At 34.1% G+C, this 72,089-nt stretch overlaps 5 protein-coding genes across 8 annotated transcripts in view; 2 read left to right on the top strand and 3 right to left on the bottom strand.

Moving 5' to 3' along the window:
- Window positions 1-6,076: 6,076 nt before the first annotated feature.
- LOC110030619 (probable sarcosine oxidase) lies at window positions 6,077-7,746 on the top strand. Its single transcript, XM_020733416.1, has one exon. The coding sequence runs from the start codon at window positions 6,129-6,131 to the stop codon at window positions 7,362-7,364; it is 1,236 nt and encodes a 411-aa protein (XP_020589075.1). The 5' UTR covers window positions 6,077-6,128; the 3' UTR covers window positions 7,365-7,746.
- A 3,394-nt stretch (window positions 7,747-11,140) lies between these two features.
- On the bottom strand, window positions 11,141-35,663 carry LOC110030592 (transcription initiation factor IIA subunit 2). Its single transcript, XM_020733370.1, has 4 exons — window positions 35,296-35,663; window positions 34,946-35,077; window positions 34,822-34,872; window positions 11,141-11,311 (listed from the first exon to the last, which is right to left on the bottom strand). The coding sequence occupies exons 2-4, from the start codon at window positions 35,072-35,074 to the stop codon at window positions 11,168-11,170; spliced, it is 324 nt and encodes a 107-aa protein (XP_020589029.1). The 5' UTR covers window positions 35,075-35,077; window positions 35,296-35,663; the 3' UTR covers window positions 11,141-11,167.
- A 9,867-nt stretch (window positions 35,664-45,530) lies between these two features.
- LOC110030595 lies at window positions 45,531-48,979 on the bottom strand. Its single transcript, XM_020733375.1, has 4 exons — window positions 48,781-48,979; window positions 48,463-48,699; window positions 48,321-48,396; window positions 45,531-45,587 (listed from the first exon to the last, which is right to left on the bottom strand). Exons 1-4 carry the CDS (start codon window positions 48,859-48,861, stop codon window positions 45,553-45,555), a joined length of 429 nt encoding a protein of 142 aa, XP_020589034.1. The 5' UTR covers window positions 48,862-48,979; the 3' UTR covers window positions 45,531-45,552.
- Window positions 48,980-54,852: 5,873 nt separating this feature from the next.
- LOC110030569 (protein CHLOROPLAST IMPORT APPARATUS 2-like) lies at window positions 54,853-57,436 on the top strand. Of its 3 annotated transcripts, none has more exons than XM_020733332.1 (3): window positions 54,855-56,246; window positions 56,579-56,737; window positions 57,188-57,436. In XM_020733332.1, the coding sequence occupies exons 1-3, from the start codon at window positions 55,218-55,220 to the stop codon at window positions 57,242-57,244; spliced, it is 1,245 nt and encodes a 414-aa protein (XP_020588991.1). In that variant the 5' UTR covers window positions 54,855-55,217; the 3' UTR covers window positions 57,245-57,436. The 3 variants fall into 3 exon arrangements, with proteins under 3 accessions (XP_020588994.1, XP_020588991.1, XP_020588993.1); XM_020733334.1 differs by having other exon boundaries at window positions 56,585-56,737; XM_020733335.1 differs by lacking the exon at window positions 57,188-57,436 and having other exon boundaries at window positions 54,853-56,246; window positions 56,590-56,672.
- Window positions 57,437-65,253: 7,817 nt separating this feature from the next.
- LOC110030599 (pathogenesis-related homeodomain protein) overlaps window positions 65,254-72,089 on the bottom strand; it is a 74,747-nt gene continuing 67,911 nt past the window's right edge. For both annotated transcript variants that reach the window (XM_020733380.1, XM_020733381.1), the window contains one exon: window positions 65,254-65,724. In XM_020733380.1, the coding sequence (XP_020589039.1) occupies window positions 65,428-65,724 (297 nt within the window). In that variant the 3' untranslated portion in view covers window positions 65,254-65,427. The remainder of the gene's footprint in view (window positions 65,725-72,089) is intronic.

Here is a 72,089-nt window from a genome sequence, read left to right on the forward strand (position 1 = left end):
TCAGACATTCTGGCACTCAAACTTTACCATCAACTTTTCTTCTCAATAGTTGGGCCACCACCACGTTATCAGCATTTTCTATCACTTTGCTAGCGAAAGTCGCATCTCACTTGTGTAATATTGTTTCCGCTATTCAATGTCAGTAAAGTTTTGTGACCTATATTGGTACATTACAATCATTTCAATTGGACCAGACTCCATGATTTTGCGCCTTTGGCCGGTTTTCAAGATAAAAATTTTTGCTGTCTTTTCTATCAATTTATTTTTTACTTATGTGTGTGTTAGATCTTTATAATGAACACCGACTCAAATAAATAATTCTACATGATAAAAAATGAATTTTTACCTTATAATTGACGAAGAACATGGGGGGAATGATCTCATATGTGTGAGAATCGAGCGGGCTAGGGAGTGTAGAAGTCGTTAGCCGAAAGGGAGAGAAAGGAGCTTCTTGTGTAGTTTTTTAAGAGAGATGGAAGCCTAAATTGGATTGAGATAAAAGAATCAGAGAGAGAAAAAAACTTTAGATGAGAACTTCCTATATTCATACTTCAATGAAATGGTTTCTCTTGCTAAAGATGATAATCAACCCTCATTACTTGAATGTAAATAAGTATTTCCTCTTAACATATCACTTTCCGTGAAGAGTTTAGATTGTTGAATTTCTTCTCCCTATTATTGCTCTTCAATCGTCGCCTTTGTTGGTATCCTTTCATTGTATAGAAATCATTAACTTCTTGGTGTGACTTTTGTGCTCTCTCTCTCTTACATACAAATTTGTCTTGCATAAAATTATTTAAATTAGTGCTTGAGCTTGAAGCCTGATGGAACACACTGTGGGAACAATGTTATCGCCGGCCATTCCATCAAATTTCATTTACTTATATATATATATATATATATATATACATACACACAAACATATATCTATGTGCGCGCGCGCATGTCGTGCGTGCGCGCATGTCGCAAGCCTTGGCCTATTGGTGGCAGGGTCACTATAAGTTCCCTTAGCTCAAGGGTTCGATCCCACAGTGGCGTGGAGGCTCTAAAATTTTAGGCACATTACGCGGGCTCTCATCATGGGAACAAAATGCGCTTGGGAAATCAATATTTGGGCTTCTGGCAAATATCAATTTCCTTTTAATATAGTAGTGGGGGACGTATAGTGTTGATGAAGCCCGAAAAGTAATGATAAAGAGAAAAAAATGAAGCGCGGCATCGTTGTCTCGTAGCTTTTAACTTATCAAACACTTCAAAACCCACTACATCTACATTTCCAACAAATTGAATTGATGTATGGAGTCCAAATCAGCGTCCTTGCGGTATTTAACTGCGCCGGAAGCAACTGCACACCTACAAGTGATTAACAACAATTTTAAAGTTTGACTGATGTTCTTGTTGACCCCCTCATTATTATTAATATACAGCCGTTTGTTTGAAATAACGTCATCGGCTCATTATCCTACTAGCGTTTGGTCATTTGTTGCCATCATGGCAGAAGATTTCTTGCAGAGCTCCTCTATCTTTGATGCTGCCATCTGGAGAATATTTTTCCAAACTAAGCTTTCATTACTTTGAATTACATTGTTCATGTCTGTTGTCGTTTATGTTATAGCCGATAGTCTCAAGGTGGAATAAATCAATTATAATGTAGCATGGGGATGGGCTGATAGTATCTGAGTAATAATAGGAATGATATCTATATCTATATGTATATATATATATATGAATATAAGAAATCTGTGCTAAGTGTAAGCAGTAAGTGGGAAACATGAATGGTAGAAATGAGTTTGAGTTTATAAAGATTGTATTTAGTGAGCTAAATTATGTACTTGATGGTACAAAATTGGAAGGTAATATTTCTTAAAAGTAACATTAATGCATATCAATGCAGAAGGTTTATTAGAAAAGAATAGAGTCAAAATAAAAGGAAAAATATATGCAGTCCCATAAGTTTATCTAAAGTTTTTTGATGAAATTTAGTTGACTTAAAAGAGTTAGATGAAGTCAGATTTAGCCAAGACATGGGTAGAGTCATTCAAGTTGTTGACCATGACATCAAGTAATTAGATCTACTAATTAAGATGGGTGATGGTAAGAAAATAAAATTGATTTTATGGTAATATCATAGAAATATAAGTGATAGTACATCTGTCGAAAGTAATATGATAATTTCAATTTATATTTCAAATTATGCTCAAGCTACCAAAGATATCTTTGTAGAGAATTCTAGTGGCATGGTAGTTAGACATATGGTTAGATATAAGCGCAAGCATATTTAATTACTAGGTGACCAAGATGTTTGTTGCGCGAGATGAACTAGTTTTTTTTCACATTCTAAGCCTGATTGTCAGCTTAGTCTTCACTCTCTTGGTTGGTGGCACCATGGAAAAGTCTACCACTCCTAGCTCCAAAAACTTTCCACTACATTTTTTATTGCTAAAAGTCTTATTCTAGCTTCATGGAGTTTCTATTCTTGATTTAATCTATTACAACTTCTAATTTGCAGTGCTAACTTTTTAACTTCAGGGTTTCATTTTCTTAGAAAATGGTAAGATGAGAATAAATATTTGAAATTTCTATGTTAGATATATGTTATGTTGCATGTGGCATAGAAGTTTTTTTAGCCTATATGTTAGATTAGCTTTGTAGAAATTTTAGAAGAATATTGCCTTAGGCTCTACCAAAACATTCAAATGATTAGAAGTTCTTATATGTGTTTATCCATTTTAGCCATTATATGTTTCTAATTATTATTTCATTAAAATAAAATTTCTCATGCTCCTTAGAATATTGATATTGCTCACCTAAAATTTCCTAGCTACATATATTAATAGTTTTTCATACAAATTTTATTTATTATCATTTTGGTAAAAATAAATATTAAGATATCGTCAGTTTTAGTAATTTACAATTCAACTAATTTATTTTTGATTTGTTCCTTTAATAGATTAATAAAAAAAACTATTAAGTAATTTTAATAAGTTAATTTTATTAAAATAAAAAAAAATTCCATAAAGAAAATTAATACCTTTGATTACCCTAATTAACCACATATTCTTAGTGATTGGACCATGGGTTAACTCTAACATGTCCAAATTTCATTGCCTTTTGAGGTTCATTTGATTGGAAGGTTTGAAAGCATGAATTGGGCTACCTTAATTTTTCCTGATTTTTTGTAAACCTGATAAGAATTATGAAACAAATCAAAATTAAAAGCATTAAACTCTTAAGAAATTCTACCAAATAATAAAAGCTATTCAAACTTATTTTGAAGGTATAAGCTTTGGTCACCCATAATCAAAGATTAAATAAGTAATAAACATTCTAATATCATTAAAGCTGATAATGATTCCAAATTAAATTCAAATTTTTAATGTCTTTCTTGCTATTTAGTTTTAATTAACGGGCTTAATTTTATTAATTTTTGTGTCTAATTGATTGAAGAACCTTAAGAGCTCCACAAATCTTAAATAAAATATTTTAAATAAACTAAGTAAGAAAAAGATACCTTTCATAGGCTTTAAAATATATTGATATAATATTTCACTATTAGTGAAATGCATATCTTATTATATTTAGGATATAAGGAATAAAAATGGACTCTTTTCTTAAATAAAGTTCTACATTATCCAAATGTGATTATGATAATTCTATAATTTAGTTGATCATTAGCGCTAAAATAATAAAAAAGATCTTAAAATATAGAATAATTATAATTTAATCCACCTTAAAATAATATTTTTTGAATATTTTTCAAAATTGAAACAAAAGTAAACCTTAATAGGAAGACAACCATACGGCCTAGCACACACTAGATGATGGATATAATACAAGATCTTGCGCATCATGGTTCAATGTATTTCTTATTATGATGATGTAATTTTTGTTGTGATGTTGCCCTACTTTAATTCTAAGTGATGTGGGACCAATGAAAGTCAATGCTCGTGGATTAATTTGGTTGATTAGTTATACCTTATTTTAGTCACGTTTAAAGAGGCTAAAATCAACCATTACAATTAACTATATAAGCATATATGTGCTTGCTTAACAATGCTAAATTCTTTAAGCATGATTAATCAAGAAAACAACTTAGCCTCATTATATGCTTGGATACTTGTGCTAAATGTGCTTAAAATTGTTTTTCTTTATTAACCTTTAAGCTATGGCCTTCATGAACATGTGACAACCAAACAGAATAAGGAAGAACCTTTAAAGTGATGTCTTATGGCCTTTGTAACAAGAAGAATCTTGATGATCAAGCTTGCAGAACCACACACATTAAATATTGAAATATGTTTATCTGAATAGATTTAAGATGGGCTATATAAGGCAATTAATGCTCAACTACCATTCTACTTCTCTTTTACAAGATTGTGCTTGTGGACATAGCTTCTCAATTATTTATTTATGTTTCAATGATAGCTTTGCTTAATTTTGATTAACTTTAAATTTTACATTAGGCTAGAATGTTTTTTCTGATATTTTTAACTTGCTTGCTTGTGTATGGTGAGGACTAGGGCTGTCAAAACGGCTTGTTGTTCGCGAACAGCTCGTTAGCTAAGTTAATGAGCCGAGCACGAACAAATATTTATTCGTTCTTGTTCGGCTCGTTTTGGCTCGAAATACTACTAATCAATTATATATATATCTTTGATGAGTAGTATTTTTAAAAATTTAATTGACTACAAGGCTACAAAGATTTATAAACAATTAAAAGTATTAATGAAGAAAATAGAATAAAAAATATTAAATTAGAATCAAATGATGTTTTAAATCTTGCCACAATTCTTAACGTCTTATGGCTACGTGATTAGGGTTGTCAAAACGACTATTTGTTCATGAACGGCTCGTGTTCGGCTCTCTAAGCAAACGAGCCGAACACGAACACACTTTTTGAGCTCGAAATATAAACAAACCGAACACCAGTTAAGCCTAGGCTTGCTCGTGTTCGGCTCGTTTACACCCCTAGCGAGGACATTTACGTGAAAATATCCTAAGAATGAAATTTTCTACTTAATAAAAAAAAACTATAGAATATTAAACTAAAACCCCTTGGGATAATCTGCCTCCATTCCGAGTTATGAAATTGAAGTCATTTCTTAGGGATTATTATGATATTATATCAAATTTTAGTAATAAATTGTAATTTAAAATTATATCATATGCATTTTACATTAGAATTACTAAATGGATGTAACATTGTAATTAAGCTGGGTCAAGCCAAGTTTGTCATTGATTTACTGGGTGTGGTTAGTTTATAAGTTGTTCATATTAAGCTCGTGCAAGATTCAAGCTTTCAAATGTATATTCATACTCGGTTTGTTATATATATATTTTAATAATCATACATGAATATATTTGGATTGCTTATAATTATTTAATGAGTATTTCAATTATTTAACAATCAAGCTCAAAATTCATATAAAATTAATAACAAATAATTTGATAAATCTAAACAAAGAAGTAATTGAATAAATTTCAAATAAGCATCAAACTAATCTACACCAATAAAATAAATTAATATGTGAGTTTGCAAGCATATTTTCTTGCAATTAAATAACATAATTATGTACTAAAAAATTAGTGCCTTCAAATAAAAAAAATTAAATAAGAAAAAAAATACATTGACTTAGAATGAATATTAATCAATAATAATTAATGTGATTTATATGATGGATAAATATATATTATATATTTATATAATAACTAATTAATTAATATTAAAAAAAGATGAATTTAATATATTAGATAAAAGTTCATCAATTAATAAATTAAGTTAAATAATAAATATTAATTAATTAAATAAATCTATAATTAATAATTAATTGTAAAAATATTATTTGATATTAAATTATAATATACTAATCTAAACAAAATTTAGTTGATTAATTTTAAAAAATTGACTTTTTATATAATTTAAGCTATCATTCAGATATAATATAAAAAATTTAATAAATTATTTATTGAACAAAAAAAATAAAAATATTAATTTAAACAAATTTGAACTAATATTATTTAAATTAAATTTGATTTATCGCCCTTCGCCTATGTTAAACCCCAGCCGTGTGTCCTGTGAAAAATAAACGCAGTGAAGATTGTAGCTGTAGTTCGCCGAGTGGACATCAATGGATGAAGTCTCCAGAAACCCTAGCTTCGACGTCATCATCATCGGCGCCGGAATAATGGGCAGCTGCGCCGCCTACGAGGCCGCGAAGAGGGGGAAGAAAGTCCTACTCCTCGAGCAATTCGATCTTCTCCATCATCTCGGCTCCTCTCACGGCGAATCCCGCACCATCCGCGCTACCTACTCTGCTCCCCACTACCCTCCCATGGCCATCGAATCCGCACGCCTCTGGGAACAAGCTCAGGCCCATTCCGGCTACCGTGTTCTAACCAGAACCAGTCATCTCGACCTCGGCTCAGCCAGCAACCCCGCCCTCCAATCCATAATTCGTAACTGCTCCACAAATCCCCTCGCCCTCAAGGTGCTCGACACGGAGTCCCAACTCGCCGAACAGTTCTCCGGCGCCTTTCGGCTTCCGGTCGGCTGGCTTTCCGTCTCCACCGCCCTCGGTGGCGTTATCAAACCCACTAAAGCCGTCTCGATGTTCCAATCCCTAGCGTTCCGGCACGGAGCGACGATCAGAGACCGCACCGAGGTAACTGAGATCGAACGAGATGAAGTCGGTATCATCCGAGTCTCGACGGCCGATGGCCGACAATTCCGTGGAAACAAGTGCGTGGTGACCGTCGGAGCATGGAGTGGGAAATTGATCAAAAAAATTACAGGGTTGGAGCTTCCGATCGAGCCCTTTCATATCTTGACCTGGTATTGGAAGATCAAGGGGGAGTTCCAGGCGGACATGTCAGTGGAGGGGGGATTCCCGACCTTCGCCTACTACGGGGAGCCGCACTTGTACAGCACGCCATCGATGGAGTTCCCCGGACTGATCAAAATCTCATTAGTATCCGGCTGGGCTTGCGATCCGGATCGTCGGGACTGGACGATTGGCGGAGGAGATGTAAGTGAAGTGGTGAAGCAAGTGGCGGAATGGATTGAATTGGTGATGCCGGGGAGGATCGAGACGGCGAGGGGACCGGTGATGACGCAGCCTTGTATGGTATCAATGACGCCGGATTTGGATTATGTGATTGATTTTGTAGGCGGGGAGTTTGGAAAGGATGTGGTGGTGGCCGGAGGGTTTTCCGGCCATGGTTTCAAGATGGGGCCTTTGGTGGGACGGATTCTAGCTGAGATGGCCATTGCCGGCGAGACTGAATCGCTGGGGAAGATTGGTGTGGACGTCAATGTGTTTCGTATGGGAAGGTTTAAGGAGAACCCCAAGGGTAATGAATGGTAAGGAAGGACATCAAAGTTCTTGTTGTTGCTCTTCCAGTGCAGTGAGGAGGTTTCGTTTCCATTTTCTTACTCTGTTCTGTACAATATTTCTTGTTCTTATGGAAGAAGATGGAACCATTTTTGGTAAAGTCATATTGATTTATGGTTTTGGAGTCAAAAAAAGGATTTTGAACATATAAAAGCAAGCCTTTAATAAAGTGGTAGAGTTCCTAATTAGAAATAACTAAGTCAAATGTTAGTAAGATCAAAAGAACAAGAGCTTGGTTTGAATTGACTTTACCAAAAATGCTTTATTAACTTGAAGGCAAGCCTAGTCAATAGTGTGTGACATGATGACTGATAAGAGATAGATTTGGTCAAAAGGGCATGGTTAAATTAAGAAAAATCTAATAAAAGAGAATGATCAAATAAATACAAAAAATTAGAATCATAAGAGCATGACTCCGCGAAGAATGAACTCGATTAAAAGAACATGATTTTAGGGATAAAAAGCATAATCTAAAGAGCACAATTTTATAGAGGCTATATTTTGTCAATTTGATATGAATAGGTGTAAACAAAGGCGTAATTGAGAATGTATAACTATGCTAAGGATCATGTCATGATGATAACTAGATTAGTATATGCATATAGATGATGCAAATAAGATTGACTAATCCTTAGTAAATCCAAATCAAATTCTCATTACTTTGTGTTCAAATTAACTTAAATATGGCCTCTAGTGCATCCCATGAACCTAGATAACCCACATAAAGTTCATGACAAAACTTAGGAAATCAACGATGACGAAGTTCATTGAGGCCCCAACCAACTCTTAAGAACCTTATAAGGTCCTTGGATGTAATGGACTCAAACAAATCCAAATATCCTTATGCATATTATAATGCCTTTTTTTTTAGTTCAAGACACTTGGTCAACCCGGCTTAACATGTGAAACTTAGGTGACATTACGTGATTGCACCAACGCCAAGTATTTTTTTGGGATGAAAATGGCTTTTAGTTGAATTAATTTTTCGTAGGATCACTAAGGAACAATCTTGATCCAATAAAGGGTCTTTAAGAGCTGTAAATTTATGTGATTTAGAGAAGTTGAAGCACATGAAGGAGTGTGGGAGAAAGATGAGGGTACCTTCTTTGAAGGTTTCAAGTAGGAACATAAATAAGGAGGAGAAAGATTAGAAAGTTTCAGAAGTCTTTGTACGCCACAATACCATACTTGCCTTTGAAGCTAGATTTATTGCTTTAATTTACTTTTATTTTGAAGGATCTCATGTATTTGCTAACACCTAAATTTCAATTGTATCCGGCCTTATTTATTGGGACATTTTAAAAGCAAATGATGGAGAAATTCTTTAGAAGATTGTATTTTAAATCCAAATGATTGGCCGAGTTTAAAATTTTTTTTTTTTTTTTTTTTTTTTACTAATACTCCATATGTTTACATTTTTACTTAAGCTTATTTTAATTAATTCTATTAAATCCCATAAATGTTGGAAATTAAATGGCTGAAATTTGTTTCCAATAAATTTTCGTAGACATTGGATTAATGACTGCACTTTGTTACAATGCGAATGTAAATATTCCTTCAATAACCTCAAATGCTGGAACTTAATTGCTGCATACTTGGGGGTGATTTTAAAGAATTTATATTAGTATTTATTTTCTTATTTAATCTCTAATTTTTTACTGAGGTTTTAAAGAATGTTAGACAGTGAATCAAGCAAAGAAGATTACATTGCAAAACAAGAGAACGAAGTATCGCCTCAAGCAAATGATAGCTTGCTATATTTGAAAAAAGGCACAGGTGGGTAAGGAATCTGCGGAAAACGAACTCTGTGCTCAAAGACGAATCTATGCAAGTTCTTTAAGATTGCCGGACTTGCTAGACTTCCAACTGTTTTTCTTCTTTAGGCGGGTTTAGGGAGAAAAAGAGATATGTTGTTTGTTATCAGCCCGAACAAAACCCCTTGCTTCCATGATCTGTTTATCGAGAAAGAGAGGGGGTGCTCATACGATTCGTACTGGGGTATCATATTTATTTTTTATACGAACAATTGAAGTACATGATCTAGTCTTTTTTAGTACGAGAAAGTGATAGAATGTCTCTTTTTTTTAGAATGGGTTTTGCTTTTGGTCTCGTATTTATAGTGTCGTATTGAATGAATACAACTCTAGTTTCTAGTTTCTAGTTGGGCTGGCTCGATGACTCAATATGAATCAGTGGTTTTTGATCCTTCTTATTCTATTCTTGATCCAATGTAGAGAGACAAGGTATGTCCATCTGACTCTATTCTGCAATTGGGATTGGGAAACTCTAGCACTTCTATCTTTCAAGCAAAGTTGAGTGAAAATAGCATCTTTTTTGGCATACAAGGGGAGAATCTATCTATTTACCTTAGCGCTTGAAACTTTGCATGGAGTTCGATCCGCCTGTTCACTCATCTTAATACGCTTATTCTCTTACCACAAACACCGTACCATGCAATAACCTTCTAATTTTTTCTTTGATAAACTCCCTGCAAATTCAACTGTAAACTCACGGCCACCTTCAACTTGAGAAGACATCATATTTTCAGGGCCTAGAGCAATGTAAATGTTTCAATGTCCATCAAAGAACAGGTTTAAAAAGTTCTTTTAAGTAAGTGAAGAGTGCCAATCCATTTTATTTTTTTTAAATAGTTGAACTTGTTTTTCAAAATTCCAATTTACAATTCAGTTAAATAAATTTTCAATTTTTGAAATACCTTCTTGGTAAGATTTACATTAGGTAAAATTGTTTCTTGCTGAAGTTTCTAATTGATGAAATAACATATGGGAAAGTACATGATTTCATAGTGCTGATAAAATATGCGCTGAAGTCAAATTAGTAATTCCTCACATTTATTTCACAAGAATCTGCTTTCACGAGTTCATTTTGTTAACCTTGTTCTTATTAAGGGTCCGTTTGGGGCAACCTATGTGTTTCAGGATAAGTTGTTTATTCTGAAACGCGGCTCGCTGCGTTTAGTGTAAAAGCCCAACACAATTTCGGATAAACTAGCGAAATACGCGACCAAACGGTACGGCGGGGGTTTTCCTCACTTATAAGCTACCCCAAACGAACCCTAAATCCATTCAAAATTCGTTAGAATTTTTTTTTTTTTTTGAACGGCTTATCATTATTAAACCTCATTACATTTATTAAAAATTTTAAAACTTACTTCTCCAAATCATTTGACTCACAAAACTGTTAAATTGTTTCTTGATTGTAATCGCAAAATCTTAAGTTTTATTGATGCCAAGTTAACATTTCAAGCAAACTAAGAATACATTGTGTTGACGCTTAAATCACTTTGATACTATCATTATTTAACTCAATCATTGATACTATCATTATTTAACTCAATCATCAAGATAATTTATAATGTGAAATTTCACTGGTTATATTTTATATTTTTACAATTTACAGAAAAAACAAAATGCAAAATTGTAAAACAACCCTCTATCTTGAAAAATAAATTTTACATATTTACCAACTGCATTAGGAACAAGTTAACCAAAGCACCCTGAAAAATTAATACTTTTAGCTTACCTTGACACCAAACCAAACAAGCATATCAGAATGAGCCACAGGGAGAGGACCAGGAGCACACTGAAAGTATCCATGTGGAAAGTAAAACATTACATGTCAGCCACCAAGTGGCAAATTCAAAACCAAACCGCGCTTATATGTTATGCAGCATTCATGTTTTTAACAAGAAGCGCCTAGAAAGCATATGATGTAAATACATTTATAAATATATATATATATATATATATATATATTTAGGACTGAGCAAGCAACTTGGAGTCACAGGCAACAATCTTTACCCGGCCAACATTCTCCTGGCACTCCTCATTCTTAAATATCGCATCCCGTAAGATGAAGGTCCACACGTTGTCGCAGAATCTGTAAGTGTGCAGATGTCCCTGTCCACAAAGTAAGAATATAAATCCTTCCTCAATCACAATGACAATGTTACTGTTTTTTTATTTTCTGTAATTAAAAAAAAAATAGCATGTTGCATAAATACATGAATATAAATGAACAATATTAAGGGTGACATTGAGGCTTAAGATCATATGCATTAAGTGTAATGAATTGCTTATGACCACAACATGAGAACCTGAATAATCAGTCTGAACTATATATTGCATTCAGACATTCATTAAACGTAGTACTTGTCATCAGATTCAAAGGATTCATGTCATAATTTTTCGACAAAAAATATGACATTCAATAGGACACAATGAAGAAAAAGCATTCATGTAGCTTACCACACTTGGTACAATAAAGACTTGTTGTTTTTGTTGTTGTTGTTGTTGCTGCAGTACGTGTGATCATATATCAAAGTTCAATGTAGACTAAATAACTTTTGGAGTAATCCAAGTTAAAAGGCACATGGTTAACAGCAAATGAAAATATTATCACAAGCCAAAACGCATCAAAAACAAGACTCTAGAGCAAAACAAGGTAGAAATCATAAAATCCACAAATAAAATAATTAATAAAATGAAATCGTGCTTTAATCACATTGCCACAATATAAAACAAAGCAAGCTTAAAGATGGACAGGCAATACTGAAAAAAATACATAGCAATAAGCATCCTTTGGAATTAGATTCCGTTGGGCTTCTCTGAAATCAGGTTTCCATAATTATTATATTTTGTATGCTTGGGAATGATGATCAATATTAATTCTAACAAGAAAAATCTTACTATAAGTTTAATCTTACTATAAGCTTTGAAAATCAAATTGAACATTAAACTAGAAAGAGAGTTCAATGTTCAATCATTCAATCAGAGGCTACAATAAGGAGTTTTGATCGAATGATGTAATAAGAATTAAATTTATTTTAATATGATTTAAAGGATATAATAAGGATACTTTTCTCCATTTTATATGGATTATTCTGATCTCACAAGAAAAATAAGAATAGGAATTATCTCATTAAAGATATCTACAAAATCTCATTGAATGACATTTCGAACCACTAATCCATCAAAATAAGGGGCAATTCACATTTTCATATGCATTCCTTTTTTTATATTTTATTAGGACTTAAATATCTCTAAAGCTAAATGAAAAAAATGCCTTAGAAACACTAAACAGAAAGACTAAATCGTAGAGATTATTTATCTATCCATCCTTAGAAGCACTAAATAGAAAAATATATCCTAAAGACTATTCTATCTATTCAGGCAGCCAGCTAGCTAGCAAAAAACTAGAATTGCTTTGCAAAAATTGTAAGTATAAAAAAAGGATATAAAAAAATTAGGTTACCCCAATTAAGGTGGTGGAATTTGAGAAAACAAGAAAGCTGCTATGATGGAAATATAAAACTCTTTAGTTGAGCAAAATATAATATAGGTTGAGATAACTAGCTTCATTAAAAAAATTGCTTTAGAAATTTTAATGGATTTTATAAATATTTGTGCATCAATTATGCCGCTTAATATTGAAGTGATGAGGTACAAAATATTACTTGAGGAAAAGAAATGATGCTCTTAAAGAAAAAAAAATGAAAACTATTGAGACTTGCATAAAAGAATGCAAGGACCCGTAAGTCCTGAAAGTATGAAGCAAAGAAATAATCATTTTACACTTTTTCTATTTGTTCCATTTAGTTGCTTTTCTGATTGTTTTTATTTTAACATCAATTGTTTGTTCATATTTTAACATCAAATAAAAGCAAGTTTGTTATTCTAGTCCAATTATGATATTTAAAAAAAAAAAAGAAAAGCATACTGACACAGGAACGTCAGACTTGCAAGATGTCGCGATCTTGATTACGAAAAGTCCACGACATAGCGGAATTCAGGGATCCCACGATTCTGTTACAATTCAAACAGGGAACTCGATCAAGGTAACTCAGAAATATGTGGTGAACCTCCTCGCTGCCCGTGCCATGTTGTTTAATGGCTCTTCTCGCTGTTTTCAGCAGAAAGCTGCCGATCGACGCTTATTTCTGTCCAAGCACCGTCAAACTCCCAGATTTCATTATCTCACAATTCTAAACCAGTTCCCAGCTAAATCACTTTCCTAAATACCTTCCATTCTCCCTAGAATAAAATCATTTGATATCAAAGGCCAACAAGCTCTAGATTTTTAGGAGTCTTTCTTATCTCAAGCCAAAGTTTCAAAACAAAAAAAACCCCCCACCATATCCAAATCAATACTACCATAACTCCTAGTCCTAACACTAAAGTTCAAAATCTAATTTTTCTACCTCCACAAAATTTTACCCTCACACCTAACACCAAAACTTAATTCTACGACCAACTTTGAATTGCAATCTTATATGCGCCTAAAACTTGATCAGGAGCAAATGACACAATGCCGCTTAGGAGAAATCCGCAAAGAGGTCACCAAGAGTTTAATATAAAAGAGAGATAAAGAGAAATTCATCAACTGCAACAAAGGCTTACCTCCTATGAGAGAATAAAATATGATAAAATTATCCATAGCCACAACAGTAACTCTCCAGATTGAGAGGATGAAGTGAATCTATTCTACTAAGCAATTTTTAGTAATGAAGAACCAAAACATCAATGATTTGAAATAACATATCAGAAGAGAAGCCATGCCCTTTAGAGTAAAATTAGATTTACTGGATTTCAATAGTCACATGGATCCAGATGAATTTATCAAGTGGCTTCAAATAGTAGAACGAGTTTTTTAATACAAGGATGTTCCTCAGAATAAGAGATTTAAATTTACAGGCATCAAGCTCCGGATAAATGCTTCATTACTGTGGGAAAAACTGAAATATCTTTAGCAGCGGGAATGAAAAAATAAATTATTACATGGTCCAAGATGAAAAGAGAAATATAGAGCAAACACCTTCTTTTGCGTTACCGATAGGATATATTTACCAGACTTCATCACCTGCTCCAGAGAGATTCTTCTGTAGAGAACACAACTGAGTTCGAGTAAATTCTATTGAAGTTTGGGGTAGTGGAGTCCAAAGAAAGCACCATAGGTCGATTTATCTAAGAAGATTAAGACTTTCCATTAGTAATGTGGTACAATAGAAATTCCATTACATTAAAGGATGTCCATACCTTAGCTCTAAAATTGGAGAGACAACACAACAATATCAAGGTCCACACCACCCTCCAAACAGAGTTCAGCCATTAGATCAGACAACAAGAGTAGCCCAATAGAGACCAAAGTTGACCCAAACAGAGGATAAACTCGAACAAAGAGGAAAAAAAGTGAAGCCTCATAGTACTCCCAAATCTATTCCAGCCAATAAATGCTTCAAGTGTCATAATTTTGGCCACGTGACGCCTAATTGCCCAAACAGAGGACGATCTCTTTCATTATGAAGGGAGCAGTTGAAAAAAATGACAGTGACACAGAGTAGAATGAAGACTTTAGAGAGGACTCTCAATTTCCAACCTCCGAGGAGAAGACACTAGTGATTCAAGCTAAGCCCATGAGAGAGATTGCAACATAATTAACATTGGTTATTCTAGAAGGCGGTGATTACGAGAAGCTGAGAGTAGAAAAGAGGTAGCCACGATTGAGGGAGTCGCTGGATATCCCGACCGACATTTTATCGCTTCGGTGATTGCCATTAAGATATAAGGAGGGTGAAAAATATATGTATAAACTAGCCAAACAAAGAGAGAAGAAAAGTAAAGATTTAACTCAAGTAAAGTGTATTAAAGATGAAAATCAAAAAACACTTTTCTTAGAAAAAGATATTCAACATAGGTGGGTGAGTTATTTTGATAAACTTTTTAATGAATGTTCTGAAAATATGATCGACCTTAGTGATCTTAATATCGTGAATAATAATAAAACATTTCATTTCTACTGTCGCATTAGTAAAAAAGAAGTTGAGGAGGCTTTAAAGAAAACCAAGGGTGGAAAGTCTGTAGGACCTGATGATATCCCAATTAAAGTGTGGAAATATTTTGGAGATTTGGGTGTTTCTTGGCTTACTAAACTCTTTAATATTATTTTAAAAACTAAAAAGATGTCTGAGGAGTGGAGAAAGAGTATTTTGATCCCCATGTTTAAGAATAAAGTGAATGCACAAGAGTGTGCAAATTATAGAGGAATTAAGTTGATGTGTCATACTTTAAAATTATGAGAGAGGGTAATTGAACATAGGTTAAGACGCATTACAAAGATTTCTCATAATCAATTTGGGTTTATGTCAGGCAGATCTACTATGGAAACTATACATTTATTGAGAGATTTGATGGAGAAGTTCGGAGATAATAAGGAGAATCTACATTTTATTTTTATTGATTTAGAAAAAGCATACGATAAGGTTCCAAGAGATATCCTTTGGAGAGCTCTTGAGAAGAAAAGTGTTGATATGACTTACATTCAAGTCATTAAAGATATGTATACTAGAGTTGTTACTTGTGTTCAAACTGAAGGATTGACCAAATATTTCCTATTTTTGTTGGATTACATCAGGGATCGACTCTAAGCCCTTATCTTTTTGCTTTAGTTATGGATGATCATACTGGACATCTACAGGAGGATGTACCTTGGTGTAAGCTTTTTGTTGATGATATCCTTCTCGTGGACAAAACGAGAGAAAAAGCCCAGAAAAAACTTGAATTATGGAGGTCTACATTAGAGTCTAAAGGCCTTCATTTAAGTAGAACTAAAACTGAATACATGGAATATAATTTTAGTAGTAGAAACTCTAGTGACAGAAGTGTGACTTTGGGTGATCAAACTATTAAAAGGTGTGAACGTTTTAGATATCTTGAGTCAGTTGTTCAGAGCGATGGTGATATAATTGGGGATGTTAATAGTAAAATTCAAGTTGGTTAGTTGAAGTGGGGGAATGCTTCCGACCTTTTGTGTTATAGAAAAGTACCGCTTAGACATAAAAGAAAATTTTATAAAACGGTGGTGAGACCTACATTGCTATATGGCGCTCAATGTTGGCCTTTAAAAGAGAAACCTAATAATAAGTTATCATAAGTTAAGTGTTGTCGAGATGAGAATAATTAGGTGGATGAGTGGCTTTACACTTAGAGACAAAATGTGATGAATATACCCGTGATAGGGTTGGTGTAGCTCCTGTGACGGATAAAATTAGAGAAATGGTTTGGTCACATTAAAAGTCGACCATCTGATGATCCGATTAGGAGAGTAGATGTTTTAGATTCGACTTGTGTTAAGAAAGGCAGAGGTAGATCTAGGAAGACTTGGGCTTATTGTATTAAAAATGATCTTAATTTACTAGAACTAAATGAAAATATGACACTAAATATAGGACGCAATGGAGAAAAATGATTCATGTAGCCGACCCCACGTAGTGGGATTAAGGTTTTGTTATTGTTGTTGTTGTGGTGGTGGTGTTGAATGCCACTAAGAGTGTTTCTGCATGTCACAGATTTCATTCCATAGTTAATTCCCCTGACATATTATTGAATGTGCCCAATCAAGTACGAGTGAGAGAATCATATTACAAATCTAACAGTTCGAGGCTCGGTTCATAAGAATACTCATCTATATACAGTTTCAGCTTTGGTTGTGCAATAAAAGGATAAATATTTATTCTGTCAGAACAGACTTTGGAAGAAAATGTGTTTTAGAGTTGTCTGAAATAGATGATCATAAAATTTGCAATGGGAATGCATCAAGCATAGTGATACAATGACTTTATTCTAATAGGAGCCCTATAGCATAATCACATACCGCCACTCACAACTCATAATTACAACACTGCCCCTAGCCGTTTTGGGCACTATTATGGCCATGGTCACAACAATTAATCACCAACAGTAGAAGAGTTCCATTTCAGGCATTTAGAGTTCCTCCTCGAGGGGGGCAATTGCGAAGATCAAACCCAAACAGAAATTGTTAGCGCTTGACCGCCTTCTCCAAATCTGTCTCCTCTTCCTTCACATCATTCTTCTCCCCATCATTCTCTACATGACATTATAATCACATGTTCCTTGAAGGCAACATCGATCTGATTCATCGATGAATAGATCTAGTTTGTTAATGGATTGATAAGGCTTGCATCCATAGATATTTATCTTCCCCTTTGAATCGCCCATCTTCACATTTTCCTCATCGACTACAAAAATGAGAGTGATGAGGATTTAGGGAGGCTCCCATCAAATTTTCAAAGGAACAAATTTTCTCAAACAACAACAAAGAAGAGCTTCATTGATCATATCTACTCATTAAGGAAGAACTTATCAATGGCGTTCATTGACTCAAGATAGCCCAATGAAAAGAAATCATATTGGATGGTTGTAGGGGAGGTGGAAATAGAGATGAGGCGCAATGGATGATAAATTTGGAGTTGGGCCATTTATTTTTAATTCGCAACACCTAAAACTAAATTATAATATTTTTTCAAAATAAATTAATTTATATTTAAAATAAAAATAAATAAACAAATTTTATGTTTTGACAACTTTAAAATATATATATATATATATCCTAAACAATGTCTTAACTTTTAATGATTTATTTAATAGACTTGCTTCCAAAGGAAGAAAAAAATTGACATATAAAATAACTATGGCAAAAGAAAAAATCCTAAAAATTTTCATCAATCTATATGCATTAGAGCAGATACTAATTGGATCTCAATTAGAGATAAAGACAACAGGATAATTTGGAAATATTACATTAAGAAATATTTAATGAAATTTTTAACCAAAAAAGGCCTAATTTGGAAGGTTGTGATGAATAAAACAATGAGATATAAATATGGCATTAAAGAAAAGTTCGATGACAAAGGTTCATTAATTTAATAATGACAGTGCCATTGAGAATGAGTCAGATTGAGAAATGATGTAGAAAACAAAACAAAGGCAGAAAGGATGAGAAGTTGGGAGTCAAGATGAAAAACATTATTTTTAAATAATTCAAAACCCATCAAACCATTTTTCAACATTTTATTTTTAAAACAAATTAAACTGTATTCTAAAATTAAAATAAGCTGATCTGTTTTGTTATTTTATTTACAATTAAAAAAATAAAAATAATCCCAAAAAATATCATAGTTTTGATGATTTTTATAAGAGACATGAATCCAAGAGAAGAGAAAAACAGACACAACAACAATAAGCCTTTATCCCACTAAGTGGGGTCGGCTAAATGAATCTTTTTTTCCACTGTGTCCTACTGAGTATCATACTTTCGATGGTAAATAAAATAACTATTACGCATTAGAAGAAAAATTGATTGGACCTTAGTTAGAGATGAAAATGAAAAGACAATTTGGAAATATCAATTTGAGATATACTAAATGAAAATCTCAAAAAAAAAAAACAAAGACAAAAATTATAGGCTGACCCAAAAAATAAAGATGAAATAGAATTTAGCTTTATAAAACTTGAACTCCAAATGATGCTTACTGATATATGAAAAATAATAAGAGGTGTTATGCTGGTTTGGTTAACAAAGGCTTTAATAGAATTTTAAAAGCTAAAACTATGTCAAATGGCTGATGAATCAAATTTTTTATAATCATATTTAAGAATAAAATAGATGTTTAAAATTATGATAATTATAAAGAAATTAAACTTATAAATCCTTTAAGGAAGTTACGAGGGCATAAACCAATTAAGCCTTACAGAAAAATAATAAAATATAGTGGTTTTGACATTCAATTAGATTTCATGCTACGGAGATCTACTATAGAAGTTATTTTGTGTTAAGAAAATACATGGAATATATATATAATTAAATATAGAATCTTCACATGACTTCTATTGATTTTAAGAAAACATATTATGGAGAACCATAAAAAGTTATTTGATGTGTATGAAGGAAAAAGAGTGTCAGAAGCATTCAAAGTTAAAAAGGATATGAATGATAAAGTACTGGTCAAAATTAATAGTACCAGAGTAAGCAACTAAATTTCAATTAGAATAGGATTACAATAATGATAAACATTAAGTTTTTTTTTTTTTTTTTTGCATAGGTAATTTAGACTCACTGGAAGAATTGATGATGTTGCCTCTTGGCCCTATATGTTTAGTAGATTTGGTCCACCACATCAACCAAAGATATATATTTTATAATAATATTTAAGAATAAAATAGATGGTTAAAATTATGGCAACTAGAAAAAAATTAAACTTATGAATCCTATAATGAAGTTATGAGAAAATAATGCAATATAGCCTTACAAAAAAATAATAAACTATGATGATTTTGGAGAATCAATTAGATTTCATGCTAAGGAGATCTATTATTGAAGTTATTTTCTGTTAAGAAAATAAATTGACAAGTATATATAATTAAATAAAAGATCTTCATGTTACTTTTATTGATCCTAAGAAAGCATATTATGGAGTCCTATAATGAAGTTATGAGAAAATAATGCAATATAGCTTTACAAAAAAATAATTAAATATGATGATTTTGGAGAATCAATTAGATTTCATGCTAAGGAGATCTACTATTGACGTTATTTTCTGTTAAGAAAATAAATTGACAAGTATATATAATTAAATAAAAGATCTTCATGTTACTTTTATTGATCCTAAGAAAGCATATTATGGAGAACTGCGAAGATTTATTTGTTGTGTAAGATGGAAAAGAGTGTCAAAAGCATTTCAAAGTTAAAAAGAATAGGCATGATGAAGCATCGGTCAATATTAATTGCCTCAGAGCAAGCAAATATTTTTAAATTAGAATAGGATTACATTAATTATAAACATTTAGTCATTGTTTTTTGCATAGGTTATGTAGACTCCCTAGATGACGTAGCCTCTTGGTCCTATATTTTTCAGTAGATTTGGTCCACCACATCGACCAAAGATGACAGTTGGAAACTCGATCAAATTGATCAAACATCCCTAGTCCCCATACATATAAACCTAACTTCCAACGAAAAATATACAGCTCAATCATATCCTTGTAAGTGTATTGTTTGCACTAATGGGAAAGTGCAAATCCACTAGATTTAAAATAAACCTCAACTTGTCTCATCACAAGCCAAGGAAAATCTTTAGAATCCCACCTTAATCTGTCTTTAAAATTTCATATTGCTCAATATTTTTTGCTAGAAACACCAGAAAGTAAAAAGAAAACACGTTGCAACATTAGCCCATAAGTAACTTTAGAGTCCATTGTGAGCTACTTTAAAAATAGTTTAAATCATAAAAATCAAGAGTGCATGAATAATAATACAATATTAAAAGAGAAAAAATATCATACAAGAAAAAATAATCAATGTCACATATATATAAAATCAAGTTACTTGAGCACCTGTAAAGGTGAATAAAATATAATGAAGTATAAGGATAAACTACCATGGCAAAATAAAAAACTTAACTTGCAAATAAACTATTGATATGTTAGCCACATGAACTTAAGATTGTAATTATAAATTTGATGATCACAAATATCAACTAGTATGCACTAAAATTCTACATGCACGAGTATTCTTACTTTTGGTCAAGCATAAAATTATAAATCAAGTTTAATGAATACAATGAATTGCATTTATGACTCAAAGCTAGGGCTTGATTAGCCCAAGTAAAGCAAATCACCATCATAAAATAAAAAATTACGCAAAAATTGTTTAATTTTTATTGAGTCATGAAGTTATTATTTTCAAGAACTTGATAAAGTTCTGACGACTAACACACATAATTAAATTAACAATTAGCAATATCAAGTAAAAAAAAATCATTGGAAAATCTAGAACCAGTCATATTGTGTGTTGTTGGATTGAAAAGTATGATCATGTTAGATTTTGATTCAAGCAAACTGCACACCTCAATTAGTTAATCAATATTATGATAATGTCAATTGATCTACAGATCATAATGTATAATATTCTACAATACACCATGCATAATTAAATTAGGCTGATCAATTAGGCATTAAACAAAGTAATTTGAAAATGAACTAATCATATTATATGATAGTGATCAAACACTATGAATATGTCCTAAATTAAATTAATTATCATGTGTGTAAATTATCCTAAGATTAAATTCAATAGATAAAATCTAAGCATCATATTGAGCAATACAGTTTATAAAGAAAAATATTCGATCAATATATTAATCAAACTAACTGAACTATACAAGCAAGATTGTCTGGAATGATTAGCCAGTAACTTCAAATCCAAGTTCAAATTAGCATTAATTAAGAATTATATTTGATTGAGAGCTAATGACTACTAACAGGTGCGTGGTATGAATGTGCTAACAGGTAGGATAAAATTATTCCCTTGCGAATCTTAAGAGATAAATTATAGAGAATTTTAAATATTCCTATTTCCTATAACAACTATATCATTATAACTCAGTTTGCCCAAATTATATTTTTGCACAATCTACATTTCGTAACTCCTTAAATCTTATAATCATTATTACTACTCTTTCACTGCTATACTTTGAGAGATACATTACTCACGTTTGTCAATTAAAAAAAAAAAACCATGACAAAAAACAAAACATTCTTTATACTATGATAATTTATTAGAAGATATCATAAGATTTATTAGAAGACATTAGAAGATTTGTCTATTTATATGTTGTCCTTCCTATTATTTGTTTTTATATGTATTTCCTAGTTTATGTCTTTCCTTTTTATTTTTATGTGTTATTAGGAAAGATTTAGGCATTATATCATTCCTTTCTATACCCTTGTGTCATGTATTTATAATGCTTTTGCACCTCAATAAGATCATTTTTTTGAGTAAATACATTAGTTTCTAAAATTCTTTGAAAGCGACTATAATTTAAATTAACTAGCTAGTGGCATCAGTTTCATTGCATTTGAAAATCTTATAGCCATATTGTTATTGTCATAGAATAAAAGAAAAAATTAGATATTTTAATTGACTGGTGTGCGTCATTCCCTTATTCATAAGAAATTAAATGTATTCTCTAACAGATTTATTATTTTAACTGAATATGAAAAGAAGCTTTTTATTTTAGAAGGATTTTTGAAAAACTCAACTGAACCACTCTTATTAGTGTCATAACATTCAAAATGTTGTAGGATGCATACTAATAGAACAAAACACTACTGCTGGAGCTTAGGCTGAAAAACTAAACTAACAAATTGTAATCTTCAAAATTTTAATTATTTCATAGCACCACTTACTCTTCAACTCAATGTAAATTTTTCTTCATCCAATAATAATTCATTCTCTTATTTAACTCGTCATCTGACTTTCATGTTAATAGGTCGTTTGAATTATTCTTGTCATTCAAAAAATAAACAATAAAATAAAAAACCAAAAAATATGCACTATGTGCGCTAAGCGTTATGGCCAATAACTCACAAATAATACCAAAAAAAATGATATTTTTCTTTTCTTACATTTTTATGGCAATTTGAATAAGGCGTGCAAAAGAGGTGCCTTTAAATATAAAAGAGGAACTATTTTTTTATGAACAAGGAATTAAAAAATGATAAAAAAAAAGTTATGTATGAAGTATAATGAGACAGTAATAAAATTTACTGAAGAATTAGATATTCAAATGTCCATGGATTATAGGAAAAAAATCACTCGAATCAAATTTTGAAATGGGAAGCATCGATACACCTAAGATGAAAAGCCTTATTAATCATTTTATCATAACTAGAAAATAAAGGCATCAAAAAGAAAACAAAAGACAAATAAGAATTAAGGAGACCATAAATAGTGAAATAATAGACAAAGCAACAAAAGAAATAGCTAGGTGGTTCTATCAAGTAGAAACCCTTTTCAGTGTAGTAAATTTAAGAGTTTAGATCACATGGTTGAGACAATTGCATAACATGAAATGGGCCTTAGACATCAATCTTATCATAAGTTGAGTCCCTTTGCTTGAAAGAGAAATTAAGGTGACTGAAAATATCAAGAATTACAAATTTTAAAAAAGAGAATAGTAGCACTCTTATGTCAAAGGGGGACTGATAATAGAAAGAAATCAGTAATAATTCTTTTTTTGATAATTTACCATCAAGCATAATACATCATATATGAGTGCAGCCCAAAATGTTGAACAAACCATGAGGTATTGGTAGATGACGATTTTCAGAATGTCCTCCATGATAGTGTTGCTAAATTCAGTTGGAATATGACATTCCGTCGCTATCACATCATATAATAAAGACAATAAACATTAAAGTTGTTTTTCTCCGTCGTTCAATGAAGATAATGAAGGGACGATTAAAGTTTATGTACCTCAGATACTTCTATAAGAGAGTTTGATATGCATTTGAAACAAGAACAGAACTTAGGACACCCATAAGCTCTATATAAGCTAAATGACGTGCTTGTCATACAGATATAAGAAAGACTAGTTTGATGCATGGTTTGTACTATAATTCTTTTGAGATCCAATTTAGGATTAAAATTGGATTTTTATGTTGCGCTCTTCTGTACTGTAGGAGGTCTCGCACAATGTTTTTACTAGTAAATATATTTGCAGATTTTGATCATGAATTTGGATAATCGTTGCATTCATTTTTCCATAGGAGTATATGTACATATGACGTCTTAGAAGCAGGTATTATTCACATACAAACATATGTATGCTATGCTCACGTAATGTACTGATAAATTTTTGCATTTCATGCTTTAAGAAAAAGTGGACATAGAAAGAAAGGGCTGTGAATATAATTCTTCTATCATTGATTCAATATAATGAACCTACATATAGACTTTTCTAGGAGATGGAAAAAGGAAACAAAAATAAACTGAAATCAAAAACAAAAAAATAACATAATATAATACAGTAGTCAAAATTATATAAAATTTTGACTAATATATGTTCAAATATCTTTCTAAAACATACAAGAAAATTGTAGAATTAATTAATTCCTTGGCCATCCAAAGTAGGTTTGACAGCAGATGCAGGCAAGGCTGGATTCCTTATGAGTACAATGTGCCTTCAAAGTTCAAATCTTACTTTCCCCAATATTGTTGTGACCTTCCAATATTGTCTTGATGCCTTCCTAAACTCACACTCACGCAAGAAAATAAATGTCTTCCATTTTCAGATTGATGCATTCCCTATAAGCAGAATGTGCCTTCAATGCCCAAATCTTACATTGTACAACCTTGTTGCAACCTTTTAATATTGCTTGACGCATTCCAAAACTCAACCTTGAGCAAGAGAATAAATGTCTTCCATCCCCAAGTTGAAAAAATACCATTAAAAACCGCACAACTGAGTTCCTTAAGAAAAAACAATTGTCCATTGTCATTTTAAGGGTATAAAGGGTATCCAGATAAATCCTTCTTCAAAATTTTCCTTGACGAAATGTTAGTCAATTTTAATGTGTTTTTTTTTTCTACCACGTTGATTAGATTACAAGCAATAGCTACAGTTTACTTGTCACAACTGAGTTCCCTAAGAAAAAACATTTGCCATTGTCATTTTAAGGGTATATAGGGTATGCAGATAAATCCTTCTTCAAACTTTTCCTTGATGAAATGTTAGTAAATTTTAATGTGTTTTTTTTTTCTACCATGTCGATTGGTTTACAAGAAATAGCTACTGTTTACTTGTCACAATCCAGTTTCATGGATTCTTCCTAATTATTCTTAACTCATCCAAGATAATCTTCAGCAATAATAATTTACCAATTCACTATGCCATGGTTCTCAATTTTGATCAAAACTACACCTTGTGACTAGATTTTATTTTTTACTTCTATCTGTTACAAAATTTCCTCCAATAAATCTACAATCGATCTACTATATATACAAAGCATGAATAATCAACATCCAAATAGGCCTCTAATGCAAATTTATTATTTCTACTAAATAAATCTCATCCTCTAATATCGCATTTCAATTAATGTAGCACTGAGTAAGCAGTTTACAAATGTGTTTCTTTTATTCATGAATTGAATAAACCCACTTACTGTGTATGCAATATTTGGAGAATAAGGGTAAGTTAGATAATACTTCCAACCAGCCTTGCATACATTTTCCCATCAATTGCATGTTATTTTGCCTCCCACTTTGTCTAATTTGGTTCGATAGGTCACTGATTAACACCCAAGCTTTTAAGTTTCCCTTAACAGATATGTGGCAGTACTTTTGTTGTGAAATAAAAATAACTTGTCTTGGGTATGAGATGTCTATACTTAATAAATATTTCATACGTCCAAGTCTCATGTCAAATTCATTGATCAAGTATTGTTTTAGATTCTAATATTCCACCTCATCATTTCATATAATTATGATACCATTAACATACACTAGAAAAATTATTACCGCAAAACAAGACTTTTTTGTCATAATTAAAGAGACACATCCTTTTTTTATTTGTTTTCAACTTGTACCTTTCACTACTTAAAAAACCCCCAAAACAAGACTTTAGGTGATTTTTTTAGTCATAATTGACTTCTTTATTTTGCACACCTTATCGCCTATTTTATTTTCTTTATATTTTGGAGGGAAAGTTCGTGTAGATTTTTTCTTCTAGATTTCCATGTAAAATGATATTTTTTTAACATCAGATTCAGGAGATAACACGATTCTCAAAATAGTCACTTTTGCCATAGTGGCAAAGGATTCTTGATAGTTAACTTTGTAAGTTTGGGTGTGCCCCTTTGCAACCAATTTTGTCTAATATATTTTAATAAATCCATCAATTTTGTATTCCAAGGTAAAGGCTCATTTGCAGATTACTATATTTTTTTTCTTTAGGTTTACTAACAAACTCCCAAGTGTTGCCTTTTTCAATGCATCTATTTCTTATCTCAAAGCATTTTTTCATTTAAATCTTAATAATGCCTCATATATAGTATTTGAAATAAAAACAATATTTAGACTCAAAATAAAGTTTCTATGAACAAGATAAAAGAACTCAATGGGATACATAGTGAGACAATGCATATAAAGATCGTTGGTAAAAGTTCTTGCGCCCTTTTCTAAAAGCAATGGGAAGATTAAGCTCCTTTTCAAGTGATGTTTCAACAGGAGGACTGAAACTTACCATTTCTACATCAGCAACATTCAATATGGTGTTCTGATCGTGTTCAGGCCTGGTATGGTCATTCTTCTTGAATAAATTCAAGGAAATTTAATGAAATCAGGGATATGAAAAATCATGGTTATACTTTTGAGAATAGGTTCAGAATGAAGCAGTGTGATAGGATAATTTTGAGAGAACACTGGGGACAGAGGATAGATAAAGTGGATTAAAGTTAGTTTGATCACAATTTTTATCTTCCATAAGAGAAATCTCCCATTGATGTTAAGTTTATGAGAAGTAAGGCTTTTTCAGCCAATGTGACATCAACAAATATATAAAGTTTCTTTGAAAAAGGAAAGTATCCGTACACTTTCTGTGTTGGGCAGCAATGAAGAAATACAAAGTTGCTCTATGATTTAAATTAATTCTATTCTTATAAATATATACAAAAGAACTGCAACCAAATATTTCAGGTAAAAGGTCAACATATTTTTTAACATGCAAATATAATCTTTGCTACTAACTATATAAGATTTTTATATTCCAAAACTTATGAATAATGCCCCGTCTAGTAGAAGCTACAAGGTTCATTGATTGATATAATATTTCACATATTACATCTAAAAACTTATAATTTATACTTCACATTGGATTTGAATCATGGAATAGAAGTTAATGATAATGTTGCTAGCACCATACTTTTGCTTAATCAAGAATATCTATGTAACTTTAGTAAAATCATCGATTCAAGAGATACCCCATTGAGCATCTATAATCTTTAAGAGGAAGCATGATCACTATGCATCACTATGGATTAATTTGAAGGGATATGTATTTTATAATTAATAATAAGAAAAAATAAAGGAGTGTGCTTTTGGTATCTTGTAGATTTCATAATGAAATTGCATGACAAGTACACCTTATTAAAAAAAATGAACCACTTTAAGAGAACTAAGAAATATAAATGACCTAGATAAATGGATGAACACAAATGGTATTCTTATTTGAGAAACAAGAAATAAAAAAGACAAGTAGATTATGAATAATTGAATAACTAGATGTCCCATGATGGTAAAGTTCATCGTTTGCCTTAACGAGTTTAATCTTTCTCCTCGAATCTTGGTCCATAAATACAAGCGATGAAAAATTACAAAGCATTTTATATATTTGGCGAGTTTTTTAATGAAAACAAGATTTATATATAACCTTAGTGCATGGGCATTTTTAAAAGGAAGGGTGTTACATTAATATCTCAATGTGCTATGACAACAACAACAACAACGGAATAATATGCTATAATGAGTAATGTATTAAAATATTGTGAATGGTGTGAAATGTGAATTGCAGCTCTTCAATCAATTGCACAAAAATTAGTCAAACTTTTTCCTGAGAGATTTAACTCAGGGAATTAAAGATGAATCTATTGGTCCCAATGAACCTCTAGATGAAGTCTCAAGCCTTGGTGAATGGTCTAGCTATGAATTCGATCAAGCTCGATTTCAAGTGTTGGTCTAGAGCTACGTAAGAGGCTATTTCAGAGGGAGCATTGAAAATGTCCTTTAAAGAAGCTCGATTTTAATAAAGTGCCAATGAGCATGTACAAGCAAGTTTCATCTCAAGAGATGCTATTAAAACTATGTGTTTTTCAAATATCTTCATTGTTTAATCATCTCTCCTGATTTTTACAATGGTTATCTTCTTTGAGCCAAATAGGCTTGAATTAAAATTGAAATTGTCCTTCATTATTCCTCCATTCTCGACACGGTAGTTGTCCAATAAGCTTATAACAATTATCCTTCGAATACCTTAATTCTTGTAGCAAGCACAACATATATTGTCCATGTTGTCTTTCAATTGTGAATCTTTTAAAAAAAAAATTGGATAAATTTTCACTCCCTCTTTCTTGTATTTGAGATTTAATCCTGGTCATAAGGATTGAATTTTTTTATGTATTGGGGCTCATGCAGTATTACCCTATTGGTTTCTTGAGCACTAATTGGGAAAATTATAAGAGTCTGAACCCTCACCTAGTCAAATGTATAGTATTTCAAAAAATTTATAAACACAATCTTTGAAATAAATTCTTTAAGAATGATAGGATTTTCTGGGCACACCAAATACTCAATAATGACTCAACTATTGCCACAAATTTTTGGATAGGCATATTCAATTATTTTATCCTTCTTATTTGGTTCCACTCATTTTTTTCTTGATTTCATATATTTTATGCAACATCATGAGCTTTTGCATAAGTATGACAAATAAAGTCCAACATCTCCTTACTATAAGACTGTTACTAATTGACGGCTCCATTGAATTAGACAGCCATGACATAATTAAAGAGTCAAATTTATCCTATGTATCAAACATCGGATATCTTTTTTTTTATTTGGTTCCAAAAGAACGGTCAAGTTTCTACTTATCTTTCAAATAACTTGTGACAATCTATTTCCATTTGAGATGTTTTTTTTTTTTTTTTCATTCAATCAATGGACATGATTTTCATTCTATGGATTTCTAATTTGTTCATCGTAAGAATGACTTTATCATATTTGATGGTAGTCCCTGATTTTGCCATTGTGATGGGTCAACATAAGGTGTTGCGGCTTCAACAGCTAGGAAAAACAGCTATTTGACCAAAAATAGAGAAGACTGCAGTAAGAGAGAAAAATTCATAGCTCAAAGAAATAAAGGTTATTTTCAGCCATCGGAGTAAGGGATAAACAACAATTTATGTGAATAGTATCAAAAAACAATGCAGTCTAGACTGCACCAACTAGAGGATTTGATCGAATAATAAAAAAAAAATCCTATGACAATGAAGGCCACCCCAAAAAAAGAAAATCCTAAAGGCTATAATACCACAAACGAAAAAGTGGACAGCAAATGCAGCTTTTATAGCAATTCTTCTTTCATTGATTCAAAGTTCTGGTCAATATATATGTGCTTTTAGAGATAAATAATAAATTGAGCAAGACTGAAACAGAAACAATTATATAAGATTACATTAACACATTCTTATGAAAAAATGTATAAAAGCCCATCTAATATACATGTAAATATCTTGCAAATATACACAAATAAATTTCAGAATGTGCTGTGATCGGTTGTCCTTCCAATATTGTCATGACCATCTTGGACCCTTCCCTTCCAGCACATTTAAATGTCCATATGTACTTTTAGTTACTTTTTGAATTTTTGTATTGCTATTCGCTTCGATTATTTACCGTATCTCCATCAATGATTTGTAGGAGAGAAACCATACTACTTACTTTTATCCAATTTGTTATATCTATGGTGCACCTATCCATTAAGAGTGATTCACACAGCTGACAGTTTGATTGGTACATGGGACACCACTAACTGAAGCATTATTTCAGTCATCTCTTTGCAATAATGCTTCAGTTAACATTACTTCACTTGTTATTGGGCCTTAGCAAATAAAAAATGATTTGTCTGAGCTTGTCAATCCACATATGAATACTTCTTCAAGCAGCTATCACATGTATATACTATAATGGTTTTCTTTAATCCAGTGTCATTTTTCCACCGTGCTGTTCCAAATTATTTTCATTATTCAGCGTTAATTTTTTATTTTGATTTGGTTCCCATTACATAGTGATTTTAGCAGCTGATCTCCTCTATTACATCTTTCGCGTTTATTATAAACTTCAAAATATCATACATTTTCTTACTTTCACTCTTAACTTATCTATAATGACCTTCAAGATGCTTGATAATTGCAACAAGCATCAGCTTTGCCCAGTAAAATATCACAAATTTCTTCGTTCATAAGTTTTATAAGTAGTTTCAGGGTATTAGCTTTTATGTGTGCAAGTCTTTCCATAAAAAAATGGTCATGTTACATTTGGCCTTCTATTTTTCTTGTCCAACCCTTCAACATTGATTCTATCCACACATTTTATCTGTACATCTTATACATTTATGGGACATGCAAGGCCATCTACTTTCTGATTACTTTTCATTAAGTGGTACTCTTTAAGATCTATCTCATATAATTATATCTATTTTTTACTGCATATACATCAAAGAATTCACATCTTTAATCAATGTTTCAAACACAAAGTGCAAAGCGATATACAAGAGTTCCTTTTTTAATTCATTGCGCAATATATACATAAACACATTGTAATATTTTTTAATAACTCTGATCAGACATTCAGTAATACGTGTAAAACATGAATTATTTAATAAATGACTTAAAACTTGATATAAATTTGAAAAAAATGTAATGTATAAACCTAATTTAATGGTAAGCTTTGAAAATGAATCTACAAATTAAAATTTTTAATAATTTCTATTATACATAGAAATTAACAAAAATTTAAAACAACTGAATGTGTTCACAAAATATAAAATACATTTAATTACTAGCTAGCTACAATAAAGCTATAGAGACTATTTGTACCCAATAAGGTGCAATCTTTTTACCAATCTTTTCAATCTGTACATCAAAGAGCATGATAAAATTTTATATATTCTTTGACCATTCAGTTGCATCCATTGACACCAAAGCTCTTTTGAAAAAATTTCTCACTTGATTAGTCTTCCCAATATCCCCCAACATCAGATTAATGCAATGGATTGCCCATTGTGTCCAATAAATGTAAATCCTCTTTACATAAACATTTGCGCTATAAAAAATTTAGAATGTCTTCACACTCCACGACGAGATAAAAAATTAAATTTATATGCATAAAATACTTTAAACTAGTAACTTGCAACATATCTAGAGTTATTAATCATAATCACTTGGAGCGCATTCTTTTTCCTAATCTTTTTAATTTGTTCATAAAGAACCCCAAAGAACTTTAATGCAATCTTTGAATATTCAGATACAACTATTGACTCCAACAAGTCCTTGTTACTGAATTAATAAAAAAATATATTACAAAAACTCTATATGATCCATAGAAGGCCAAATGTAACATGATCATTTTTTTATGGGAAAGACTTGCACACATAAAAGCTAATACCCTGAAACTACTTATAAAACTTATGAACGAAGAAATTTGTGATATTTTACTGGGCAAAGCTGATGCTTGTTGCAATTATCAAGCATCTTGAAGGTCATTATAGATAAGTTAAGAGTGAAAGTAAGAAAATGTATGACATTTTGAAGTCTAGAATAAACGCGAAAGATGTAATAGAGGAGATAAGCTGCAAAAATTATTATGTAATGAGAACCAAATCAAAATAATAAATTAACGCTGAATAATGAAAATAATTTGGAACAACACGGTGAAAAAATGACACTGGATTAAAGAAAACCATTATAGTATATGCATGTAATAGCTGCTTGAAGAAGTATTCATATGTGGATTGACAAGCTCAGACAAATCATTTTTCATTTGTTAAGGCCCAATAACAAGTGAAGTAATGTTGAATGAACAAATAAGAAAATGCATTATTGCAAAGAAATGACTGAAATAATGCTTCAGTTAGTGGTGTCCCATGTACCAATCAAACTGTCAGCTGTGTGAATCACTCTTAATGGATAGGTGCACCATAGATATAACAAATTGGATAAAAGTAAGTAGTATGGTTTCTCTCCTACAAATCATTGATGGAGATACGGTAAATAATCGAAGCGAATAGCAATACAAAAATTCAAAAAGTAACTAAAAGTACATATGGACATTTAAATGTGCTGGAAGGGAAGGGTCCAAGATGGTCATGACAATATTGGAAGGACAACCGATCACAGCACATTCTGAAATTTATTTGTGTATATTTGCAAGATATTTACATGTATATTAGATGGGCTTTTATACATTTTTTCATAAGAATGTGTTAATGTAATCTTATATAATTGTTTCTGTTTCAGTCTTGCTCAATTTATTATTTATCTCTAAAAGCACATATATATTGACCAGAACTTTGAATCAATGAAAGAAGAATTGCTATAAAAACTGCATTTGCTGGCCCTTTTTTCTTTCTCTACTTTTTCGTTTGTGGTATTATAGCCTTGAAAATTTTCTTTTTCTTGGGGTGATCTTCATTTTCATAGGCTTTTTTTTTTATTATTCGATCAAATCCTCTAGTTGGTGCAGTCTAGACTGCATTGCTTTTTGATACTATTCACATAAACTATTGTCTATCCCTTACTCCGATGGTTGGAAATAACTTTTATTTCTTTGAGTTATGAATTTTTCTCTCTTACTGCAGCCTTCTTTATTTTTGCTCAAACAGCTGTTTTTCCTAGCTGTTGAAGCCGCAACACCTTCTGTTGACCCATCACAATGGCAAAATCAGGGACTACCATCCAATATGATAAAGTCATTCTTACGATGAACAAATTAGAGATCCATAGAATGAAAACCCTGTCCATTGATTGAATGAAAAAAAAAATATCTCAAATGGTAATAGATTGTCACAAGTTATTTGAAAGATAAGTAGAAACTTGACCGTTCTTTTGGAACCAAATAAAAAAAAAGATATCCGATGTTTGATACATAGGATAAATTTAACTCTTTAATTATGTCATGGCTGTCCAATTCAATGGAGCCGTCAATTAGTAACAGTCTTATAGTAAAGAGATTTTGGACTTTATTTGTCATACTTATGCAAAAGCTCATGATGTTGCATAAAATATATGAAATCAAGAAAAAAATGAGTGGAACCAAATAAGAAGGATAAAATAATTGAATATGCCTATCCAAAAATTTGTGGCAATAGTTGAGTCATTATTGAGTATTTGGTGTGCCCAGAAAATCCTATCATTCTTAAAGAATTTATTTCAAAGATTGTGTTTATAAATTTTTTGAAATACTATACATTTGACTAGGTGAGGGTTCAGACTCTTATAATTTTCTCAATTAGTCCTCAAGAAACCAATAGGGTAATACTGCATGAGCCCCAATACATAAAAAAATTCAATCCTTATGACCAGGATTAAATCTCAAATACAAGAAAGAGGGAGTGAAAATTTATTTAATTTTTTTTTTTGAAAAGATTGACAATTGAAAGACAACATGGACAATATATGTTGTGTTTACTACAAGAATTAAGGTATTGAAGGAATATTGTTGTAAGCTTATTGGACAACTACTGTGTCGAGAATGGAGGAATAATAAAGGACAACATAAATTTTAATTCAAGCCTATTTGGCTCAAAGAAGATAATCATTGTAAAAATCAAGAGAGATGATTAAACAATGAAGATATTTGAAAAAAATATAGTTTTAATAGCATCTCTTGAGATGAAACTTGTTTGTACTTGCTCATTGGCACTCTCAGATTCATCTTTAATTCCCTGAGTTAAATGTCTCAAGAAAAAGTTTGACTAATTTTTGTGCAATTGATTGAAGAGCTAAAATTCACATTTCTCACCATTCACAATATTTTAATACATTAATCATTATAGCATATTATTCCGTTGTTCTTGTTGTTGTCATAGCACATTGAGATATCAATGTAACACCCTTCCTTTTAAAAATGCTCATGCACTAAGGTTATATATAAATCTTGTTTTCATTAAAAAACTCGCCAAATATATAAAATGCTTTGTAATTTTTCATCGCTTGTATTTATGGACCAAGATTCGAGGAGAAAGATTAAACTCGTTAAGGCAAACGATGAACTTTACCATCATGGGACATCTAGTTATTCAATTATTCATAATCTACTTGTCTTTTTTATTTCTTGTTTCTCAAATAAGAATACCATTTGTGTTCATCCATTTATCTAGGTCATTTATATTTCTTAGTTCTCTTAAAGTGGTTCATTTTTTTTAATAAGGTGTACTTGTCATGCAATTTCATTATGAAATCTACAAGATACTTCTTGGCTCGTACTTTATCTTCATATACTTCGAATTTGGATCCTTTCTACTCGTGTTTGGATTCAACCATACCTAAATTTCATTAAACATAAGAATAAGACCAATGATTTCATTTGTACACGACGTTGGATTCATCCATTCCCAAGAAAATCAAAAGTCCCTTGGACTTATGCAAACGAAAATAATTAAAGCTAATCAAATTATTAGAAACAAAATGTGCTTTTAACAAGTTCTTGCAATGTCAACATTAGTTCTTAAAGCTTAATTCTATAATCCAATAGGTTTCATTGCTTTTATCTTCCTTCATTTAATAACGAATTTTCTTGGTATCATTCAATAATAGCATGGAACTTACAAATAGTATAGAACATTGGTAAATTGACTTAAAAATAAATTAAATAAATGATAATGTTCATTATTCCTGATACAATCCCCAGTTAACATTTTAATATCCAACAGATTCCCACCAAAATAGATGATTATCAGCTGTGCTCCTCCGATTTTTTATTTCAAGCAATCAAATAGAGACCAAAAACATGCAAAAGCATTTAAAGAGCTGCAAACAGTGGATAATAGATTTCATTTTAATGGGAAAAACTGCAAAAAGTGCTTTTGCTACACAATCATTAAATAAAACAACTTATTTAACTTCCTAACGTCCATAAACCTCATCAAAGAGCAACCAAGACATAAGTGCTGAATTAAAATCTATGAGTAACAATGCAAGAAAATCAAGTAAAGCAAAAATACCTTAATAGAGACTTTGCTCTTCACTTGATTTTCCAAAGCCTCCGTCATAGACTGCAAGCAAAAAATATAAAACAGCTGATAAATCAAATTCAAGGCTCACACGAATAATTCTTTTCAACCCAACCTTATCAAACTGCACAAGCACTTGAATGGCAAGCTCTGGGTTGAGGGTGCCATTGGAGACCATCTCATCTAGGGTTTCCGTCAGGCACATGCCGATGGTTGACCTCCTATACAATTCAAATGTAGCCATCACCTGCAATCCAGTTCTCATACATAACTCATCCAAATAAATTGTAATCACGAACCAGACTAATAAAATTCTCAATTGGCAAAACATAAAAAACATAAAAAATAAATGCATAAATAATGAATGAATGACTTCAATCATGTTAGGTTTTCATCTTCTCACATTGCATATCAAAGCTCTCTAAATTTAGAGGCGGAAAAAAAGAAAAAAATTAAAAAAATCACCTCTAGCCGTCAAATAGAGTTTTGAGTAATGAATATCGGTGGCAGTCGGCCTTAAGGTTGTCAGCGCTAGGCGAGGCGATGCAGTTCAGCTGCTATGATTGAGCTGGAGAAAGGTGCGAGCTGTCAGCTTGCTGCTTCTGTTCGTGTGTACAAGGAGCTAGGTCTAGGGCTGAACTGGAGGGGCTACTTAGTAGCAGGATTTATATAGGGCTTAAGCAGGATTAACCTAAATCCTGCCAGGGACCGACAATGATCCCGTTTCTGAAGGATTTAACTTAAATCAATATTGCCCACAATATCCTCTTCTTTCGCTTCTTTCGCTTCTTTCGCTTCCGTGGCCGGGGGAAGGGTTCCAGGAAGAGCAGCAATGTCGGCCTGTCGGGGTTAGAATTTTAACCGTGGAGTGCATAAATGTAAATATTAAAATTTAGGTGTGAAATATGTCAATTATATAGTTTTGGGTGCTATGCTTGTAAATCTCTCATTTTATTTATTATTTAATTATTAAATAGTAAAAAATAAATATACTTTTTTTATTCATTCAATAAATTTATAAGTATTAATAAATATAATTAATAACTAATTAATTACATTTTATAAATGTTAGGCTTTTATTTAATAATTCACTTTGTAATAATTAATTAATTTAGTCAATATATAATTATTAATTATCAAATTTTGAAATAAACTATTAATTAAATTTAAGAAGTTAGTTTGAGATTTTTAAAATGTTTTAAGAAGTCAAATTTACATCATTTCCTAAATCTTATTATGATTTACTTTAACAACTATAATGGATTTTTAAATCATGATAGAAATTGTAAAATAATTTAAGAAGATTTAACAGTATTTATTAAATATATTGCCAAAAAGCTTTTCGGATTTAACCCTTTTAAGATTTATTGAATCTGGATTTTTACCAAATCCTACTAACTTAAATCTCCTTTATTGTCATATAGTCTCTTAGGGATTTTGGTTTTTGCAAAAGAGAAGATACTTATATTAGTTGTATTATGTGTGTTGTAAGGCCGAATATGCCCTTAAGTATATTTACAAATGTGCCACTGTGTATTATATTCATATATGCTTTTGTATCATATCAAAGTAAGAGAATTAAACAGAGCGTTTAGTTCTTATCTTACTTTAGGCTCCTCTTCCTCTTCTTTGTTCTAAGATCTTACAATTGGTCGAAGAAGATGTGGCGGGAATGAGCAGCCTAACAACGGCGTAAAACTTAAGGCTAGGGACAAAGGCAAAGAGAATGGGGTTTTTGGTGAATGGGAGAAAGAAAATGTGAAATTTTAAAAATAGAATTATTTAAAAATTTTATATTTAAATTAGATTGATTTTTTAAATTAACATATAAAGTAGACAAAATCACTGCGCAGTGGCAATTTTTTCTCCACATCAATCTACTAACGGTCATTTGTTTGCATCATAATCACCCCAGTAGGCCGTGTCAATGACGCTTTTATGCATACACTACAAGTCCACTTACCTGCCAAACTCAAGAAAGAATAGATAAAAAATTATTGTAACTTTATCAATTAAATTCATTGTATTATATGATTTGTTTTACTGCACGTTCATTAGTATTCGTGTAACTTACAGGTACAATGCCCAAGGCGAGGCTGAGCCATCATCATGGGCAACGGGTTTAGGATAACAATGATCCCTGTGGCATTGATGATGTTTTTAATTTTATTTTGGAAAACATTCTATCTATGATTTTATTTTTCGTAACTTATTGGAATTTAATGTGTTGTTTGTTAGCTTTATGCGACATTTATGCAAAATATGTTTTAATTTATGCTTAGGATTTATGCACGTAGTTAAATGTAAGTTTATGCTTACAGTTGTAACTAATAACTTAATTCAAATTGAATGCAGGAGCATCTTATAATGTAATTCAAGCTTTATCAAACTCGAACTGAATATTTTCACTTCTTGAATATAACCTAGTAATAAACTTCTATCCCTAACCATGACAAATTCTTTACTTTGATTGCGTAACTTATTATTTTTTCCTACTTCTGCATGTTTTTGAGATGCAGGCTTTGGCCATCATTAAGGACAAAATTTCTTCCCCGAAGAGATCTGCTGCTTCCTACTACATGCTCTGTTGTTGGGCCAAAAATGTCATCCGGCTTTCAGGGTCATTTATTGTCTCCATCTCGATTGCATCTAGAAGTTGGAAATCCAAAAAGCTGCCGACGATTTGAGTAGTGTTTCTTGAACCTGATGCTTGTTTGTAAGAACATGTGATGTTTATGTATGTATGAGCTACCTAAGAGTTGTTTGTATAAGATTTTTTGACTGTAGATGAACATTCAGCTTCGATGCGAAGCTTTAATTGAATGTATTATTTCTGTTATATTATGCTTGCTGTCTTTATTTATTTCAGGTTGTAATAGGGAAATACATAATTTTTTAAAAAAAAAATTAATTAAGAGAAAGTGCCGCATCATGCGGCAGGGAGATTTCTGCCGCATGGCGAAATTGCCGTACCACATAGTGATTTTAGCGACGTGGCACAAATCACCACGCCACATGGTGATTTTGTTAATTTTATAAAATAAAATTTAACAGTTTTAATTAGGAGAATAAAATTTAAAAAAAATGTCACTTTTAAAATTTCGTCCGGAGAAAATGGGATCTGTCGAGCGGCAACCTTCTTGCGAATGGGCAAAAGGCCCTTTTTGTGTGTGCGCGCGTGCGCGTGTGTATGGAGTTTTCTCATTTGCTTGATTGGGGTATAGTATGGCGGAGTATGGGAGAGACTCCAAGTAGATGGAGGGTGGATTGGGTGGTGCAGGTAAGTTTATAGGAAACGAAATGTGACGCTTGGAGGTTGACGCCGAAAAATCAAATAAAATATTTAATAATTCAATTTTAATAAAAATTGAGTATATATAGATAACTCTGTACTAAAAAAATAGTACCCGACATAATACACACTGAAATATGATGTATTGCCCTCTTGTAAAGTAAAAATAATATTGCAATTTATTTTTTTGGACTTTCTATCATCTACAAATAGGACCCATTCAAATAAAGGGGTTTTTGGCTCCCCTCACTAGTAAACTCTATTTTTATAGAATAAAATGGGTTAACAAGTCCGAAAACACCCTGATTTGCCCCCGATGGGGGCAAGTCTCTCTCTCTCTCTCTCTCTCTCTCTCTCTCTCCAGCTCTATTCCTTGGCTACGATCTACCAAACAGTTTTCGATTCAACACCTCATAAAAGGTGCGGTAAACATGGATTGTGCTGTTAACAAGAACATGAGCAACACCAAGGAGAAACTCTTTAGAGAAATGCTTTTAGTAAAGAGCACACACTAGGGGAACTCGCACAACAGGGGATTAATTCCATTTATTCCTCGTCGTCGACGATCTCCAAGAAACTACACCTCTTTCCTCATAGATCCATTAATGGTGCCATTCAAATGTTTCTTAAAATATCACACGGTTGGATATGGGGATGTGGAGATGCCATAAATCTTTATTAGGTAAAACTATATATTTTAATGTTTATGTAGAGGTTCAAAGCTCGAGGTTCAAAGCTCGAGCTACAATCTTTTCTTTCCTCACTGCTGGCTTCTCCATCGATCAAATGTACATGCTAGACAAACTGTCGGCCTCCCCGTCAGTCATCTGCTTCATCGGCCGGCCTCACTATATTGGTCCCTCTGCTCAAGGCCGACAACTCCAAATGGTCGGTTGCCTCACTCCCAGAGCGTCCTTGCTGTCAAACCATACTGCCTCACCGTGCTAGTCGGCCACCTTTGCCCCACTGGTGGATAACTTCAAAACAAGTAGACACCCTGCAAAGCTGAATAGCCATTGTTGTCGAGCGTTTCACTGCCGACCCTTTGTCATCATGGTTGGTCATCGAACCCCAAAGATCCCCTCGTTGCTGCATCGCAAAAGCCGCTAGTTGCCTTCCTTGCCCTAGCGATCGGGATCCAGGAAGCATCAGCCAGCGACCGCCACCGTTCCCAAGACGACAATAAAATCAGTTTTAAATGGACTCTTTGCATCCCCCTCAATGTGTTTTCATTCTTTTTTTTTAAGGAGTCGTGAGCTTATTTATTGTCATATAATTTCATTGTCCGAGTAAATTTCTCTTCTGAATCATAAGGGAATGACATATGAAAATAAAGGAAAATGAGAAAAAAACACGTGAAAAACTTTTGTAGAGTAAGCTTCGCATGATAGCCCAAAAGCGTATGTCCGAAATGAGCTCGGATCGAAAATGCTTTGGAGCATATCCACGACGAAGACCCTACAAAAACAACTAATAACCAAAGATTCGAAGTTTGAGTGCTTGTTCTGGGGTTGAGAACAACTCTCTAAAGAATGTATCCATTTAATTAATTGCATCTTAGAGGTTGATAAAAGGAATCATGCTAACACTTGTATAACAACTAGTACAGGGTGTCACAAAGAACGATTATCTCACAGGAGCGTCTGATGCTTTCAAAGCTAAAGCCAATTCATATAGGCAGAGAGTAAATATGTCACGATCCCGTACAAAGGACGGCTTATATACGCCATGGTCTATGAAATAATTGAGTCGTCCATAGGATCCACACTATGCTTCCAAGGTAAGACCGGACCATAAGGGTAGAGGTAATCATCATATCCAAAATGGGCGGCGGCCTATCCATAATCGGGGCCAATGAGACGTCATCGACGAAGTGTCAAAATGAGCGACAAGGCTCAAAGGGGGAAAATAAAGGAAGGGAAGAGTAATTTTAATCGGATAGAGATAGCGGGTCAAGATAACACAAATCTGTCATCCCAAGCTATATGGACCCTAAGTCTACATCATCACGAATGTAGTCGACCAAACACAACCCCCTCGTCTTACCAATCCGTGAATTGTGTCATCCAAGGAGATCTCGGTAGTCTTAAGGCCAAAATAAGATAACTTTAATCCTATAAATCTATGTAGGTAGAAGACCAAATGTGAGACTTATACCTGCCAAAATGACGAGGATGCCACTGGAGTGAAAAGAGCAATGAGGTCTAGCTACAAAACTAAAAATACTTCAAACAAAGGATTTACTCCCAATCTGGGTAGGGGATGCCACTAGTACCTTAAGTGCACTAGACAACCACCTGAGTAGAAAACTTTGTTTGGTCATTCGAGTTGGAGAAATATGAAGACTTCTCCTCATAACATGCAATATGATGCATCTATCTAATAAGTCCTTAGCGTGAAGGCCCTATTAGTTATGTTTTGGGTTATGTTCATGTTATGCAACCCATTTAAAATCAGTCCCGAATGCTATGTAGAAAAGTAAAGACATATTTTGAAAAATATTAAAAGTATTAATCCTAAATTTTAATCAGACCTGAAACTTTAATTAGGATTTTATAAAAAAATTAAATTAGATCCTAAGGAACCTAAGTGGTCTGCACGATTCCCGGACAAAATCACAAGAAAAAAAGAGCAAGACACCGCATAAGTACATACTTGGTCCCAATTTCATACATCAATGAGATTTAGAATTAAAGTACAAGACACGAGCAAGCGAAATCTTGCCCCCCTCATGTGATTCCATCCGTCTGGTATCTCGTAATATCTTGGAACCCGTGTCAGTATCCTATTTATAATACAAGACTCTCCTAAGGACTCTAAAAAATACATAAGAAAAGTAAAAAAAAAAAAGACTCAACCTGCATGAAAACAAATTTAGCATAAAAACTATCTACATGCAACTTATATGAGTCATGTTTAACCGAAGGAGCTTAGTAGCACCTGCAGAAAAAAAACATTAAGTCATTCAAATCATTACTTGCTCATCCCTGTTACATGTGTGTGTATGTGTTTAAGCATGACTCCCCTGCAAGAAAATCACCCATAACATATTAGTGTGCATGTCTCAAACTCGATAAACACACAAAAGCACACAAAAGGTGATTTTTGGCTAGGGCAATCAAACTAGCAGAGAACTATAGCTAGGACATCGAAAAAACTACTTAACACCCTAGTCCTTAGCCTATCATGCTATCTAACGTAGTGTCCTAACATAGCATCTAAGTGAGTGCAAAGTTATGCTAGAAGGCTGGCGTATGTTTTGACGGGTCGTTGTCTCCGGCCCCATCCTAAAGATCCAAGGATTCTAAGAGGTCTCATTAGATGTAGATCTTGTAAAACTTTAAGTTTTAAAATGACTGGTCTTACATATGATCTAAGGTAGGGATGTAAATAATTTCAAAGTAAAATTTGAAAAATATGATGCATATAAGTAATAAAAATATAATTTTTTTTTTTACTTTAAAATAGGTCATAAGAAGGAAAAGCCTAGTGAAACCCCTTAGACCCTTAGGAATCTTATCACAACATACGCGTGCTAATCATGGTGCTATAGCTAGTATTGCCTACGGAGACGTCCTCGCGGGCAATACTAGTTGTCGTATCATGACTAAGGGGGAGTCATCGGGGATGCACATGCGATGCAAAGTAATCCAGTGTAGTGTGATCATCCTATCAAAGTAAGAGTGATCGAAAGGTAGCAAATATTTGCCACAAGTATATGGGGGCATATAATAATGACGAATGTGTCGACAGTGCGAAGTGGTGCATGCAAATGCAACACAAGTGGAGGTGAGTGTGATGAGGAGACACTGATTCGAGAGTCAGTGTGTCGAAGAAGTAGTGACTCATAGAATGAGTGGTTCAAGGAGGCAGTGACTCGAGATTGAGTGTGTCAATGAGGCGGTGCCTCGGAGAATGAGTGTACTGAGGAGACATTGACTCGGGATTGAGTCTGTCAAGGAAAGGAGGCAGTGACTCGGAGAATGACATGTTGATGTTGGGGTCACTGTGGTCTTCTTCAGAGGAGAACCACACTACGGGTAGGCTTGATATGCAAGCCGTCCACAAGGACAGGAGAGTGTTGAAGGATGAGTGTGCAGGAGCAGTGACTCGATTGAAAACCACAAACATACCACATGCTATGAAATCAAGCATGTGAGGGTGCAAATGAGAGTGCTAACATACAAGGTGTTGATGCATCGTCACATAGGGATGTCAAGAGGTAGGCACGTAAAGTCATGTTAAAGAGGGGCCTGCCACAAGCATATGGGGGTCTATGCTCATGGATGCACAACAGGGCGAGTGGTGTGTGTTTTGGTTACTTTTTTTCTTTTATTTTTGGAGTCATTAGCATGTATATCATTGTAAATCTCTCTTCCGGATCATATGAATGATCTGGAGAAGAAATAAATCGGAAAAGATGAGACATACAACGATGAAGACAAATGAGAAAAAATACGTGGAGAACTTTCTTAAGTTAAACCTTGCGTGATAGCCCAAAAGCATATAAAAAAAATGAAATTGGGTAAAAAATGTCTTGAAAGCATATCCATAAAGAAGACTTACGAAAGCAACCCACAACCAGATATTCAAGTGGGTGTTCTTATTCCGGGGTCAAGAGCTACTCTCTAAGGGATGTATCCCTTTGGCTAATTACGTCTTAGGGGTTTCCAAGAATACTCTCGATGAAAGAAATCATGCTTACAATTATATAACGACTAGTAAAAGTGTCACAAAGGACGATTATCTTACGGATGCTGGAGTCACTTGAAGTAGCGTCGTTGGTCTTAATTTTGTCGTTTGCTTGATGTCGTTGGAGTCGTGGAGTTGCAAGCTTAAATTTCATTATATTGGTCCTTTCTCAATACTTCTCTTCTTCAAATCATGTTAATGACCTAGAGAAGTGAGAATTCAGGGGGGATGAAGGGGGACGATAATAATGGAATCAAACGAAAGAAAAATATAAGGGAAAGTACTTTCAAGAGTGAATCCTATAGAGAATGTTTCAAACAAATGACGACTAAAGGGGTGTCTTCGTCTACCCGATCCTTAGATTTCCCTTGTCCATCCAACTGAACCGTCGGAGCAAACCGTCGGAGCAAACAACAAGGTCTCACCAAACCTCAGCTTTCATAGAATTTTGGTGCTAAGCCTCAAGTAAACACTCAAACTCGTAACGGAGATGTCCTCGAATGGATTCCTATCCTATAGGTCTTCTCTAAGCACAACAAAACCTAGTTCTTAATCCTCTACACATCCAGACCTAGGGGCTATAGGAAAAAAGAAGTGAAAGTTTAAAAAGTTATACCGCCGCGATGATTGTCCAACGTCCAACAATGTCAAGGAAGATGATCTCCTATTGGTAGGAGACAATGTTGGCCTCGCCAAATCGCGTCTTCCCCAAAGATGTGAGAAAGCTTCTTCATTGCCTCGTCAGAATGTCACCGGAGACGATAAAGATGATTGAATTCCTTCTCCCAAGTGATGAAGAAGCTCTCCTCACCAAATAGAATGAGTAGGTTGCTGGAGTTGGCCTTCCCCAAACAGTGAGGAAGCTTTTCTCTTCATCTCGTCGGAATGCTGCCGAAGATGAAGAAGAAGACCAGAAAATGGAGGAAAAGAAGGAGAAAATGAAGGTAAATTGTTTCCCTGGACTTCTCTTGTAGAAAGACGAAACTCACCAAAAATCTCCTTGGAAGCTCCTTGAATCCTCCCCTTGCTCTCATCATTTCTCCTCACCAATGATTGTCGATCCCTCAAAATGAGGCATTTTCCTCTGGTTAAACCTCCTCAAAGGATCCACTCAAACGATCTAAGCCACCTTCCTCATGTAGCATTGTCCCAAAATGCTTTCTATACCATTTTAGGGTGGAGAATCAGAAAAAAAGGAGGGCCACTGGTGGAAAATCATGGTCCGACGGCCCAAATTCGTGAAATGGGTCATGGTGGCGTGGTCACGTTGGGCTTGGGCATGCTCACACCATTATTTGACGTGTTGCAAAACGGGGTCTGGCGTGACTACGCTTCAGGCTTAACATAATTATGCCCGACGTTTTGCCTGTCGGCATGACCATGCCACCCTCGAGGGTCACACTTTCCGAAGGACTTGTGCGCCTCTTCAAATTTGGGTGTGGTCACGCCCATATTGTGATGTAATTACGTCGTAGGATCTGGCGTGGTGACGTCGACTATGGCTCATTTGATGTCTTTTTGGACGCCTTGGCATGGCCACCCCCAGTTTAGGCTTGGTCACACCGAATCCCAAAAAACTTAAGCATCATGAAAAGCTTGTCAGAGGGGGACTGAGCCTCGTGGAACCTCCAGAGGATCGTATATGAGCAATTACGATCTTAAGACCTCCGTAGGGGTCCCAAACGCGTCTTAAAAGAGATCGAGAAGTTGAACCGTGCCTGTGTCACTGAGCACGACGGTTCAGATTGTAAAAATCATATTTCCGGACTTTAAGCTTAAGGAATGAACACGTATGGTGCAGCCTTGTCAACGATTTATGTCACAGGAACATTTGTAATAGCTAGCTACGACCCCGTGCCACAAGAACGAATGTCAACGCAGTAGCTACCAGAGGCGATGATAGTTTGACCACTATCAACTTGGAGCACATCTATAGTGGTGTAGAACCCAACTATAGTGTTGTGTTACTCAACGAGGATGCCTTGCATATGTTGTATCAAAAATGGATGCCAACAGGAAGCTTTTAGAAAGCATAAAAAAAGGATTTCCTAATCCAAAAGAGGGCCATAATGTGGGTTCATTGAAGAGCATCAGAGGAGAGGAGCTGAGAGAGCTATAATGTGGGCTCACTGGAGAGCATAATATGGTGGTGGTGGTGCGGGTAGTATAAAAACTAACCATTGTGACACTCATTGTTTAACACCTGTAAATGCTTTCCAAAATGTAACTAGTTAAAAATGCTAAATAAGCTTGGTTCGAAGCATAGTTCCTCAATTCCTTTCCATCCTATTATTGTTGTTGAGTTTGGCATGTCGAAGAAAAAACAAAATTATCATTAGCAGATCAAATAATAGAGAAACTATTAATAAGCAAATTTTTTCCTATAAGGAGAGTAGAATTACCACTGTTTAATCCTGCTAAAACATATAAAAAAACTTCACCTTTCCAAATATAACCAATATTAATTTTTAAATGCACTAAATAAATGGCCACAAAGTAGCAGCTTAAGCTGTAATTCATATTTAAGCCCTGAACTAATTTCTTTTAAATAACAAAAAACAGTCAAAACCTTGCTTAATAAGATTACGAAGCCCACAAAATGTACGATTTAGTTTACCAATACGTGATACTAGGCTTTATACCAATTTGGACGAGCTTTCGGCCACATGAGTGTTAAAACAGAAACTCATTATTCATGAACAACATCTCTTTCTTCTTTGAGTGGGATAATATTCCCATTAGCATCCCCAGCTCCCAACTTCCAAGCCATTGCCTACAAGAATTTGACAACTATTTAGTGGAAGAATGTAACCTAAGAAGAAAACAAAAAATTCCAAAGCAATTCACAATACAACAGGCCTTACACGAGCAAAATTACCAAAAATTTAAAACACAAAACTAAACTGGGAAATTTTACATTTCCAACTATAATCAGTTTAAACAAGAAAAATTAAAATGTCTTAGCACTCCAAATGTTATCTAAGTGTTCATTTAAAAGAAGTCACCCAATACAATTACTCCTAAATAAACTTCTCGAAAAAAAAAAAACATCACTGAATCTATACTTTCAGATTAGGAGTTCAAACTTCATCTTTGCTTTTAAGAAAAAAATTGTATAAAGATCAAAACATAAATGAAATTTTCAAGAAAACAATCTAGTAGAGATGATCATCATCCAATCAGAAGTCCCTCTACAGTCAAAGACTATTTTTTGCAGCGACGAGCATAGATCCATCAATCAACAATCTCAAGTCAATACTAACCTTGAACTACAAGACATGGTGTTTTATTTTTATTTTGTTATATCATATTCCAATTTTAGACCTCTACAAAAGAGGTCAGAGGCAATATAAATAAAATTTTACATGCCATCAAAATTATAGACGTTGCATTTAAAAAGAAAAATTGCAACCTAGAGTAAAAGAATTTTGCATCCTAACTCTGCTCAAAAGTCTTAAATGCAAATCGATGAAAAGTGAACACATGAAACAATAAAGAATTTTTATGAAAAAACTCATCAAAAAAAAAAAAATCATTGAAGCTAACCCAATTAAATTAATTTTATTATATAAGTGAAATTAAAAAAATAAGAAAGAAAGATTAAGAGTTTTTATTCGCAGCTAAAGCTACCCTCAAAGGAGGTGGAAAATTTTGAGAAGGTTGTAAGGGGCGATCAAATAGTTATGACTAGAAGATGATGGTTTGTCAATTATTGAGTAGTGAGGACCAGGAGGTGATAAGTTGAAAGTTAGCAAGTGAGCAATGAAGGTCTGATGGCAGAGAGCGGGCTGGAGCGATTGGACAATGATGGTCTTATGGCAGAGGTCGGGCAACAACGATTGGACAATGATGGAGGAGTTAGTCAGAGTCTTATAATGGCAATTCTATGATGGTTGCCTGACAAATGCAATTTGGCGGTGGTGGTACAATGATGGTGGTTATACGACGGCAATTTGATATTTGTGGTAGGTTTACAATGATGATCGGGTTGTGATGATATGATATGACAATGAAGGCCCAATGATGGTGGTCAGGCGAATGTGATCCAAAAATAATGGTTGGGTGGCAATGAGCAATGCCAATCTGATGATAGTGGCTAGGCGACGACAATTCGATGACAATGACTAGTAAACAAAAATCACGTGGCAATGGTCTAATGGGTTAGTATAATGGGTTAGTAAAGCTCAAGAATTTTCTAAGCTTCCAAGTTTTCTCTTTTTTTAGTTTTGTAGATGAGAGATAATTTATAGATTTTGTGAGTGACATTCACTAAGTAACCATCTAAAACCAAAAGACTCTATCAAAATGTTCAAAGTGATTTTCTTGATAATGAAGTATTTTTTGAGTGCTTGAGTGTCTTAATGGTTTCAAAATTAAACTAAATAGAGCATGTTAGGCCCATCCTGTTAAGGCACTGAGTTTGAATATAAATTGACAAGATTTAAAGATCAATTAGTTTTCCAAATAATGCTTCAAATTTCTATCTATGCTTTAAATGCTTGATCTATGTTTGTTTGCTCCCAAATTGGGTAATATTAGTGTTGTTCTATTTGTCTTATTAAGGCATTCAGTTTGACTATAAATTTAAAGAAGCCAAACTTCAAATGATCCTTAATATGATTCTTGACTTCCAAACCGCGACAAGACTTATGTCTGATCAGATGAATTTTTGGGTGATGTATCAATAAATATTTTTGATTCTAGTACCATTTTGAAAAATGAAATAACAAACCCATGCAATTAAGAATGCTTAAACCAAAAAAGTTACAAAGTTAATGCTTTGCTGAGTGCTCTGAATTTCGATGTTTGCATGAAAATTAATTTGATAAATGATGATATTTTGTTAGTATTGTAAATGGCCAAGTTTTTGGTGAAATTTATAAAATCATAATAGCAAGAATTTGTATATTCCACAGGTATTATGCATCCTAATAAATCTAACACCATTCTATCCAATTGTGTGTGTTATGACAAAATCATTAAGAATTTAATGAAACCAACAAACAAGGTTAGGGCTTCGTTGAAAACTTTAATATCTGGGTGGCAACTTGACGAGTTGAAATATGAGGTGTTAGTGCTGCAAATAGCAATATTTAAATGGTATATATATGAACTACACAGTTGAAAATATGATACATCTTGCAAACACAAATGCAAACACCAAATAAGAATTATAGATGATATGGATAACATGGCATTACAATTACGATCAGACAACATTGGATTGAATTAGTTTTCATGAAATTTCTCGAGGTTATAAGATCTCGCCCTCTTAAAAAAGAAACAGCACTAAGCTCTAGTTTCCCTCACTAATTGTTTCTATGGTTTCTAACAAGTCGCATTGCTGTGCATTATGATTACTTGCATGAAAAGGAAAAGGAGAAAGAATATTAGGCTCTGTTAGATTTGAAAGAACTGAAAGAGACGAAATGAAAATGATAAATGAAGTGCGATAAAACATTTGAGCAGCTGTATGATGCAAAAAGGTTCAACAGCAGAATCTCACCGTCGGGATCAAAGAAGAAGACCTGCCTGGTCTTCCCATCCGGCTGCGTCTTCTCAAAGGTCTCAATTCCTCTTTCCTAAAATAAAACCATCGCTTTAATTCAACAAAGTCGTTATGTTTGGTATGAATCTGAAAAACTTGCCTTCAAAGATTTAACAAATTGGTCGTAATTGGAGACGCCGAACGAAATATGGTGACCCCGAGGAAGTCCTCTCGGATCGGCGACGGCACCTTCCGGCGGCGCGCCATGGGGCCCCTCTGGGAGTCTTGACTGCGGGTCTCGCTCGATTAGATGGAGGGAAAAGTCCGGAGGAAGGCGGAGCCAGATAACGTCGAAGTTTCCGAAGTTGGGCGTTTCGATCCTCTCGAAACCTAGCACCTACGGAGTGGAGGGAAACGTAAGGAAAGATAAAGAGAAAACGGGACGTGAGAAGGTGGAGAGGCCGTGGGTGTGGGTTACCTCCTGATAGAAGGCAGCCAAGCGTTTGACGTCCGGCGATTCGCGGGCGATGTGGTTCAGCTTGATTCCGGCGGCGGCCATGAAAGTGCAGGGGCGGCGGAAAATGGTATGGATGAGTTCTTCAGATGAGTCGTCTGAAGTTCTAATCGGTAGTGACGGCTGAACACGCGTCGCTGTTAGAGTTGCTCCATTCTAAATGCTCACACGGATTCACCGTCTTATTTATATATGATTTTTTTTCTCTATTGTCTTCAAACTACCATATTTAATTCCTTAACAATTTTATAAAAATAAAAATTATGAGTTTAGATTTCATTGTGAATTTTAATATTGGTATATCTATAAATTAAGTACTCATGTGATTTTTTTGAACAATCTAATTGGTCTATTTACGCCACAATAAAAAAATATTAAAAATTTAATAAAAATAGAAAATATGAGTTGTGATCTATATAATTTATTTTTAATAAGAATTTAAATTTAAAACAAAAATTCATTTTAACAAAAAGTATGATTTTGTAATGTCATATGCATGATAATTATCTATAGATCACTTGAAACATTGATATATACAAAGAAATCAGCCAGGTGATTTTTTTTTGAACTATCAAACCAATTTGTTTATGTGTGTGGCGATCAAAGAGTAATTTGTTGGCAAATATAAAGTTTCTGGTTGTCTATATGTAATTGCTTCTGATCTTAATACGTGAAAACATATATTTTTTTGAGAAAAGTGCTAAAATGGCCACAGTTATTTAAAGAGGGTCATTTTAGTCCCTGACTTTAAAAAGTGTCAAATTAGCTCCAAACTACTGAAAACAAATTGTAATAGTTCTACCCTTAAAACAAAATTTGGAATTGGGGTTAAGGGTGTTTAAAATAGGGGCATTTTTTGAATTATATTTTTTCTGGGTGTTAAAAATAGTCTCACCGATTCGCCTCGGACGGGAGTCTTCGAAACCCTCATGTACAGGCTTCACTGTTCAACTGTCTTCAGTGCTCGACAATTTACGTGTATTGAAATGTCATGCTTATTGGGCATTGATGAATTTAAGTGAACTTCCTAACCAGCGCACCGTGTCTCGCCAACGCCCCTAAAATGCTCAACGGTCTTGCCTTAACTGTCGTTATGCTTGACGGTCTTGCCTTAACTGTCATTATGCTTGACGATCTTCACTGCTCAACACCCCTATAATGTTACGCTTATTATGCTCACCTCGTCTCGCGAGCCATGACATTCTCGATCACATGAAAGTCCTAAACGGTTGGTGGTATGTATGCAAATCTGTTAGTAAAATATTAAAACTTCGAAATACCCCTCCGACCCGCAACACCACCGTTAATTTTAACCTCAATTTCAGTTTTTTTTTTAATTAGGGGACTATTTCAACCCTTTTTCTCAATAGTCTGGGACTAATTTGACACTTTTTACAAGTCCCAGAACAAAATGACCACCCATCCATAGTCGGGGACCATTTTGGCACTTTTATCATGTTTTATTTAGTTTTCATTTTGAAAAAAGTTTATTTCAAGATTTTTTCAAAAAAAACTTTATTTCAATTTTATTTTGAAAGTATTTTATTTTAGTTTTACTTTGGAAAGATTGTATTTGCATTTTGTTATACTTTGAAAATGTTTTATTATAATCTTATTTTGAAAAGAATTTTGTTTTGAAAACGTTATGTTTAAGTTTAATTTTGAAATGATTTTATTTAATTTTTCTTCTGGGAGATATTTTTGTTTTGTTTTGACAAATTCTTTATTTAATATTCTTTTGAAATAATTTTTTAGGAGTTTTTTTTAAGGTTTTGTTTTAAAAAAAAAAGGGTTTGTTTTGATTTTTCTTTTAAAAAGGATTTTATTAAGTTCTCTTTAGAAAATATTATTTTTTATGTTTTATTTTATGAAAATCTTATATTTTGATTTTTTTTTTTAAATATTTCAGTTAAGTTTTCTTTTAAAAACATTTTATTATAGTTTAAAAATTAACTTTATTTATTAAGAGTTATTCTCCACCTTTAAAAATTTAAACTTTTAAAAAATAAGCTTATGATGATATTTGAAATTTGAGCATACATAAACTTACATCATTATTTCTCTCATTTAGAGCTCGCCTTAAATTTATATAAACTTTATAAAAATAGTTTATTTAGAGCACATTTGAATTTATATAATTTAAAAAAAAAAGTTATTTTCTTTTGTATAAATTACCCTACTCTAATTATGTGAACCTTGCAAATCATTTGCTAACAATCTAACCTTTAAGAACAACCAACCCTAGGCATGCAAACCCAATATAGATTCTCACATTGAAACATAAACATCATAACTTACATTTTTGGCATGAAAACATAAACATCACAACTTGCATTTTATATGAAAATACAAACATCTCTAAGTGCAGACTTCTAACAGCCTGGCTGGTTAATAGTTTAAAGATACAGACAAACCCGAGAGAGTGAAAAGTCATGTTCATATTGACTGGAGGCGTTAAGCCAAAAAATTAGGTTACTTCACATATTTAGTCTCATTATAGTGTCTAGGTTTATGTTATAATTTGAAGTACACTTTAATATAAAAATTCTTGTAGCTTATCATGTCTGTTAGTTTAGGGTTCAACTCCAATCAAACATCTTCAACCCAAATCAAACTTTCCTCAATTCAAATTTTTAATCATTTTTAAACATAAGAAATTCTAAACAATCAAAACTTAAAAAAATTTTCAAAAACAAAACTTTTAAAATATCAAAAGCCACTCTAAAACTTCAAAACCTTTAAAAATTTAAAACTTCAAAATCTTTCCAAAACTTGAATTCCTAAACAATCAGTACTTAACTATTTCTTAAAACTTCAAATCCTTTTCAAAACCTAAGAAATTAAAATTTCAAATCCATTTCAAAATTAAACAATTAAAATTCAAATCCTCTTCAAAATCCCAAGCAATTAAAACCTCAAAAAATTTCTAAAAAACTTTAAAGTCTTGAACATTTAAACAACTTCAAAAGCTTTTCAAACTAAAAAAAAAAATTCAAAACTTCAAGGCCTTTATTAAATTTAAAACCAAACTTCAAATTTTAAATAAATTCAAGTAATTTTTAAATAAATTTCAAAGAACCTCAAACAAACTTCAAATAAATCTCAAACAACCCTAAATAACTTCAAAAATTATTTAAACAAAATTCAAATAAATTCCAAAATGACTTCAGGTAAGCTTCTAACCTTTTTCAACCGTAAATAATTCAATTATATTAAAACCCTCAAATTAAATCGACAACCCAAATTAATAAACAAAATCAATCTTTTCCAACTAAAGTCAAACTCAAGTTACATCCTATCAATTGAAATCAGACCTTTTTAGCTCAAGTCAAACTCAAACTAAATCCTATCAATTCAAATCAAATATTTCATACCAAATCCAACCTTCCCACCAAATCTTATCTCTCTCAAGAAAATTACAATTCCAATATCTAGAATACACCTTTTTCTCAGAGTTGGCTAATCCTTTTCTGGGGTATTTTGATGATATATCACCATTTAATTGTAAGTTCCAACTCTTTGAATTCCAAGACAAATCTTTTCAATCCCCGAGTATGTTCATTTGAAGCATGAAAACATCAATCTTGAAGACACCAACCTTATAATCAATACGTTAATTAAGAGTAATCTCGGGAGCCACCACTTTTGAGATGTAATTAACTATAAGAGATTGCACTATTAAAAATACTAGATTTCAGAATAAAATAAATTTTATCTTACACAAGTAAGATAGATGAAACTCTTTGATTAAACAGAGCTATAACTCTTCAAGATTTTTCTCGTCCAAATGTTTTGATTCATTTTAAGGTAATATTTCTACCCTTCAAGATAATATATTATCCTTTGAATAAAACATTTGAACATTTAGATATAAATCTTCTGAGATCGATGGTGAAACCTAAACCCGAGATCAAGACCTTCTCCTTTTGTCTTTTTCCACCAACAGTCGCCTCAAAGGGGTAACTCAAATTAATCTTTGTCACTCACCTTTAAGCTCAAGAAGACATTATAACTCTCCACCACCTACTTGAGCTATCTATGGATGAAAAAGGTTAAGCCTCATAATGTCCAAACAAGTGCTTACAATTTTTAATTATCTAATCCAAATCATTCCTCTTAGATATAGAGATTGTCTCCATCCTCCCTCTTACTCAGTTGAATCCTCTAATTGCAAGAACTTCCAAGCTTGATTGAGCCGAGCCTAAAAAAGTTTCAATTTTTCTTCACCTCATCCTCCAACCTCAATAATTAAAGAAAAAACTTGCAAGCCTCAGGTAAACATAACAGTTTTCTCAAATATAAGGAAATTACACTACATTAAGGTAATCCCCAAATTCCTCTTAATTTGGTTCTACTTTCCTCAATTGTGAAATGAAGGTAAAACTAGGTTTATCTAATGTAAAATAGAATTATCTTAAAGTTTAGACTCTTTTTGAGTAAATTAGAGTTAAGGTTTCTACTCCTATTGGTTTTGTGCTAAGTCCATTATTGCAAATGACTTCAATTTGCTGCATGATGGTAGATGTAATCAAGTCCTCTTTTTTGGCCTTTTACGAAATGAATGATCATGACGAGGTCAGATTAGAAAATTTAAAGCTCTAATTTGTTGACCCTAGACTCGCATCAACAACTAAGCAAGGGAAAATGATTAAATAAGATTAAATAAAATAATATAAATCAATAAAAAATTTGGAACTTCCTAAAAGATTAATTAGAAATCGTGTAACATAAAAAAAACTTAAAAAAAAAAAAAAAAAAAAAAAAAATACTTAGACAATTCCGTATTTAAATAAAAAAACTTAAAAAAAGTTATAATGAATTAAATATAAAAACCCCTATTTAAATAACAAAACTTTAAAAAGTTATAATAAATTAAATATACAAAACAAACATCAAAATAATTGTGCCTTGAATCAAAATCAGCTACTCTTTAATTTTATTTTTGAAATATTCAACTTGCAATCACTTAGTCGGACATCCATATGTCAGTTGTAAGTCCCCTTTGGTCTGGGGTTCGATTCCCCAAGTGTAGGGTGCGGTACTCGAATTCTTAAGCATAAGAGGGATGATCGGGACTCATATAGCCTCCGACTATTTTTTTTATTATACATGTATATATTTCAAAAGAGAAAACATAAAATATTATTATAATTAATTGATATCTACACTTTTGTCCGAACGTATATACATATTTTAAGAAACGATTCTGTCCCATGCATATTCCAGCCCATCCTGACACTCACAATCGCCCCAGGGATAATCTTATAAGTGTGTGGATGTCAGCCGTTTTCTAATCACCAAAGATTGAACCCTAGAGACTCAACGTATGCCCTAAATCCACCGCAAATAATTACCAGGCTCCCTGACAATTTCTGCTCATATCGTTAGTCAGATCCAATCACAGCCGACTTCTCCCCACCCTTCTCCCTACCATTCACGTGACTCATACGCATTTGGCCACGTGGGCAGAAAATCTCAACCGGCTAATCGCAACGCTCCACGTCACCCTATAAGCAATCTCCTTTTGGTTTTGGATATCGCATGTTCGCCTTTTATAGCGTCAGATTCTCTTTTAAGAAAAATATAATAATAATAGTAATAAAACAAAGCCAATATCTTACTTTCAAAGAAAATAAAAGCTATGCAAAGGCCTTCTAATATTATATTTATGTGTATATTATTATTCTCAATCCAAACAAATATGATGTTGTGGTGATTCTATGATACTTGTAAGTTGCAATATAACAAAAAGTAACAACTTAACTTCCTCGTGTATGATCACTAACATATTTAAAGTAATAATTATTTGTGGTGGTAGACTAATAGATTATCGTGTTACAAGAAAATTCAGCACACACTCAGATAAAAAAAAATAATAAGTAGAAACACAAAAAATTTTTACTTGAGAAAACCGTAAAGAAAAAAGAACATTCTTTTTTAACTATATATATATATATATATATATATATATATATATATATATATATATGACTGATTTATGATGTACAAATCAACAGACAAAAGACAAGAAACACTTGCGTTGGAAAGAGAAAAATGGCAAGGGAGCAAAAGAAAGGTGGTCCATATATATCATAGCCCGTGCTCTTCATCTACTCTTGATGAAAGCGCACACATTTTCTCTACTCTGAAATCCATCCGAAATTCGTCACCTCTCTTCCCAATTGCCGCAGTTTTCTGATTCTTCATCAGATACTCCTCCTGAATTCATTTATTTCCTTCTATGTTCTGAGTTTTCGGGTTATGGAATCCACAAACTGTCAGCCTGTCTTCTCCGTCAAGCTGGGATTTTGATTCAGTTATGGTTGCAAACAGAATTTTTGAGATATAGCAGCCGAAATCAAGCTTCTCCTGCTTTTTAATTACTCTGCAGAAGTCCGGCTATGCCTTCTCCAACCTTCCCAATGTCCTCATGCCTGACTTGCTCCAGCGGCCGAACCTGCCGGTTCGACCTAGACATCCTCCCCAATTCTCCTTGCTCCTCCCACTCCTCAGCTTCCTCCACTCTATCAGAATCTAGCAATTCCACTCACTTTTTCATCTCCACCAAGAGAAACAGAGCTCCCCGGAAACGGCCAAACCAATGCTCCGCCGAGGCTGCCGCCCTCCTCTCCTCAATCTACCCCAAACTCTTCTCCACCACCAAAATCCAGAGATCAAGTTTCCATCTCAAACAACTCGCCGACGACCCTTTCCCGATCCTCATCCCTTCCTTCCCTATTTCTAGCGGCGATGCCGGCCTCCTGCTTCAAAACCTCCCCTCTCCAGCCATGTCCCCTGTCCAGCACAAACCCACCAAGTCCCAATACGCTATAATGAACAGCAACACAGATTTTCAGTACCAGGATCCGGGCTCCCCGGACTTTGATGCGGAATCAATCCTCGACGAAGAGGCCGAGGATGGAGGCATCGACAGCATCATGGGAAATCTATCCATGAGCAAAGAAAACAATTGGGATTGCCTCAATTCTTCCAATTCAAATTCAATCATCGATCCTCGCCTCGCAAGTCTGAAGAGTTTTGGCCTCAGCGGTGGTTTTAGGTTTTGCTTTGGCATTTCATCAAGCATCAGGGGAGCATTGAGGCAGTCCAATGAAGGAGAGTGGTGGAGGTCACCGACGGTGGCTGTGAGGGACATTGTTCCGACACTCAGCATGCTCCCGGAGAAGGCTGTGATTGCGGACAGCAAGCCAAAGAAGAAGAAGATCAAGAAGAAGAAGAAGAAGAAAGTTGAGGATTTGGAGGAAGCCATAGAGAGAAAGTTCAATAGCGCCGTCTCTCTGCCGGAAGATGACATTTTGAAGGCAAAGCTTGGGTTGAAGCTTAACTATGATGGCGTTATCAAGGAGTGGTCCGGCGGTTCTCCATTCTCCGGCGACACAAAGTTTCCCTACTCCGCCGCCCAAATTATTGTACGTACTTAATAATTGCTTGCTATCTTATTGGATTGGATTAATAAGGGTGTAAGTGAGACAGGCTGACTCGTGGTCCGCTCGAGCTCGGCTCGATATAAGTGGCTCATGAACTGAGCTCAAAGAACTAACAAGCCAAGCTTAAGCTAACCTCGACTTGATTTGTTGGCTCTTGAGCCGGCTATTTTATTGGCTTGAACCCGTAGATTTCAGTTGGAGCTTGAGCTCAAATTTAATAAAATTAATCAAATTCAAGCTCAAGTCGAGAGTGACTTGAGCTTGAATCGACTCGTTTACACTCCTAATTAAAATAATTGTCTAATTTTTCAAAGGGGCAGGTCAGCTTGGCTGATATGGAGGATACTAGAGATGCAGCTGCGAGAGAATCGAGCATGCAGAGGTACAAGGAGAAACGAAGGAATCGTCTTTTCTCCAAAAAAATCCGCTATGAGGTTCGCAAGAGTAATGCAAATCAACGCCCTCGGATTAAGGCAAGTCTAATCTCTCTCTCTCTCCACACACACACACACACACACACACACACACATACATGTTGATTTTAGCTTGAAGATAGTTAATTGTTCGAAAATTAGTTTTATTTCTAGATCAAATCGGGATTGAATATTTTTTGGAGCTGATTTCAGACCCTCAAAACACTTTTTATTTATAAAAATTTATATATATAATCAAATATAATCAGCTATTAGCTGGACGGATCCAAATAACTCAATTTGAACAAGCTTGTTTGGATTTCGAGCCGGATTGAGCTCGATTCAATTTCGAGCCGAGTTAGCTCGAAATCGAATATAACAAGTCACGAGCTGATTTCGACCTGTACTCAATCCATTCGAGCCAATTTAGAGCCAACCCTAACTCTGTCTCCGAATCGGATCATTAACAATCGCATTGACATTATGCATTTTATGCTGTGGATTTGGCAGGGTCGATTTGTTAGGGGAGCTCTACTGCAGGAAGCAATGGCAGAAAGAAGCACATAATATCATGAGCACAGTTTTTATGTTTAGTGGGCCCATAATTACCCATCTCTCTTTTTGTTTTGTTATTAAGAGGTGATCAGGAGAACACAGAATCAATTTGCAATGAACATTTTTGTTTTCTTTCTTTTCTTCATAGGATGTTTATAAGGAATTTGTGGATTTGTTGTGCCATGAGAAGGCATCAAATGTTTATTTTTTGCAAGAATTAATGTAATCTGAATAAATTGTAACATGTGTTTGCATTTTTTTTTTTTTTTACTGAAATGGTGAGAGAATGATTTGATCGTGTAAAAACTAAAGTGTTGAATCCTAAAGCGTTCGGGGAACCACTTCCAAGATATGGAGCATATAAAGAGAGAGAAGTAAGAAGGGAAGAGGAAATGAACAATAAAAATTAGAGCATCTAGAGTTTTTCATCATGAAATGATCTCATATTTATAGGTATAGGAGAAACCCTGATACATAATTACATCTAAGACCTCATTCTATACAAAGAAGCTTAGAGGTATTAAGGTCACTTGTACAATATATAAATATATTAATAATGATTTTAGTGGTCTATAATGATGACTTTCGGTCGTCAGTTCACGTTCATTCGTTCGGTAATGAGAATGATATGAAAACTTCTCGACTACGCTTATCTATGGCTTTGCTCCAGTTTTCGACTCACTTGCTCGCTTGTTTGGTGGTGAGTTTTCTTTCGTTCAGCCTAGGGTAAAGCTATCTTTTGTCGGTCTGCTAAGTCAAGCGGCCCTTCGTTTGGCCCTCTATGAGATTTGAAATATTTTTCTCTTGGCTAAGCATCAATTTTTACTCCAATAAAGTAGATCAATATTTTAACTAGATCTTTGTATACTTTGACCATGGGTCCCATTTATTAGTCATGTATTTTCATTTTTCTTCGAGATTCTTGTTGTCACGAATAAAACAAGTAAATGAAATGTCACATTAAATGTTACATTAAATTCATTTATTTCATAATCAATATTTAATAATCAAATTTCCTAGTTTTCTGTGCACTTTCATTTTATAAATAGGTTGTTATTGATGCGCTCACTCTTGCACTTTTCTTTTATCCAGAGCTTTGGTCATTTCTTGTTGAAGGTATTATGATGGCAAGTGGTAGGCAGGTTCACCTTGGTGAGCCAATGGATGATATTCTGAGGAAGATCTTTGAACTGTTGGCAGAGAAAATCCATCCTTCGAGTATTCCCGCAAAAAGTTGTCATCCCGATGGGGCGTGATCGATGATCGGGGAAAGCATCCTGAGGGTAGCAAACATGCCAAGAAGAGACGAGTGAAGCAACTAACCTTTAAGAGGAGGCCATTGGACAATGATGCCGATGATAACAAATTATTTGATGATGTTCCCTTGCTAAGTTGGGCAAGGGTCTGACCATTTCCCCTGCTAGAGCATCGGCCAAACCCTAAAGAACAAAGATCACCGAACTCAACTTGAACCCAAGTGTTTCAAATATACAAAGATCTCTTGGATGACACAATCTATGGTTGCTGACAAGAATCTTCCAGTCCTGGTTTAACTGTCTTTCGGACTAAGTAGATCTGAATACCTTGACGACCCCGGGATGACGGAGCCATAGACATCTTGACCGGGTTGTCGAACAAATTCAACCAACTAAATTGAAAATTTAAGATATAACCTCAAGCTAACTTTGTTTTGCATGATTGTTGAAGACACAAGGCAAGTTGCACTTTATATTTACTTTACATGTTATTAGGATGTGCTAACTCTGTTTTGCAGGGGCGACACTAGAACGGTGGATTTCAAGACAAACAACAAAACAAAAAGACAAAAAACAAAAAAAAAAAAAAAACAAAACAAAATAAAGATGGGATTGGCTAATGCAAAAAAAAAAACAAAACAAACCCAAACGACAAAAACAAAACAAAATAAAGCTTTTAGAGTAGTATCATATCCTTAGAAATTTATTACCCTTAAGACTGAACTTCGACGTTTTTCTCAGAGTTTTGAAAAATGTGGCACACTATTGGTCGATTAGTAGATGAATTGGTTAAAACCCACTATTCGATCGGTCAGTCTTTGTACCTCCTTTGTGCTTCGAGGAGAAGGCATGCTTGGGTTGACCTTGATACCTTCAGAGTTAGAAGATAATCTAGGAATTTTCTAGTTGAGGCCCCAAAAATATATTTTAGGGGGTTCAACTTTATATTAAAATTTCTAAGGGTTTTAAATATTTTTGTTAGATCTTTTATGTGTTGTTTGACAGTTTTACTTTTTATCAATACATCATCCACATACACATCAATATTTCTTCCTTTTTGTTTATTGACATCAATTTCTGATGTCACACGCGTAATGCGTCCACTTGAATGACTTGGACTATTTACTATTCATTCATAGCATCTCGTAGATCAAGAGATCCATCTGTACCTCCTGGTATGTGTTCGAGTTACAAAACTAGGGTCTACAATGAATCAACCTTACCCAGAAGAGTCCACCGTTCAGTAGCATCAATTATGATTTGGGAAGTGTTCTGTAGCGATTCTAATGTTGGTTACCGCTTAGCATGTCCTCGACTGCTCCATGTCTCCTCAAATGTTAATGATCTCTCTGTCTCCTAGGATTTACAGCTACATGATAGGTGGAGGTCATCGCCCGGAAGTTGTTCAGTAGTGCTCGACCGAAGATGACATTGTATGTTGGCGGGGAGTTGACCACCAGAAAATCATCGGTCCTGGTGAATTGCTTGTTCTTGTCTCCCAGGTGATTGTCAAAATGATCACACCGAGGGCGGCCTTCCTTTTTTTTGAGAAACCATAAAGGGGTCCAGAAAGCACTTTCATATGTTATCTCGCTAGGTTAAGCTTGTCGAACACCGCTTTGAACAAAATATTTACCGAGCTGCTGGTGTCGATGAAGGTGCTTCCTACTTGATAATTTGTTAATCAAAGCAGTAATGATATTGCCTCGTAATAGGGGTTACCATTTTCGACAAGTCTTCATCGACGAACATAATGGGGGGATGTGTTGCCCTCCGTGGGATAAGAGCAGTAGCGAGAAGTTCTCTTGACCAAATCCTCTTTAAGCTTGATCGACGGGAAGACTCTCCACCTTCTCCAAGTATCGCTGGTATGATTCTCGCGATCTGAATGGTGTTCACCCTGACAGGTTCGTCAGATGTTTCATTTGTTGGGGCCTTCCTCTACCTGCGAGTGGTTGGTCGGCGGTTACAAATTCTTTCAGCTTTCCATCCTTAATCAAGTCTTTGACGAAACACCTAAGATGTTTGCATTCTTCTGTGTTGTGGTCGTGGTCCCTGTGGTAGGCACAGAACTTGTTCGGATTTTGTGTTGAACTCCCGACCTAGATGGGCCGAGGTTTTTTGAAGTACTCTTTATCGTGGATGACCTACTAGTTAGACCATCAAATTCTCAGTGGGGTCATATTGGGTGGCTCCTGCGGTGCGTTAGTCGTTCGTTATAATGGGTCGATCGTTGATCAAAGTATCAATACCATCTCGGTTGTTGCCTTTAGTGTTCCCTTTGTTTTGAGGGGTAGTTGGTTGTTTTCACAATGGGGACAAGTGGGAGGGTAAGGACCATCCTTCGCTCTCCAACCATCGTCTGTCGATGCTCTCTTTTGTTGGTCATCAACTTCTGCTTTTGCCTTCTCTCGCTGATCGTTGAGGACATATTCCTCTATTATGATGTGGTGGTTGGCCATCTCTAGTAACTCTACCACAGACTTCGATTCGTACTGGCTCAGGGCGTACTTGAAATGTTCCTTTTCACTCCCTATGTCAAGGCAGTTTGAGCAATCAAGGGTTCCAGGTTTTGTATTTCTAGCATTTCCTACCAGAACCTTGCGATGTACGAGCAGAGAGTCTCCTTCCTCCTGCTTGATCTGCAAGAGCTTGGGATTTCTTTCGCGGCTTCTGTGCACTGACAAAGTGGGCTAAGAACAACCTTTTAAATTTGAAGAAAGAACAGATAATCCCTGCCGAGAGAGCGTCGAATTACTTGAAGGTAAACTCCCTCAATGTGGTAAGGAACAAACGACACTTGAATGCATCAATGATATTTAATTTACTGACTGCCAATTCGAAAGCAACCACATGATCAGTTGGGTTGGTCAAACCCTTATATGAATCGAGGTAGGAGTTTTGAGCTTTTCTGGAGGTTTGGCCTTGGAGATTTATCAGTGAAAGGAGCTTTTCAACTTGACAAAGGTTTGTAGTTCACACGGTGCGATGTCTTTCTACTGGGGCCAACCTGACACAATATTGATAATGGGAATCCTCAGCCCTTTTTTCTATAGGTTGAGATTTTCGACTATTGAGGACCAATCCATCTCGCTGGTCGTTGGGTTCTGGTTCATCCCGACAATCGGGCTCTTGACGACTATATTCTTGTGGGTTCTGACTTTGAGGATTTTAACTTCCTCTGGTCAGAACCTCTTAAAAAGCACCTACTATTTGCTCTCTCATTTCTGACACCAGCTGTTATTTTATCTCCATCATTTGTTGTCGCATCATTTCCCTTATGGTATCTACATCCATTCTTTGGTTCAATGTTTTTTTCTGAGCGGCAATTTTTTTTCCCTGTGTTGTGCTTTTCTTCTTGTTGATGACATGATTCATGCTTGCCGCACTTTTTAGGATATTGAATCCTTAAGTGTTCGGGGAATAACGCCAATGCATGGAGTGTATAAAGAGAAGAAAACAAGAATGGAAGAAAAAATGAACAATAAAAAAGAGAGTATCTAGAGCTTTTTCTTATGAAATTATCTCCTATTTATAAGTATAGAAGAAACTTATAGTACATAATTACATCTAAGATCATCTTCTATGCAAAGAAGCTCAAGGGTTTTAAGGTCATTTGAACAATATATAAATATATTAATAATGATTTTAATAGTCGATCATGATGCCTTTCGATCGTCGGTTCACGTTTATTCCTCTGGTAACACATGAAAATGATATGAAGATTTCTCGACTAAGCTTATTCGTGGCTTGGTTTTAGTCTGCGATTCACCTTCTTCGTTCATTTGAAGGTGAATTGTCTTTCATTCGGCCTGGTGTAGAGCTGCCTAACGTTCAATTCGCTATGTCGATCTGTCCTTTGTTCGGCCTGCTCTGTTGAGCTGTCCTTTGTTCGACTTGCTATGTCGATTAGCTTGCCTACTGAAAGGGCTGACTTATCTGAGCTTTGAGATGTTTTTCTCTTTGCCTTAGCATCAATTTTTACTCCAATTAAACAAATAAGTGTTTGGACTGGATCTCCGTATACTTTGACTATAGGTCCCACTTATTTGTCGTGTATTTATATTTTTTTCAGAGATTCATGCTATCTCGATTTTGTCATACATAAAGGGAGACTTAAATCCAATATATTTACATATCCAACATACAAATTTCAATTTTTACGTATATATTTCATCTTATTTATTGATAAAAATTTGTGTTTCACAATTAAAAGTTAAAAACAATGATTTGTCTAATGTGACATTAAAGATAAATTTTAGCTCTTAGATATGCAAATACATAGAAATTGTGTTGTATGTCAGTAAATGCCCCAAAAATAAAATGAAAGACATAATTCTCGCTTGCTTGTACTTTGCTTTGTTAAGATTTAAGTCATTTAATATCTTCATTAGCTTAGGATAGGCTGCCAATGAAGTTATTAGACAACTAGGAAAGCCAAAATTTCTTTCCAAAGGAAAATGAAAAACAGAAGTAATAACATTTATAACTGGTGGAAGTGGCTTGTTTTTATTTTTATTTTGCCTTGATTGTTGGTTGCTGATGGAAAAAATATCACTTGAGTGGCAAAATTATATATATATATATATAGAATAAAAAAAAAACGAATGGTCGGAAGTCATTATACGAGCCTCAACCATCCCTCATGGCCCTAAAAATTCGAGTACCACACCCTACACTCGTGGGGAATTGAATCCCGGACCAGAAGGGACTTACAACTGACAAACAGATGTCCGACCAACTGATCTGAGAAAGAGACGCATACATATACATATTTGTCTGATAATGTTTTATTCAGTTAAGATAGCTTGATCCCTTTATAAATAGAACTTTAAAAATTCTCAATGCACTTATGTCGAAGAAATGTAAAAGACTCATACATACATATGGCTCATTTTTCTTAGTAAAAAGTTGAAATAGAGATGCTTATGTAGAGACGGGGATACAATAAAATTCATTTTTTTCCACAATATGTTTTGCTCACTAAGCCTCTTAAAAGGCACGAAAAATAAAAGATACAAAAAAATTGGACATCAACATTAGTTTGAGTTGAACCGATTAAACCAAAATAAGAGCCTCAATGGATTTCATCAAGTCATTGATCTTGTAACTGGAACATAAATTTAGTATTCCTTTGAATCCCTATGACACTCAAATTCTTAAGTTACCTAAAGTTGAAACTTACCAAGTCACCTAATACATTAATTTAACTCATGCAACTATTAGACATTAAACTTATATAAAAGGCGACGAAGTTGTTTCAATGTACACAGTCACTTGAAGATTTTTGCTACTTGCAATCCAATTTGATGATCTCACCAAACTCATTTGAGGTTATTATCCAAAGAACTCATTAAGGATACTCATCCTTTATCCGAAACTCAAACGAACTTATTTGTCCGGCGGAAGGCTAGTTAATTAGCTATACTGAGTTGAATAAAGAACTCTTTTTTTTTAAATTTTTTCTCGTGTAACCCACCATGTGCCATAAGCCTAAATCTCACTAATTTGGCATATACATTATGTGATCCTGTACTCAAATAAATCTATCCATCTAGAATTTTCTAGTCAATTTTTTCTTACAAACTAGTTATATCATTGTAATATCACTCCATTTCTCTCTCTAATAAGGTTAGCAAAGTATTCTCAAAATCCAACTCAATTTAACATAATATTTAATCAGATGTCTCTTTTTCTTCTTTTTCTTCTTTTTCTTCCTTTTCTTCCATTGTAAAAAATCTAAAACATTCCCTAAAAGCTAGATGCAAGCTTTGTTGTCAACATGTATACCTATACATTTAATTATATATCTCTAATATCCTCAAAACCATACCCCAAACTCCATAGCCTTCAAGTAACCTACAAACCCCTCGAAATCTTTCGCCCAAACTAGATTCATCCTACATAGTATGAGCCCCCTCCATCTTCAAATCTCTAGAATATATCTCTTTATTATCTACTCCAAAACAAATCTACATGCATTCATCTAACCTCCCCAATCCATTCCATCATCTATATTCACCCTTAATCCCAACCCTAATTTTTTGATAAAGCATTTCCTTTTTTTAATAAAATAGGAATGCATTATGACAATAGACATGCAATTATGCAATTAAACAATGTCATGGAAAATATTATTTTTAAGTAATTAAATTCTGAAAGGAAAATAATTTATTTAAGAAGGAAAAGAAAACAATCTTCAGTCTACACTACTTGTACTACAAACCCTTCCACATTACAGTTGCCATAAATAAAACAACTTACTGTGAACCAAACAGTTCGTGTGACCATGAAACCTTGTTCCAGAGAACGGCATCATTCAGACTCGCCATCTTTCTAGTAGATAGAAGCTTTGTTCCAATTAGTTTTAAAGAGAAAAGTACACAGATAATAGAAAAAACTATTGGAGTTTCCACGGAAATACAAGCCATAATAACTCCCAAAAACTATTCTTACATGACAGGAATTTCTCTCGTGGCTAATATGCAGTAAAGTATAATATTTGCAGTGCCCAGGTATTGCATCAGAATAGGACAAAAAACTATATGAGAATTATACGAATATATATATATATATATATATATATTTATATTTTATTTGAGAAATTTACATATGTAGCACGCAATTCTTATGGATTTGTGTATTTCACATCTAAACTTCCATATTTACATGAACAGACTTTACCTCTGCACGAAAAGGAGGATATGAATTTTAAAAGTGGTAATTAGTGCTATTTTTGTTGTGATACATGAGAATTGGATGCTATGAATGTAAAAATGGAAGTTTTGGTGTGATTTGCGTAAATCCATAAGAACTGAGTGCTATGTATGTAAATGGCCCTAGTTATTTTCCTCTCTATAGAAGCACCAAGCATATTATGAAGAAGCTCATTGGTAGGGCCGGATCCTTCTATATTGTGTTCAGAAAAAATATTCAAAGTCATGACCTGATGATTTCGCAACATGATTTCTGTTTTATCTCTGCAACTGGAACATAGATTACAGCCATTTCTCCAGAAAGATTTTTCACCTGCACCTCATTATCAGCTTTGCAAGCCACCAATTGCTGCTTCAGTTGATGAAGCCTCCTTTCAAGGACCCAAATCATCTGCATCTCGTTCAAATAGACTTGCTCTTCTTCAGGCACAATAGCAGCAATCTTCAATGAGGCAAGATCTCCATCTCTACTTACTGTATGCTTAGTCAGCCTCGCAGCATTTCTCAATTTTGACCGCACCTATTCCATACGAAAGAATTTGAAATAATTTGGGAATCAAATTTCAAAGTGAAACACATGAAAGCAGAAATAAAACATTTGAATGGATTTCAAAATTTTGAAAAACAACCCATTTTTTGTGGAAGCTATATCCCTACATTTCACAATCCACGATATAAAGACCATCCATAACATGCGCCTCCAGTCAACAAAACAATGCAGGAACATGGTATCGTGAGCCAAACCATTTGAACCGTACATCACAATAAAGACGACCAACTTAGCGCTCCAGCCCCCCCTCTCCCACCAACTACACTATCTTTCAAAAACAAAAAAATAAATGCATTTACCCATATTGTCTAGGTCAAGTTGATCAAGTCAACATAAGAACATGAATCAAGTTCAGCACAAATAGATATTCACAAAAGTAAAAAATAAATCCATTTCCCACATGAGAACTAACTCAGACAGCATATGACTAGATATTAACAAAACATAGACTTGTTATGCGAAAACACTGTTGAAACAAAGAAATTTCACATAACAACAATCAAACACAAAAGATTTATGTGGTTTGACATTAAATTGATTCGTCTACATCCACAAGTAGGGAGATTTCACTAGCATCGGGATGGGGGAAAGAAAAAGGCTAGGGGTTACAACTCACACTTCTCACCATACAACTCTCAATAAGCCCTTAAGTCTCTTTTAAAGAAGAAGACTAGGGCATACAAGTAAATAAAGTCAAAAGAACTAATTACCCTTAATTACAATAAAAGCCATAAATACAACAATATCCATCTTGAGTCTTACTTCTAGATAAGTGAGAGATGATCAAAGGAGTTTCAAACTCTAATTCAGCTACACCATGATGGTTGCCTACATACCCCACTCATGAAGGAATAAAACCTTGCGTAGTTCTTCAAAATGTCCGACTGGGCAATCAGTGAACTTCTGGACTAGCAGTACCTTCACGAGCATGTCCGCTGGAGTCTCCTGCATATCTATCTTATTCAGAACCTTACTTTCTTCAATTAAGTCTCAAACAAATTGATACCTCACATCAATATGCTTGGTACGAGCATGAAGAACTAGATTTATGGCAAAAATATTGCACTCTCACTATCACATAAGACCGTCAGAGACTCATGATCAACTCCCAAGTCATCCAATAGGCTCTGCATCCATATTGCTTCATTCATCGCCTTTGTCAATGTCATGTACTCACCTCCATAGTAGACAAAACAACAGTAAACTGAGAACTGACCTCCAACTAACTGGACCTTCTACCAATGTTAATAAATAGTCAGTCATAGATCTTTGTCTATCTACATCACCTGCATAGTCTGAGTCAATATAACTTACACACAAATCTGCAGTAGATGAATGTCTCTCAAATACCAAACCAACATTAATTGTAACCTTCAGATACCTCAAAATATTCTTCACAGCCTGTCAATGTTTCCTTCATGGATCATGCATGAACATGCTCACAACACCAACTGATTGTGCAATGTTTGATATAATACAAACCATGACATACATCCTACTGCCCATTGCACTAGCATAAGAAACTGATAATATATTTTGCCTTTCCTAATCATCTTTAGGACACTGTCTAAACTCAACTGAAAGTGAGATGCAATGGATAAACTTGTCGCCTTGCTAGAGTTATCAACTCCAAATTTCTTCAGCATCTTCCTAACATAAGCTCCTTACGAAAGCCAAACCTTTCCAACTGTCTTGTCCCTAAGAATCTCTATGCCAAGAATTTTGCGAGCATCACCCTACTTCATTTCAAAATATTTGAACAGTTGATTATTCATCCTATCAATCTCAATCTGACTAGCATATGCAATCAACATATCATCAACATATAAAAGTAAGTAAATAAACTCACCGTTGGCCAACTTCGAAAAATATGCACAATGATCATACTAGCTCCTCGTGCACTTCTATCCCCTCATGAATCTATCAATTTTTTTTATATCACTGTCATGGTGACTATTTCAACCCATACAAAGATTGGTCTAGTTTGCAAACCAAGTTTTTTTATTCTTCATATCCAGACGACTGCAACATACATATCTCTTCTAATAATTTTCCGTGTAGAAATGTAGTCTTCAAATCGAGTTGTTCCAAGAAACCGTACTATACTACAAGCACTAAGAAAGCACAGATTGAGGGATACTTGAGCACTGGGGAGAACACCTCGTCATAATCAATATTTTCACATTGTGCAAAGCCTTTTGCCACTAATCTTGCCTTGTACTGCACATCAGCTCCATGAGATCCTTCTTTGCATACACCCATTTGCACCCAATGACTTTCCTTTCTGGAGGAAGCTTCACCAACCTCCAAGTACAATTCTTCTAAAGGGACTCTTATCTTTATCCATTGCAGATCTCCAAAGATCATAATCTGGGCTCTCTACCGCATCTTTATAGTGACATAATTTCTGTCTCTATGTCTGAAAATGCAAATGCAATGTGATCCCTCAACCAAATTGATTCTGGGACATTCCAAAGTCTGGTCCAGCTCCTAGCAATTGATTCCTGAGCAGGAATCTCATCGTCAGCATCTTGTTCCACCTCCTCCTAAACACTATCAACAAATACCTCATGAGTTACAACAGAATAAGATATTTGAGTTGGAGTGGAAGAACTCTATGGAACAAATGAAGTTGCAACAAACTCCAATTTTTGTTGCATATATGTGGTCCCAGCAAAACTCTTTACCTGCTTTGAGTCTTGATTTTTTAACAAGCTTGTCTCATTGAATGTAACATCCCTGCTAATGAAAACGTTCCTTTCTAACTAATCATACAGCTTAAAGCCCGTGCTCCACGGCTAAAGCTAATGACGATCACATTCTTTGCTCATGGCTCTAGTTTATCATTCTGCACGTGATAGTAAGTTGAATATCAAACACTCACGTGCTCATAATCTCTAACAGGATGCCCTGATCACATTTTCTTTGGGGTCTTCTTCCCCATAGTTGCAGAAAATGAAAGGTTCACCATGTGACATACATATTCTATGGCCTCAGCCATACATTCTATCCAACCCAGTATTGGATAACATATACCAAAATTTCTCCACCAAAGTCCGGTTTATCCTCATTGTCACCCATTCTGTTGTGGTGTCTCTCAAACAGTGAAGTGGTACTGTAACATCCTCATCCAAATTTAACGGATCTGCTAACAACATTATTAAGTCATTCAAGTGTTTATCAATAGTAATCTCCTATCTCAACTGGAATATGTAGAGTCGACGCTTCATATGGAGATGGTTTTTCACGCTCTTAGTGAGATATTTGTTCTTCAATGTCCTCCACAATTTCCTTGCAGAATTCTCCATCATCACCCCATTTGATTTCCTGAATCATGCAATTTCGAATCAAGCCACAAGCACTCATATTCATCTTCAACCAATCTCCCTCTAACATCTCTTCAGGACATTCTTTCTTATCCAAGACTTTCTCCAGATTTAGAGAACACAGCGCATCCACCACATCACATCGTCACATGCTAAAATTTTCTGTCATTAAATTTTGTCACATCAATTTTGACAAGATACATAAATATCTGATGAATCGACTTTTTCACCACCATAGTAGATATTGAAAAACCTAACAACGTGTTCTAATATCAGTTGTTATGTGAAAACAGGACGGAAACAAAAAAAATCACACAACAACAATCAAACACAAAAGATTTACGTTGTTTAGCATTGAGTTGATTCACCTACGTTCCCGGAGAGAGAGATTTCATTAGCACCGGATGGGTGAAAAAAAAATATTAGGGGTTACAACTCACACTTCTCATTATACAACTCTCATAAGCTCTTAACTCCCTTTTATAGAGGAGGACTAGGGCATACAAGTAAATAAAACCAAAAAAACCAAATTACCTTTAATTACAATAAAAGCCATAAATACGACAATGCTCACCCAAAGTCAAGAGTCATCCTAAAGCTAGAACTTGTCAAGTTTCCCCCAATAGAAAGAATTTTCAATCCTCAGTACTCAATGAACAGCTTCCTTGAAGAACTCGTAAGGTTGTGTACTGATGAATGAACTTGTTCAGTGCAGTTGCCTTCCTACAAGGGGTTCTTATCAGAAAATCTAATGGAGGGTACTTACCCTGTATTTAGAACACACAAAAATTTCCTACCTAGTGAATAGCTATCAACCTAATTCAGTTGCCAAACACAACTTGGAGTCAATTTATGTATTTTTCCTATGACTTATCGAATATCCCATTTTATATCAAGGGCATTCACCCTCACCCTCACCTTTATACGAGTTATTGTTCAAGAATATGTATGATGTTTATAGATATCTCTCTAAGTTTACTTTAACCAGCCCGTCTGTCTAAAGCGCCAAATGAGTCCACTATAAACAAAAAATCTATTTCATTTCTCTACTCCCATGGGCACAATTTGTACCTTTGGTGAAGTCTTATTGTTCGTTTCATAAACAATATTGGATTCGGCATCTTAGGAGTGTATTGCAAAAATGTTGAAGATTAATAACCTGGTCATAATTGAAGAAACTAGAGAAGTACCCAAAGAGTGTCTCCGTTACAACATCACCTCTAAATAAATTCTAAGACATGGAGGATTGTCTAACTAGAATGAATCAGAGAACCTTTAATAGATCTCGTAGTCTGCTCGCCTCGTACAGACTGCTTGATAGCACAACTAAGCCGCCTCTTATTTTTAATCACCAACCTACCCCTTATTTGTTATTCCAACTCTTCTAGATGATGAGCAATATCTCCCAAAAAAGAAGACCATGAAGATTCCTTCTCTTCGTCAATCAAAAAAGCGATAAGTACAACCTAACAATGCTCTCTGTGGAGACTACAAAGCCACAACCTCGATCAAATTTAAGATGCCAATGATAAAATTCTACTAGGTGGGGCCCAGCCAACTATGTCACACTTGACTCAATTATCTCACCTCTGATCATTAATGATGCGAAGAAGTACAAACTTCTCTTCATCAAATTCATAGAAATAAACGGGACTCTGATGGTTCTCTCACCTGCCTCTAAGAAGCATGACCAGTATCAAGCAGTAATTCATGGATTGGCGGATGAATTCGTAAGCTCTATTGAACAAAGAGATACGAGCCTGGCAAGTCGCACATGATTTTAACACTCTTCAAACGTGAGATGCTTAGCATCCAGTCTTGACCTAGCGGCACAAAACTTGATGTTGTTTATACTTATCATTAGCCACGTCCCTAAAGGAATAAAGGTATGGTGTAAACGAGCCGAACACGAGCGAGCCCAGGCTCAGCTCGTGTATTGCTCGTCTATATTTCGAGCTAAAAAAATGTGTTCGTGTTTGGCTTGTTTGAACGAGTTGTTCACAAACAATGAGTCGTTTTGACAACTTTAATCACGTATTCATAAGATGTTAAGGGTTGGGGCATGATTTAAAAATTATTGTTTATATTAAAACATCACTTGAATCTAGTTTAATAAATTTTATTCTATTTTTATTTAATACTTTTAATTGATTATAAATCTTGGTAGCCTTGTAGTTAATTAAATTTTTTAAAAACACTACTCTTCAATATATATATATATATATATATTTGGGGTAAGAGCAGCGGTGGCTCCCTACGCGTTAATTACAAAAAAAAAGGTACAAGAATTGGGAGGGGGGAGATCCCCATCTATGAAAACAAAAAATACATTTGACACACCCCTAGGGTTCCTCTCCCCACAGTACAACTCACACAAAAAAGAATCTCCAAAAATACAGGTATACCCAAAACCAAAACCCAAAACCAAAAAACAAAGACCCAAAAATAGGTAAACCTGTGTTCTTGTGTAACTCGATATGTAAAATAGAAAAAAATGTACAAAAAGTGTTTTCAGATTAGTAGAGTTCTCCAAAAGCATCTCCACGAGCAGACCAAAACCATTTGCGAAATAAGAGTGTAGTGCAGAGAGATCCAAAACATACTAGCCAGCAAAAACCGTGAGATCAAAACAACAACAGAAATCAGAAACATGGAGCAGGAAGACTGAAAGCAAGCCTGCAGCAAAACATTGAAACCTGCCAAACAAAATAAAAATCTGCAAGAGGAGAAATGCAACTCCCATCCATCAAACCAAGAGCAGTCCCACATTAGAGCCAAGAAGCACAAATAATTAGATACGGACAAAAGGCAGGTTTAAGTTATCCCCCATGAAGAGGCGTCTAAGAGGAGCAGGGGGGTAGATGCCGACATGACAGACCTCCCCTGCATGCTTGACAAGCCAATGAGCAGGGGAGTTGCCCTCTCTATGAATGAATTTCCACTTTACCTCAAGATGCCTTTAAGCCATAAAAGTTAAAATATGTTTAAAAATGCAAAATATATCCCAGA

The sequence above is a fragment of the Phalaenopsis equestris genome, unplaced genomic scaffold (genome assembly GCF_001263595.1).
Source record: "Phalaenopsis equestris unplaced genomic scaffold, ASM126359v1 Scaffold000741, whole genome shotgun sequence".
In the NCBI taxonomy this organism is placed as follows: Eukaryota; Viridiplantae; Streptophyta; class Magnoliopsida; order Asparagales; family Orchidaceae; genus Phalaenopsis; species Phalaenopsis equestris.

What these genes read in the sequence shown, in the direction of transcription:
- LOC110030619 (XM_020733416.1), top strand. Translation starts at nt 6,129, where the DNA reads ATGGATGAAGTCTCCAGAAACCCTAGCTTCGACGTCATCATCATCGGC.
- LOC110030592 (XM_020733370.1), bottom strand. Translation starts at nt 35,074, where the DNA reads ATGGCTACATTTGAATTGTATAGGAGGTCAACCATCGGCATGTGCCTG. An exon ending in TGCTTGTGCAGTTTGATAAG is followed by an intron (nt 34,873 to 34,945) that starts GTTGGGTTGAAA and finishes TTTTGCTTGCAG; the next exon opens with TCTATGACGGAGGCTTTGGA. An exon ending in AGAGCAAAGTCTCTATTAAG is followed by an intron (nt 11,312 to 34,821) that starts GTATTTTTGCTT and finishes CTTTGTGGACAG; the next exon opens with GGACATCTGCACACTTACAG.
- LOC110030595 (XM_020733375.1), bottom strand. Translation starts at nt 48,861, where the DNA reads ATGGCCGCCGCCGGAATCAAGCTGAACCACATCGCCCGCGAATCGCCG. An exon ending in TGGCTGCCTTCTATCAGGAG is followed by an intron (nt 48,700 to 48,780) that starts GTAACCCACACC and finishes TCCACTCCGTAG; the next exon opens with GTGCTAGGTTTCGAGAGGAT. An exon ending in AATTTGTTAAATCTTTGAAG is followed by an intron (nt 48,397 to 48,462) that starts GCAAGTTTTTCA and finishes GTTTTATTTTAG; the next exon opens with GAAAGAGGAATTGAGACCTT.
- LOC110030569 (XM_020733332.1), top strand. Translation starts at nt 55,218, where the DNA reads ATGCCTTCTCCAACCTTCCCAATGTCCTCATGCCTGACTTGCTCCAGC. An exon ending in ACTCCGCCGCCCAAATTATT is followed by an intron (nt 56,247 to 56,578) that starts GTACGTACTTAA and finishes AATTTTTCAAAG; the next exon opens with GGGCAGGTCAGCTTGGCTGA. An exon ending in ATCAACGCCCTCGGATTAAG is followed by an intron (nt 56,738 to 57,187) that starts GCAAGTCTAATC and finishes TGGATTTGGCAG; the next exon opens with GGTCGATTTGTTAGGGGAGC.